We start from the raw sequence: 69,092 nt of genomic DNA on the forward strand, positions 1-69,092 counted from the left end.
AGGTCAAGAGTGCAGTGGGTGGGATTAGTGCCAGTGCTGTGACGAGTGCTAGTGTCAGTGCAGTGCCAAGTGCTAGTGTCAGTGTCAGTGTGGTGCGTGAGGATACTTCTATGCGTGCCTGTCGTCCTCCCAGTCCGGGACCTCTTGCAAGCTCCCAAGCCCAGGGGAGAAGCAATGTCGAAGGACAAAAGGGTTCGGCAGGCCTTGATCGGCGCACTGAAGTATCCTCGGTGGTTGCGGGCGTGTCTTCCAAAGACCGTCACTCCCACCTGCAGACGATTGAGCCCGTCTTCTTCTCGTCCGCTGATCAATTGTCAGGGAAGAAACGTTGGACTCAGGTCTCTAGACCACTCAAACGCAGAGTCCAGTCCGCGAGTGCTCAGCCAGGCTGCAGTCATTGGCTCAGCTCTGACTCGCCGCAGTCATCAGTCGACTGCACTCCGCCCAAGAGGAGTAAGGTTCTGCCACAACAGAGCTCGACTGTTAAGGCTTTACCTCAGCCTACTGTAGTTTCTGCCGACCCCAAGTGGACTCTACTACAGTCCATGCAAGCACAGCTTTCGGACTTGATGCGTGAGTGTCGGGCTGAGAGTGTTGCGCCTCCGCCTCCGCCTGCACTCCCTCCGCCTGCGCTCGCTCCGCCTGCGCTCGCTCCGCCTGATCGCAGTACCACCTGCCAGGCGTACGATGTTGAGCCACGTTCTGAGTTTGCTGTTCCCAGTGGTGTTCAGCCTCCGCCTTCCTTAAGGCAACCTTTACAATGGGATCAGGAGGATTATACCTCTCTTCCTCCGCCTCCACTTGCTGCTCCACCAGTGATGCAACACTCGGTTGAGGTACAACAACCTCTCCCGTCCATGAGTCAGTCTCCTCAGCTCTCGCTGCAGCGAGCTCAACCCTCCACAAGGCAAGCACCACAACACCTTAGCCTTGCGCCTCAGGAGCCTCAGCTTGCGAGACATTTACCTTGTTCTGCGCAGCCTCTACCTCATCGCGCTCCGCTCACACCGCAGGAACAGGAACTTGCTACTCCGCTTCCGCCAACCGCTCAGCAAGCGCAACCCTTGGGTTCAACCACTCATGCCAGGAGTCAGCCTCCTCCACCCATGCGCCTTCCTTCTGCTTCGTCTTTTGTTCAGCCTTTGCAGTCTGAGCCTCAGGTTTTCCCTCAACAGATACTTGAAGAGGAAACCACTAATATTGTTCCTACTCGTTCTGACTCTGCTGTTCAGCATTCTTGTCCGATCTCTTCGCTTCACTCTGGTGATGAGGCTTCTGATGATGAGGCGGCACACCTGGATCCCTCGTCAGACGTGGATGAATCCAAGCCTTCTCCACAGTCTATTGACTTTCGTAAGGTCTTGGCTCTGCTTAGGGAGGTTTACCCAGACCACTTTGTCTCTGCTATTCCCCGCTCTCCACCATCTGAGTTTTCGCTGGGCATACAGCAAGCTAAGTCCACCTATACTAAGCTAGTCCTAGCAAGGTCCTCTAAGAGAGCGTTAAGGATCTTAGGGGAGTGGATGCAGACTAAGCAACACCTTGGCAAAACTTCTTTCATGTTTCCTCCGACTAAGCTCACTTCGAAAGCGAGCGTTTGGTATGCCACAGGAGAAGCACCAGGCTTGGGAGTACCTGCCTCTGCCCAGGCTGACTTCTCAAGTCTGGTAGACTCGCCTCGGAGAACTGCAATGAGGCGCTCTAAGGTTTGCTGGACCTTCTCAGACCTTGATCACTTCCTGAAGGGAGTATTTAGAGCATTTGAGATGTTCAACTTTCTAGACTGGTGCCTGGGGGCCCTCAGCAAGAAGATCTCCCCTGCGGACAAGGATTCTGCCATGCTATTAATGTCCTGCATGGATAAGGCCATTAGGGATGGATCTGGTGAGCTTGCGTCGATGTTTGTATCAGGGGTTCTGAAGAAAAGGGAACAGCTGTGTACCTTCCTTTCCTCCAGCATTACACCTTGTCAAAGGTCACAACTCCTTTTTGCTCCGCTCTCGAAGTTCCTCTTCCCCGAAGAGCTGGTTAAGGACTTGTCTGCTGCCCTGATACAAAAGGACACACACGATCTTGTAGCCTCATCGGCTCGTAAGTCTAAGGTTGCTACCTCAGTCCCCAGGACTTATCGCTCCCCAGTGGCTGATACCCCTGCTACGAGGTTCATACCGCCCTTTCGTGGTAGAGCCCCCAGCCGAGGAAGCGCCCGTCCAGACTCTTCCAGGAGCAAGTCTAGGAAAGGCTCCAAGACCTCTAAAGGAAAAAACTGACTCTCCGCATCTCCAGACAGCAGTAGGAGCCAGACTCAAGATCTTCTGGCAAGCCTGGGAAAAGAGAGGTGCAGACGCCCAGTCTGTCAGTTGGCTGAGGGAGGGTTACAGGATTCCATTCTGCCTCAAACCACCTCTGACCACATCTCCCATCAACCTCTCTCCCAACTACAAAGAAGAGGACAAGAGGCTAGCATTGCACCAGGAGGTGTCGCTACTTGTGCAGAAGAAGGCAGTGGTTATAGTCCGGGACCATCAATCCCCGGGCTTCTACAACCGTCTCTTTCTAGTGGCCAAGAAGACAGGAGGTTGGAGACCGGTGCTGGACGTCAGCGCGCTCAACGCGTATGTCACCAAGCAGACGTTCACGATGGAGACGACGAAGTCGGTCCTAGCAGCGGTCAGGCAGGAGGACTGGATGGTCTCGTTGGACTTGAAAGATGCCTACTTTCACGTTCCTATTCATCCAGACTCCCAACCTTTCCTGAGATTCGTTTTTGGAAAGGTTGTCTACCAATTCCAAGCCCTGTGTTTTGGCCTAAGCACAGCTCCTATGGTGTTCACTCATCTGATGAGGAATATAGCAAAATTCCTCCACCTTTCGGACATCAGAGCCTCCCTCTACTTAGACGACTGGCTGTTGAGAGCCTCCACGAGTCGTCGCTGTCTGGAGAGTCTCAACTGGACTTTGGACTTAATCAGAGAACTGGGTCTGTTAGTCAACATAGAAAAGTCTCAGCTCATTCCCTCCCAATCCATTGTGTACCTGGGAATGGAGATTCGGAGTCAGGATTTTCGGGCTTTTCCATCGGCCCCCAGGATAAGCCAAGCCCTAGAGTGCATCATGAGCATGCTGAAGAGGAGCAGTTGCTCGGTGAGACAGTGGATGAGTCTCACAGGGACCCTTTCATCACTGGCCCTGTTCGTCGAACTAGGGAGACTCCACCTCCGCCCTCTTCAATTCCATCTTGCAGCTCATTGGGACAAGGGTTCGACTCTCGAAGCAGTCTCTATCCCAATCACCCAAGAGATGAAGACCACTCTCTTGTGGTGGAAGAACAATCTCCTTCTCAGGGAGGGCCTATCGTTGGCTATTCAGACCCCCAATCTTCATCTCTTCTCAGATGCATCGGACTCGGGCTGGGGTGCGACCTTGAACGGACGGGAATGCTCGGGAACGTGGAACGAGGAACAGGGAATGCTCCACATCAACTGCAAGGAGCTACTAGCAGTTCATTTAGCCCTGCTGAACTTCAAGTCCCTCCTGCTAGGCAAAGTGGTGGAGGTGAACTCAGACAACACCACAGCCTTGGCTTACATCTCCAAGCAAGGAGGGACCCATTCGAGGAGCCTATACGAGATCGCAAGGGACCTCCTCATTTGGTCAAGAGGTCTAAACCTCACTCTGGTCACGAGGTTCATTCAGGGCAATATGAACGTCTCAGCAGATCGCCTAAGCAGAAGGAATCAGGTCATTCCCACGGAATGGACCCTCCACAAGAGTGTGTGCAACAGACTTTGGACCTTGTGGGGTCAACCTACCATAGATCTGTTTGCCACCTCCATAACCAAGAGACTTCCGCTGTACTGTTCCCCTGTTCCAGACCCTGCAGCAGTTCATGTGGATGCTTTTCTACTGAACTGGTCCCATCTCGACCTTTACGCATTCCCACCATTCAAGATAATAAACAAAGTTCTGCAGAAATTCATCTCGCACGAAGGGACACGGCTGACGCTGGTTGCTCCCCTTTGGCCTGCAAGAGAATGGTTCACAGAGGTACTTCAATGGCTAGTCGACATCCCCAGGACTCTACCTCTAAGAGTGGACCTTCTACGTCAACCTCACGTAGACAGGTTGCACCCAAACCTCCACGCTCTTCGGCTGACTGCCTTCAGACTGTCGAAAGATTCGCTAGAGCTAGAGGCTTTTCGAAGGAGGCAGCCAGTGCGATTGCCAGAGCAAGAAGGGTTTCCACTCGTAGAGTCTACCAATCTAAGTGGGAAGTCTTCCGGAGCTGGTGTAGAGCCAATTCAATATCCTCTACCAATACCTCTGTGACCCAAATAGCTGACTTCCTTCTACATCTTAGGAATGAGAGATCCCTTTCAGCCCCTATGATTAAAGGGTATAGGAGTATGTTGGCTTCAGTTCTCCGCCACAGAGGTTTGGACCTTTCTTCCAACAAGGACCTTCAAGACATCCTTAAGTCTTTTGAGACGTCTAAAGAGCGTCGTCTATCCACTCCAGGCTGGAACCTAGACGTAGTCTTAAGGTTCCTTATGTCTCCTAGGTTCGAACCTCTCCAGTCAGCTTCCTTCAAGGACCTTACCCTCAAGACTCTTTTTCTCGTCTGCCTTGCAACAGCTAAGAGAGTCAGTGAGGTTCATGCCTTCAGCAAGAACATTGGTTTCACGACCGAATCTGCAACATGTTCTTTTCAGCTCGGATTCCTAGCAAAGAACGAACTTCCTTCACGTCCTTGGCCTAGATCGTTTGAAATACCTAGCCTCTCCGACATGGTAGGTAACGAACTAGAGAGAGTTCTTTGCCCTGTCAGAGCTCTCAAGTATTATCTTAAGAGGTCTAAACCTATTCGAAGACAGTCAGAAGTCTTATGGTGTGCCATCAAGAAACCTTCGAGGCCAATGTCCAAGAACGGGGTTTCGTATTATATAAGGCTTCTGATTAGAGAAGCCCATTCTCACTTAAAGGAGGAAGACCTTGCATTGCTGAAGGTAAGGACCCACGAAGTAAGAGCCGTAGCTACTTCGATGGCCTTTAATAAAAACCGTTCTCTGCAGAGCATAATGGATGCAACCTATTGGAGGAGCAAGTCAGTGTTTGCATCATTTTATCTTAAAGATGTCCAGTCTCTTTACGAGAACTGCTACACCCTGGGACCATTCGTAGCAGCGAGTGCAGTAGTAGGTGAGGGCTCAGCCACTACATTCCCTTAATCCCATAACCTTTTTTAACCTTTCTCTTGAATGCTTTTATTGTTGTTTTTATGGTTGTTACGGTAGGCTAAGAAGCCTTCCGCATCCTTTTGATTTGGCGGGTGGTCTATTCATTCTTGAGAAGCGCCTGGGTTAGAGGTTTTGTAGAGGTCCTTTAGTAGGGGTTGCAACCCTATATACTTTAGCACCTTTGGGTTGATTCAGCCTCCAAGAGGAACGCTGCGCTCAGTAAGGAAGACGAACTTAAAAAAGAGGCAGAGTAACGGTTCAATTCGACTTCCTTACCAGGTACTTATTATTTCATTGTTATTTGAGATAACTGTTATATGAAATATGGGATACTTAGCTATCCTTTAATCTTGTACACTGGTTTTCACCCACCCCCCTGGGTGTGAATCAGCTACATGATTATCGGGTAAGTTTAATATTGAAAAATGTTATTTTTATTAGTAAAATAAATTTTTGAATATACTTACCCGATAATCATGATTTAATCGACCCTCCCTTCCTCCCCATAGAGAACCAGTGGACCGAGGAAAAATTGAGGAGGTGTCAACAAGAAGTACTATAGTACCTGGCCACAGGTGGCGCTGGTAAGTACACCCCCTTCTAGTATTGTGATAGCTGGCGTATCCCTCCATAGAATTCTGTCGGGCAACGGAGTTGACAGCTACATGATTATCGGGTAAGTATATTCAAAAATTTATTTTACTAATAAAAATAACATTTTTGTGAAGGCTTGTCAACAATCTACATACTAGGACCACTTTGCGCATGAATGTCGGAAACGTGCGAGACTAGCCAACAAGAAACGTGTTGTAACACCGAGAAAACAATAATATTTTGCTTGGCATTTCATACGATATCAAATAACTGAAATTTCACTTGTTTGTCCCAACGTTCTACATACTGTACTAGGAACATTCGACGGACACAGGTTTGGGTGTGGTTAACCCTTTTACCCCCAGGCTCTTTGGAAATTTCCAACCCTTAACCCCCAAGGGGTTATTTTTTCCCCAGCACATTTTGCAGTATATTTTTTTTTAAATTGCTCCAACAGCCTTAATTTTTGTCATAGAGAGGTCAGGTTGGTCTCATTCTTTTGGAAAATGCCTGAATTTTCTAAAAAAAATTATCAAAAATATGAAAAAAAATAAATTTATAGCATTTTTTTGCAAGGACGAACCGGTACGTCCATGGGGGGTAAAGGGATGTGTTTTGTGAAACGTACCAGTACGTCCTTTGGGGGTAAAAGGGTTAAATAGGACTAAACGTGATTATTTAACCCTTGTGAGATTTGTAAAAAGCCACTGAACCTAACAAACCCACCTGACCTAATCGAATAGTTCCCAGGTTATAACCCCTAAGCGGGGCAAGCCCCCGGACAGCCTTCCTAGGTCACAACCCCTAGCCAGATTTGTTAAAAGCCACCTAACCTAACCTAGTAGTTCCCAGGTCACAACCCCTAGCCGGGGTCAAGCTCCCGGATCCCCTTCCCAGGTCGCAACCCCTAGCCAGATTTGTAAAAGGTTATAGAACCTCACAAACCCACCTAACCTAATAGTTCCCAGGGCATAACCCCTAGCCGGGGTCAAGCTCCCAGATCCCCTTCCCAGGTCACAACCCCTTAGCCAGATTTGTAGAAGGTTATAGAACCTCACAAACCCACCTAACCTAACCTAATAGTTCCCAGGCCATAACCCCTAGCCGGGGGCAAGCCCCAGACCCCCTCCAGGTCACAAACTAAAACGGAATAAAAAATAAATCCTTACAGTATGTTAAAGTGAATCACAAATAAATCTCTCTCCTACACAATAAAATGGTGGGCAGCACTCTAAGCTATATCTTAACCACACTGTAATAAAAATATTACTTGGGATTACCTTTATGTGCATTTTTTACGACAATTGTGGTTCCTGCATCTCCCATTATACACGATCGTCCTCAAAGTATCAAGCTGACCGATATGAGTAATAAATTCAACCACATCGCTCAAAGAAAAACTACAGTATAGGATATGCGTCTGTCCATCTTGGAGGTTAGCGCTGGAAAGGCCGACCTCGCTCAGGTCAATCTTGGGTCGCGGGTGGGTTAAAAAGTTTGAAATCACACGGCCAACAAAAGCAGGCCTACAAGCGCACGAAAAAGAAAGGTTAGTTTGGTTGGGCTGATTGACACTGGCTTAATCCTCCTAAACATCTTAACTAGATGTTGCCTACCCTAACCTTTGGTTGTATATATAACAAATTAGTTTGTTCCGTAACTGGAATACAAACCACGCTATTTAATAGGGGTATTACTTTCGGCGTAGCTGAAATGACGAGCCATTAGTTTTTAACGAAGGTTTACTATCCACACTGCTAGTTAGCGGGGGTAGGAGAGGGTAGCTTGCTACCCCCCCTCACACACCTGTGCTTGAGCTCACTTTGCTCTTGGCTCGGATGGTGGTCGGACGTGTCCGCTCTCATCCTCGCCGTCATATTGGCAGCCATTAATGCTTTTTGTTCTTTCTTTTTCTAGTTACTGTGTACGTGAAGTTGGCCTCTGCGACCATGCGCACCTACCCTGGTTTTCCCGACCGCCCTTGTGGAACGTTCATATCGGCGGTCGAGACCGATCCTCATGCCCTTTGTCCTTCTTTTAGGGGCCAGCTGTGTGATAATGTCAACAAGTGTAGGGAGTGCTCTGCCTCCCAGTGGGAGAGGTTTTCGCGACGGCGGAAGACGAAGTCCAAGTGGGACATTTCTCCTTCGAAGGTTACTTCGAAGGAAGAAAAACCCAAGGTCTCTTCTTCCGTTGCCTAAACCTCTTCCGAAGCTCCCACTCGGTCGGTCTCTTTCGAGAGACCGTCGAGTGGTAGCATAGATCGAATCATTTCTAACCAACCTCGGGTCTCGAGAGATGACGTTGCTTCCCCTAGCGAAGCAGCTCCACCTCTCCCCCCAGAGCAGGACATGTCACTAACTTCCCTTTTTCAGCTTTGGTCCTCCTTGGGGCTTACGGGTTTGCCCTCCAAGGAGGTTTTGCTTGATTATATCCGCCTGGGTGCTGCTGTCAAGCAATCGTCGTCACCGTCAGAGGTTGATCCCTTGTCTCTTGTCGACGTTGTGGTGTCATAGGCATCCCGTGCAGTTTCACCCATCTCCTCTTCCACTCCAGACTCTACGGTAGCTGACGACTTAGTTTCCCCTGTTCCTGACCATCCTACGAGGGGGAAACTCAAGTCCATCGTCAGTCTCTCCTGCTAGTGTTTTTTTCCCTCGGGGAAGTTCACTTACAGAGACTCGTCTTCCGAGGACTGCTGAAGGTCAGCTTGCTGATCCAACGGCCCCCAGAGTGCGCATCCGTTGGAAGGCTCGCCTTCCTCTTCGCCATAGAGCCCTTCCTTCACCTGCGATGAGGAGGCACCTCTTTGGTTTAACGTCTTCTATGCAGTCCCCCGCAGAGGAGCTTCTAGACCGATCTTCCACCACTGCACCTGCATTGGTCCTGGACCTTTCTGCAGATCGTTCGCAATCTCCTTCGGTGGACATACATACATATACCAAAGGCACTTCCCCCAATTTTGGGGGGTAGCCGACAACAACAAGAAACAAAACAAAAAGGGGACCTCTACTCTCTACGTTCCTCCAGCCTAACCAGGGACTCAGCCGAGTTCAGCTGGTACTGCTAGGGTGCCACAGCCCAACCTCCCACATTTCCACCACAGATGAAGCTTCATACTGCTGAGTCCCCTACTGCTGCTACCTCCGCGGTCATCTAAGGCACCGGAGGAAGCAGCAGGGCCTACCGGAACTGCGTCACAATCGCTCGCCATTCATTCCTATTTCTAGCACGCTCTCTTGCCTCTCTCACATCTATCCTCCTATCACCCAGAGCTTTCTTCACACCATCCATCCACCCAAACCTTGGCCTTCCTCTTGTACTTCTCCCATCAACTCTTGCATTCATCACCTTCTTTAGCAGACAGCCATTTTCCATTCTCTCAACATGGCCAAACCACCTCAACACATTCATATCCACTCTAGCCGCTAACTCATTTCTTACACCCGTTCTCACCCTCACCACTTCGTTCCTAACCCTATCTACTCGAGATACACCAGCCATACTCCTCAGACACTTCATCTCAAACACATTCAATTTCTGTCTCTCCATCACTTTCATTCCCCACAACTCCGATCCATACATCACAGTTGGTACAATCACTTTCTCATATAGAACTCTCTTTACATTCATGCCCAATCCTCTATTTTTTACTACTCCCTTAACTGCCCCCAACACTTTGCAACCTTCATTCACTCTCTGACGTACATCTGCTTCCACTCCACCATTTGCTGCAACAACAGACCCCAAGTACTTAAACTGATCCACCTCCTCAAGTAACTCTCCATTCAACATGACATTCAACCTTGCACCACCTTCCCTTCTCGTACATCTCATAACCTTACTCTTACCCACATTAACTCTCAACTTCCTTCTCTCACACACCCTTCCAAATTCTGTCACTAGTCGGTCAAGCTTCTCTTCTGTGTCTGCTACCATTACAGTATCATCCGCAAACAACAACTGATTTACCTCCCATTCATGATCATTCTCGCCTAACAGTTTTAATCCTCGTCCAAGCACTCTAGCATTCACCTCTCTCACCACTCCATCAACATACAAGTTAAACAACCAGGGCGACATCACACATCCCTGTCTCAGCCCCACTCTCACCGGAAACCAATCGCTCACCTCCTTTCCTATTCTAACACATGCTTTACTACCTGTGTAGAAACTTTTCACTGCTTGCAACAACCTTCCACCAACTCCATATAACCTCATCTCATTCCACATTGCTTCCCTATCAACTCTATCATATGCTTTCTCCAGATCCATAAACGCAACATACACCTCCTTACCTTTTGCTAAATATTTCTCGCATATCTGCCTAACTGTAAAAATCTGATTCATACAACCCCTACCTCTTCTAAAACCACCCTGTACTTCCAAGATTGCATTCTCTGTTTTATCCTTAATCCTATTAATCAGTATTCTACCATACACTTTTCCAACTACACTCAACAAACTAATACCTCTTGAATTACAACACTCATGCACATCTCCCTTACCCTTATATAGTGGTACAATACATGCACAGACCCAATCTACTGGTACCATTGACAACACAAAACACACATTAAACAATCTCACCAACCATTCAAGTACAGTCACACCCCCTTCCTTCAACATCTCAGCTTTCACACCATCCATACCCGATGCTTTTCCTACTCTCGTTTCATCTAGTGCTCTCCTCACTTCCTCTATTGTAATCTCTCTCTCATTCTCATCTCCCATCACTGGCACCTCAACACCTGGAACCGCAATTATATCTGCCTCCCTATCAACCTCAACATTCAGCAAACTTTCAAAATATTCCGCCCACCTTTTCCTTGCCTCCTCTCCTTTTAACAACCTTCCATTTCCATCTTTCACTGTCTCTTCAATTCTTGCGCCGGCCTTCCTTACTCTCTTCACTTCTTTCCAAAACTTCTTCTTATTCTCTTCATATGACTGACCCAGTCCCTGACCCCACCTCAGGTCAGCTGCCCTCTTTGCCTCACGTACCTTGCGCTTTACTTCCACCTTTTGCTCTCCATATTTTTCATACTTCTCTATACTATTACTCTGCAGCCATTCTTCAAAAGCCCTCTTTTTCTCTTCCACTTTTACCTTCACTCCTTCATTCCACCATTCACTGCCCTTCCTCATGCTGCCTCCAACAACCTTCTTGCCACATACATCACTTGCAATCCCTACAAAATTTTCTTTTGCTAACTTCCACTCCTCCTCTAAATTACCAGTTTCTCTTACTCTCACCTCGTCATATGCCATTTTCAACCTTTCCTGATATTTACTTTTTACCCCCGGTTTTATTAGCTCTTCAACCCTCACTAGCTCCCTTTTACATCCACCTACTCTATTCCCCCACTCTTTTGCTACAACTAATTTTCCTTCCACCAAAAAATGATCAGACATACCGTTAGCCATACCCCTAAACACGTGCACGTCTTTCAATCTTCCAAACATTCTTTTAGTTATCAACACATAATCCATTAATGCCCTTTCTACTACTCTTCCATTTGCCACTCTTACCCATGTATACTTATTTTTATCTTTCTTTTTAAAAAAGCTAGCACTTATTACCATCTCTTGTTCAACACACATATCTACCAGTCTCTCACCACTCTCATTTTCACCTGGTACGCCATATTTCCCAATGACACCTTCTACCTCTCCAGCACCCACTCTAGCATTTAAGTCACCCATAACAACTTCGGTGGAAGGTCGTAATTTTTAAAGGACACCTCGACCTTCCACCTGACAGACCTGCCGACCTGGCGTCACCTTTCCTGCATTGGCCTAACAAGGCTCCACCTGAACGCGCTATTGCGCGCCAACAGTCCATGCGACCAGCGCTCATCAGTAGCTCGTCAGGCCCCATCACTACAAGCGCACTGCTCATCCTGCTCACACTAACACAGGGCATCATCTTAAAGTGCATACGCGCCAACAAGATCTCCAGCGTGCCCTGCGCCCATTGCGCTCACGTACCCTGTGCTCACTGCGCTCACGTGCCCTGCGCCTACACGCCAACGATCTCCTTTGCGCCAGCGCCCACCTGCAAGCCAACTCTCATATGAGCGCCCTACATCACGCTCTCCTGAGTTCCATATTGCGCGCCATCCTACGCGCCAGGTTAAACCTGCGCGCCAACTTTCTCCTGCATGCAAGTTTGTAGATGAGACAGCTATGCTGCCCTCACCCACACGCCAGCCTTCTCCTGCGCGCACTTACAAAGATACGCGCGCATGGCATCCATCTCCCAGGGATGCGCGCCCATCATGAATATACTGCGCGCTAAGGAACATTCTCCTGCGCGCGCGCCCTAAGGCTTTTACAGATGCTCGCGAACACTCTTCCGAGCGCCCGCGCGTTCATCGTGATTCTCCTGCTCGCGCGAATATTCTCCACCGCGCGCGAATATTCTCCCCCGCGCGAGCCATCAGTTTCCCGCACGCGAGCTTCAATATTCTCCCTCGCGCGAGCGTCAATATTCCCCCACGCGCGAGCCTGCGCATCACAAGGAACGACGTCCGGCAAGGTCGCTATTGCCTCATTCCCCTCCCCGCAAGCGCATACCACCGCACATTGTGGGAGAAGGGAAACTTCCAGAGGAGGTTCAGGATCCCAAAGCTACCAAAGGCGAACCCACCTATTCCAGTGACTCCTCCCAGGGATCCCTCAGTCCCTTTCCCTTCGGGGGTTATGTCTGACAGTGCGTCTGTCAGCCAACAGCCCTGGTTCAGTGCCCTGATCAGAGCCGTAACTCAAGGTTTCAAGCCTGTCCTCTCTGATCTAGGACACGGAACTGTGGGTTTCTCTACCCGTCTGAAGAGGAAAAGAGGAGTTCTGGACGCGGTCACTTCCCCGAGGGCGAAACTGACTCCACGCAGACCTTCAAGGCAAGTTCCTCTTATTCCTCGGACTGACTCTCCTTCCCTTTCAGACGAAGATCTCCCGTCACCAAGGGAATCACGCGAAGAGAGATTTTCCCCCATTGCACCAATGGAGGAAACCTCTCTTCATGCCGAGAGTTCCACACAGTCCGGGATTAGAATGAACATGCCACCCTCATCAATGTTGGAGTCTTACATCCTTCCCAGGAAGGAATCCAAAGACTTCAAAACATTGCCGAAGTCCTCCACTAGGGCATGGATGGATTCAGCCAGCCACTCAAGGAATGTCCACGATTCTCCCCAAGAAGAGTCTTTGTGGGATAGGAGGAGACTTCGCTGCAAGTCCTACAACAGGAGGAGACCAGCAGGAGTCAGTACACGCGTTTTGGCAGGTTCTGACTCTAATGAGGGCTCTCAACGGGTTTTGCAACCCAGAGATCCCTCCTTGAGAAGGCAAAGACACGGTCCTAGACCGCGTCTTTGGTACTCAGAAGCCCTCTAAGACCATTGCAGCCCTGCCCTGGTCTCAAGGGGGTAAAGAGTACCAGGTACAAGATCGCCTAGCAGCTCTCCAAGATGTCCTCCTCCAACCGTTCCAGTACCACCAAGCTCCTCCCACCTCCTCGCGTACTTTGAGATCCTGGAGGAGCCTTGTTTAGCTCTCCCACTTCACCACTCGCTGGAAGAGCTAGCCAGGGGAGTAGCTCTTGAGAGAGACTCCAACCAGCAGGTCTCGTTCTCGGCAGCCGAGATCCTCAACCAGGAGAAGGTCGTGAAGTTGCTATGCAAGCCACGAAGGTTGGGGACCTTAGGTATCCTGATAAGTTCTGAGGATTTCTCCAAGGAACGTACCAGTAAAGCTATGGAAACCTTCCTCCTCTCAGGTACTCGCACGATCGAGTTTCTGGCCCACCAAGTCTCGAACTTGTGGGAAAATACCATCCTGAAACGTCGGGATGCAGTAGCTGAGAGATTCCACCAGAAGGTCCCTAGCGCCGAGATCAAGAGCTCAGACTTTCCTCCATGGAGGGGTCTGTTCTATTCGAGCCTAAGGATGTGGAACATGCTGCTGAGAGGTGGAGGAAGTCACATCAAGACTCCTTCCTCCATGGGGCTTTAACATCTAAGCCCTATAAGGCTCCAGCACCACAGCAGTCCCGTCCAGCCAAGACCACTACGACGACAATTACAGCGAAGACGATGATGTATAAGCCCTTTCCTGTGAAAGAAAGGAAAGGCATAAAGTCCTCCAGGGGAGGCAAAAGTCCTAGAGGGAGCAGCCGAGCCCGCAAACGCTAGGATAGGCAGTCCCCCTGCATTTCCACCAGTAGGGGGATGCCTACAAAGTTCGCAAACAGGTGGAAGCAACTCGTGGCCGATTCCTGATCAATCTCCGTGATCAGTCTAGGATATTGCGTCCCGTTTATAACATCTCCACCTCCCCTGACGACGAATCCAGTGTCCTTGAACTCCCTTGCCATGGGATCGGCAAGGGGGCAAGCCCTTCGGGCAGAAGTCCAGACCCTGTTGAAGAAGGGCGCTCTCCAAGAGGTCCTTGACGGATCCCCAGGCTTCTTCAGTCGACTCTTTCTTGTAAAGAAGGCATCTGGAGGCCAGTCATCGAACTCTCAGCTCTGAACAAATTTGTCAAACAAACTCTGTTCAGCATGGAGACGGCAGACACGGTCAGACTAGCAGTAAGACCGCGAGACTTCATGTGCACAGTGGACCTAAAGGAAGCGTACTTCCAGATCCCAGTCCATCCGTCTTCAAGGAAGTACTTAAGATTCAGCCTAGACAACAGAATAAACCAGTTCAAGGTGCTGTGCTTCGGTCTTTCCACAGCACCACAAGTCTTCACCAGAGTGTTCACCCTAGTATCATCTTGGGCACACAGGATTGGCATCCGTCTCCTCCGTTATCTGGACGACTGGCTGATCCTAGCAGACTCAGAGTCATCCCTTCTTCAACACCGAGACAAACTTCTGGGACTTTGCCAGGATCTGGGGATCATGGTAAATCTCGAGAAGTCCTCTCTGCTTCCCACTCAAAGACTGGTATATCTAGGCATGGCTATAGACTCCAATCTCCACAAAGCCTTCCCATCAGACGACAGGATAGCAAGGCTGAGGAAGGTCGCTAGCCCTTTTCTCAGATGAGAAGAGCTTCCAGCCCAATCGTGGTTATGTCTCCTCGGTCACCTCTCATCTTTGGCTCGTCTAGTTCCCAACGGTCTCCTCAGAATGAGATCCCTCCAGTGGCGACTCAAGTCTCGATGGAATCAAGGTTGCGATTCCCCGGACATCATGATCCCTATGGGACCTGCGGAACGGACGTACCTCCAGTGGTGGGTGACAGACGAGAACCTATGAAGAGGAGTGGATCTTCTCATCCTCCCCCCGGATTTGATGCTGTTTTCGGACGCTTCAAAGAAAGGGTGGGGAGCCCACGTTCTACACCACAGGACCTCAGGCCTGTGGTCAAAATCAGAAGAGTGCCTCCATATAAATCTTTTAGAGATGAAGGCCGTTTTCTTGGCCCTTCAGCAATTCCAATAATACCCGGTGTGTCACTCTGTGGTGGTGATGAGCGACAACACCACAGTAGTGGCTTAAATCAACAAACAAGGAGGTACTTTTTCGCAGAAACTATTCCATCTAGCAGTAGCGATACTGAGATGGGCTGAAATTCACTCGATACCACTATCGGCACGCTTCATTCCGGGCAAGAGGAATATGCTCGCCGACAACCTGAGCAGAGCATTTCAGATAGTGAGTACTGAGTGGTCTTTGTATCATCTAGTAGCCAACAAAGTCCTGACTTTATGGGGTTCTCCGACTGTGGACCTCTTCGCAACAGCCCTAAACTGCAGGCTCCCACTGTACTGTTCCCCAGTTCCAGGTCCCAAGGCTCTCTGGTAAGATGCTTTCCAACAACGGTGGGACAACATCAATGTTTACGCCTTTCCCCGTTCTTTCTGATGAGGAGGGTGCTTAACAAGACCAGAACATCGGTCAATCTTTCAATGACCCTCATAGCTCCGCTATGGCACCAAGAGAACTCCCTCCACGACACAATCTATTCAAACAACCACATGCCAACATCTTCTGCAAAGCCGTAGCTTCGCTACGACTTCACGGCTGGAAACTATCCAGTATCTCCTCTCTGAGAGAGGATTTTTGCAACAGGTTGCGATCAGGATGTCTGGACACCTGCGGAAGTCATCAGCAGCAGTCTACCAGGCAAAGTGGAAAGTCTTCTGTGGTTGGTGTCGTGGAAGGGGTATTTCTCCACTCGATGCCACTATTCCAGCAATAGCGGAGTTCCTTGTGTATTTGCGTGAAGAAATGCACCTGTCAGTCTCGGCAGTGAAAGGCTATCGCCTAGCCTTAAGGCTTGCCTTCAGGCTGAAAGGATTGGACATTTCATCATTGCTAGAACTTTCTCTACTCATATGGAGTTATGAACTTACCTGCCCTCAGTTGGAAGTGAGACCTCCCCCATGAAATGTGGTTCGAGCTCTCAGGTCTCTTAAGAGACCTACCTATGAACCATTACGCCAGGCATCAGATTGCCACCTAACTTGGAAGACGGTGTTCCTGCTAGCTTTGGCCTCGGCCAAGCGAGTGAGCGAACTTCATGGTCTCTCGTATGACATCGCCCATTCAAGGGGATGGGGAGAGGTAACGTTCAGCTTCGTCCCTGAATTTATTGCTAAGACTCAGAACCCGGGAGTAGCGGTTCCTCGATTCGACTCCTTCTGGATTTTTAGTCTCCTTACTGTAACTGATGACCCAGACCATCTCTTACTTTGCTCAGTAAGGAGCTTGATGCTGTACCTCAAGAGAACAGCCGCAGCCCGTCCTCGTGTGCCAGCACTATCCGTCAGCACAGGAAGAACTAAGAGGAGGGTCGCCAAGAACACCATTTTTGCATGGATTCGCAAGGTCATTGACCTGGCACTGAATCCAGACCCTCTTCTGTTACGTCGCCCCAGATAACATGATGTCAGGGGCATAGCTACGTCCCTGGCCTTCAAAAGAAATTTTTCAGTGACGCAGGTTCTTCAAGCTGGGGTGTGGAAACGTCAAACAACGTTCACATCCCATTACCTGCAAGACGTGACCCACAGGAGACTCGATAGGTTCTCTATCGGTCCTGTGGTGGCTGCACAACAGCGGGTTTAAAACCTCAAGCTCCTTATTGGACAAGTAGCAGAAGGTTGGAGGCATTGTTACCCAGTTTTAGTCTGCATGAATGAAAAGGTTTGACTGGCCCTTATTCTTTTCTTCATCATCCCCTCTCTTGGGGAAAGCAGCATCCGGGGTTTTCTGCATAGCTGACCTCAAACCACTGCAGGTAAACCATGCTTCCCTGTGTTCCTAGTATTAATATTATTACTGTTACGTCCCCATACCCTGACGAGGTGGTATTGGGAAAGTCCTAGTCTACAAGTTTCCATCTAAAGAACTTCAGAACAACTTTCTAGGATGAGTCACACTTCATACCTTCACACACAGCTTGCGTAGGCCACAGACCTTGTGTAGCAAGGTTTTAGCGAGGTGCAGGGACTCCTTATTTCTTGAGTGCTTACACACTCAAATAAGGAGTCCCCAGGGAAAGCCAAAAGCCAGTAGTTTATGGAATGATGTACAGTAGTTAAAACTTTGCTTAAATTATACATTCTCTTATTGAAGGACTCATGTTTGTATAATTAGGATAAATACAAATTACTGTACTTTGAAAACTTGTCATATTATAGACTAATATTTTGCCTAATTCATTCAGAAACCATACCTTCAAGGCCAGGTTAAGTAGGTGAGCCATGGAGATGGAAGCAGGCCTTTGTCAAGCTGTGCTCGGTGTTGTAATTTACGTTAGGTTAGGTAGTGTCCATTCTTTTTATTTTTGTATACATAGATGTTACCCCTGAGGTCTTCCTAATATTTGCAAACCAATTTACATTTGTTCTGTCACTAAATACAAACTAACGCTTTTCATAGGGGATATTACTTTCATTGAAGCTGAATGCGAGCGTTAACCACCCACCCACTAGTTAGCGAGGGTGGGTGGAGGGTTACTAGCTAGCACGCTCACTCACACACCGGGGCTGAGAACCCACTTTGTTTTTGGCTTGAGTGGAGAATGTACGTTGCCCCTCTTCCCCCTCACCTTTATTGACTTGCCATTACTGACTAATTGCTTTCTTCTCTTTCTTTTCAGTGTGTGTGCGCTCTCTCCTTGGCCGTCCTCATGCGGACTTGTCCGGGATGTTTATGTCATGAGCATCTGCTAGGTCCTGCCTGCTGTGGGCGGCGTGGTGACTAGGACAACACCTACCTTGAATGCCAAGAGTGGTCTGCCTCCCAGTGGGAGAAGTATGGGACCCGACATAAGTCCAAAAGGGATTCTTCACCTCCGGGGTCTTCCTCAAAGTTGAAGAAATCTAGGACTTTGATCACCCAACCTCTTCCCAAAGCTCCTGTTCGTTCGGTTTCCAATTAACTCCAGGTCAACCTCTGGTCTCGAGGGATGGTGCTACTTCCCCCAAGTGAAGCAGCCCCTCTCCTCCCTCGAAGTGAGACTTGCAGTACTCTTTCTCTGATGCTTTCCGCTGATGAAGGCAGTTTTTGAACTTCAGCTTGGTGCGGAGTGGAAGCGAACACAGACTTCCTCAGAGGTGGATCCCTTATTGTTACTGAGTGTGGGCCTACGAAATCCTGAGGTTTTATCTGCCGTGTCCACTGACGATTCCCACCCTGCCTCTTCTTCCGCTGCTGCCGCCGTTGCCAAAGAGTGCTCCCTCCCCCCTTGCTGAGCTAACTCTTCCATCTGGGGTAGAGCAAAGTTCAAGGCAGGTCCCTCTTGTGGGTGGGCATCGCTCTCGCCTAGAGTGAGATCCCCCCCTAGAGTCCCAGATTCAAATGTCTCCTAGACATCTTCCTGTTCCTGCTTAGCATTCCTCCCCTTCGGAAGATCTTCGCTGCCCTCAACGAGCTCCCAGAGTGAGTGGTTCTCCTTAACGCTTCAGACGTTCTCCTCCCCCTCCGTCTAAAAAACATCTCTTTGGTTCACCCAAAGACTGCGATCTCCTTCGCCAGACAATCCCCTCCGGAGGATCGTCGCTCATCAATGGAGTACCTCGTCACTCGTCACCTTGACTGCAGACCTCTTCCAGAGACCGTCACTCTTCACCTCGTGATGAATAACATCAGAGTCGCCGACAGCCTTCTAGTTCCCAACCCTCATCTGTTATATTGGACTCGCCGTTTGCCAGCCCCTAAGTATTTGTTTGTCCATAGGCACCCTTCAACTTCTCGTCACTTGACAGTAGTTTGTGGTTTGTCAGCTGCCATAGATTCTTCAGGCTTTCCGACCACTTGTCGATCACTTGCAGTCCACTGTTCATCAGCTGATCGTAGTTCTACAGCTACTTGTCACTCATCCACGACTCATCATTCCCTGCCTTGTTGACGTTCACCAGCAGCTTATCGTTCGGCTGTAACTCACCGATCACCAACTACTAGACTTTCGGCAGTTTCTCGTCGTTCTCCAGCTGCTCGTTGTTCCTTAGCTTCTCGGCATTCCCCAGCTGCTCGTCGATCGCCAGTGGCTCGTCATTCGCCAGCTGTTCTTAGTTCTCCTGTGGCTGGTCGTTCACCAGCCGTTCGCCATTCGCCAGGCTGTAGGAGATCTCCAGATTAAAAGCAATTTTCCTGACACTCTCCTCTTTGAGCTTCTCATCACTCATCAAGTCATCGGCACTCGCCAACCCGCCATTCGCCAGCTCCTTGTAGGAGTTTTCCCTCTCATTCACCAGCTCACAAATGACAGTCATCAGGCTTAGATCGCCGTTCTCCAACTCTAGACCGTAAGTCTTCTGTTTCTTACAGGTCGACTCAAGAACACAGCTCCCCAGCCAAAGTGTCCAGGACATCACGCCTGGAAGGACCACTTCCGACAACCTCTCCTTCAGAAGGAACCAGCCTTTAAGGAGCCTAGATGGGTAAGCTGCCCTGTCCATTCACCCTTAAGTGGGAACCATCAAGGTAGCAGCCGTCCGCCTCTTCGCACCGCTTGCCTGTCCAGTCATCAGTCGATCCAGGCAGGAACCTGGTTCCATCTTTTCAGAGACCTTCAGCATCGATCCTCTCAGGGAATCTGTTGGTCAGCGCCTCAGTGGGGCAAGGAACCTTGGTTCAATACCCTGGTCAAAGCAATTCACCAGGCATTTGTGGAAGGTGTCTCACCTCTACAGTCCTCCAGGATGCCAAGGATTCCTTTGGAGAAGTCATCTTCATCTCCGGCTGACCCTAGACGTAAGTCTACGTACCCCTCTCCTCAGGTGCCCTCATCATCATCCATCTCTCCTTTTAAGTGGAGATGAGTAATAGCTGAACCGCAGTATTCCTCTCGGATCAAACTAACTCCTGTATAAACATTGAAGCGGAGGCTGAGCATCGTTATCCTCACTCCTCGGCGGGTAGGCACCCCCCCAGCATCTCCTGAACCAAGATTCTCCCTCTCTCAGAGAGGATTCTTTGGCTGGGTCTTCCTGCCCCTCCCTTATCAAGGTGGTTCCCTTGGAGCAGCTACCGGTATCCAGACCTTTACTGGAGGACGTCGCTCCCTCAGCAAGTGAGGGACATATGAAAGAGCATGCAAGACCTTCACTCCTGGAGGAATTCTTTCCGCCCCGTAAGGAGTCGAAGAGTGCCAAGACTGTCCACTAGTCTTTGGCAAGGACTTCAAGACCTTTGCAGGAAGGATCCAAACGATCTTCTCCAGACCCTGCAGGGTCGTCAGCATTGTTCGAGGGGCGACGTCAACTCACCTCGAGAGGAGATCTAGTGGGTGGATGACTTAACGACGATGACGACCATCTCCCAAGACCTGCAAGTCCAAAGCTATTGGAGGTAGAGCAGGAGGAGTTGGAGTACGCCTTCTAGCAGATCTTAGCCCGCATGAGGATCATTAATGGGTTATCTGATTCAGCGGTGGCCCCTCAGCAGTGCCTGTCGGAAGGCGTTCTCACAGATCACTTGCTCCGCCTTTAAACGTCTTCCGCCGCCTTTTGTGCAGCAGAGGAAGTATCACGAGGTTTCCAACAAGCCTCTTCCTCCCCTGCCTTTCGTTCACTCCGTAAAGGCCCTTAGCAGAGGGATCTCCTTCGAGAGACTATCAGGACTTCAAGTCTCGTTCTCGGCATTGAAGATTCTTAACCAGGAGAAAGTAGCGAAGTACGCCATGCAGGCTACTTCGTGGCTGGACCTCTGGTTAGGATCAGTGGGACACCTCATAAGGACCGAGGACTGGTCCAAGGAGACGTCGAGGAAGGCGATGTAGACCTTTCTATTATCAGGAAATCGAACCATTGAGTTCCTTTCCCACCAAGTTGTAAACTTGTGGGCAAATACGATCCTTCGGCAAAGGGACTCCCATATAATGAAGTAACGAGACTGAGAAACTCTACTTTGAATGGTACCTCTGCTCAGGCCGGAAAACGTTGACTGGGCTTCGGAGAGGTGAAGAAAGTTCAAGCAGGACACCCTCCTCAATAGGCCTTGAACATCTCGTCCCATAGACCACTTCCTTTGCAGAAGAAACAACAGCAACAGCTAAAACCGCTAACGAATAAACGAATAGGACAGCAGCTACAACGGCAACAAGGCATAGAAGCCTTTTCCAGCCAAAGAGTGAAAGGGTTCCAAGTCCTCATATGGAGGTAAGAGTTCTAGAGAAGGCAGCTGAGACTGCACCCGCTAGGATGGGCAATCCTCCCACTTGTCCACCGGTGGTGGTTGCCTGCATTGCTGCTGGCAGATATGACTGCTGCTTAAGGTTAAACCCTGGACAGTCGTTGTGATTCATTCAGAGTATCTCGTCTTGTTCACTCAATCTCTCCCTCCACTGACCAAGGATCCAGTTCCATCGAGCTTCTCTGCGAAGGGATCTGCAAAAGAGCTGGCTCTCCGGGCCGAATTCCAGACCATGTTGAAGAAGGCTGCTCTCCAGGAGGTCCTCGGCGACTCCCCAGGCTTCTTCAGTCGACTCTTTCTTGTGAAAAAGGCGTTATCGACCTCTCAGCTCTGAACAAGTTTGTCAAGCAAACTCCGTTCAGCATGGAGACGGCAGACACAGTCAGACAAGCGGTAAGACCACAGGACTTCAAGTGCAAACTGGACCTAAAAGACGCATACTTCCAGATCCCAATCCACCCGTCTTCAAGGAAGTATCTAAGGATCATTCTAGACAACAAGAAATACCAGTTCAAGGTGGTGTGCTTCGGTCTTTCCACAGCACCTCAGGGCTTCACAAGAATATTCGCCCTAGTGTCATCCTGAGCTCACAGAATCGGCTTCCATTTCCTGAGATATCTGGACAACTGGCTGATTCTAGCAGACTCGATGGCAACCCTTCTTCATCTCCGAGACAAACTTCATGAGTTTTGATAAGACCTCGGAATCATGGAAAATCTCAAGTCGTCGTCACTACTTCCCTTTCAACGACTGGTATACTTGGATATAATCATCGACACTGATCAACAGAAAGTCTTCCCATCAGACGACAGGGTAGTGAGGCTGACAAAGGTAGAGAGACCATTCCTCAGACGAGAAGACCTCCCAGCCCAGAGGTGGTTATGTCTCCTAGGGCTCATAGCAGCCTTGGTTCATCTAGTTCCGAATGACTGTCTCAGTATCTGATCTCTCCAATGGAGGCTAAAGTTCAGCTGGAATCAGTCCAGCGATTCCCCGAACATTCGAGTTCCTATAGAACTAGAAGAGCAGACGAACCCCAGATGGTGGGTGAACGACGAGAATCTCCGCACGGGTGTCGACCTTCTCGTCCTCCCCTCTGACTTGCTGCTCTTTTCAGATGCATCAAAAGAAGGATGGGGGCCAACATGCTACACCACACAGCCTCAGGCCTATGGTCAGAGTCCAAAAAGTACCAGCACATAAATCTCTTAGAAATGAAGCCAGCCTTCTTAACCCTCCAACAGTTCCAGCAGTTCTCGGCAGGCCACTCGGTGGTGTTGATGAGCGACAACACATTGGTAGTGGCTTACTTCAACAAACAAGCCGGTACCTTTTCGCAGGCCCTAGCATCTAGCATTAGAGATTCTGAGATGGTCAGAAGACAACTCGGTGACCCTATCAGCATGCTTCATTCCAGGCAAAAGGAATGTGCTCGCAGACAACCTGAGCAGAGCGACTCAGATATTGGGCTCCGAGTGGTCTTTAAATCATCTAGCAGCTAACAAAGTCCTGACTTTGTGGGGTTCCCCGACTATGGACTTGTTCGCAACATCCCCGAATTTCAGGCTCCCGCTTTACTGCTACCCGGTCCCAAATCCCCAGTCTCTCTGGCAAGATGCATTCCAGCAATGGTGGGACAATATCGACATTTGCACCTTCCCCCCATTCTGTCTGATGAGAAGAGTTCTCAACAAGACCAGAGCATCCACCAATCTCTCGATAACCCTCATAGCTCCGCTATTGCATCACGCAGAATGGCTCCCGGACCTTCTGCAGCTCCTAACAAAGCTCCCAAGAGAACTCCCTCCACGACATGATCTACTCAAGCAGCCCCATGGGAACATCTTCCACAAAGCCGTAGCTTTGCCATGACTTGACGCCTGGAGACTATCCAGAACCTCCTCACTCTGAGAGGATTTTGCAACAAGTTGCGAACCTGATGGCTGGACACCTTTGACACTAATCAGCTTCGGTCTACCAAGCTAAGTGGACTGTCTTCTATGGTTGGTGTCGTGGAAGGGGTATCTCTCCCCTCGATGCTACTATTCCAACAATAGCTTGAGTTTCTGGTACACCCTCAGGAGAAAATGCTCCTCTCGGTTTCGGCAGTATAAGGTTACCACTCAGCCTTGAGTTTAGTCTTTAAGCTGAAAGTTGTAGATATTTCTTCTTCGTTGGAACTTTCTCTCCTCATAGAATTTATGAGTTTACTGTCCCTAGTTGGAAGTTAGAACTGCTTGGAACGTGGTTTGGGTCCTTCGGTCTCTGAAGGGTCTCCCCTACATTCCATTACGTCAGGTAACAGATCGCCACCTCACTCTGAAGATGGTGTTCCTATTTGCTTTGGCTTTGGCCGTAAGAGTTAGTGAACTTCATGGTCTTTCTTATGACATCACCCATTCAAGGGGAGGGGGAGAGATAATTCTCAGCTTCGTTCCTGATTTCATTGCAAAGACTCAAAATCCAGGGGTAGCAGATCCTAGATTTGATTTCTTCCAAATTGAGAGTCTTCGTACCATAATCGATGACACAGATCAACTTTTACTATGCCCAGCAAGAAGTTTTGAGTTATTACGTCAAAAGAACATCTGCAGCTGACCCCCAAGTGTCAGCACTCTTCGTCAGCACGAGGAATGTCAAGAGGAGGATCACGAAGAACACTGTGCATGGATTCATAAGGTCATCCTTCTCCAACACGAACCAGAGCTCATGACGTCAGGGGCATTGCAACATTCCTTTTGTTCATACGAAACTACTCTGTGGTTACAGGTACTAGAAGCAGGCATGTGGAAGCATCAGACGACCTTCACTGCCCACTACCTGCAAGACGTAACCCACGGGAACATGGAAACTTTTTCCATTGGTCCTGTGGTGGCTGCCCAACAAGTTGTTTAACACCTCAAGCTCCTTGATGGACAAGTAGCGGAGGGTTGAGGGCATAAGTTATCCGGGATTAGTCTGGGATGAATGTTTAAGAATGGCTGGCTCTTTCTTTTCTTCATCTTTCCCTCTCTGGAGGAATCAGCATTCAGGGTCCTCTGCATAGCTGTCCTCAACTATCTGCAGGTAAACCATTCCCCCTTGTGTAACCTAGCATTGTTTCAATACTTGTTGCGTCCCCATACCCTAACGATGGGGTATTAGGTAATATCTTGGTAACCTCTGAAGACTCCTATGGCTTGGAAGAACTCTTAGCTAGATTGTCACTTTGCTAGTATCACGAGCACACAGCTTGTGTAGGCCGCAGACCATGCATAGCACGGGTTTAGCGAGGTGTAGGGTTTCCGCCAATTATGTGCAAAACGCATAAAGGGGAAAGCCCCCGGGTCAAAGCCAAAAAGCCAATTGCTCAAACTTCCACCTTTCTCAGGGGTAAGTCATCCCATATAGATAGCTTTGGCTTGTATTTAGTGACGGAACAAATGACAAATTTGGAAGTAATTTGTGTTTTTCCTAACGACACAAACCTGTAGCTATTTATATAAATTGGCCCGCCAGTACCTGTCCCTCTTGAAGTCCTACTTCCCAGCAAAGTAGGTTAATAGCTCAGGTGTGTGAGTGAGCAGGGTGGCTACTACTCCCACCCCCCACCCTGCTAATTAGCGGATGGGGGCTTAACCCTCGTTAAAAGTCTCCTCATCTATCCTTCTTAGATTCCTAAACTGGGTTAAGTCTGTTAGGGGTACGATATCTATGGTTATCTACGGATACGTCGACTTAGGATAGTCGTTCAGGGGGTTAGGACCCCGTGATAACTGACGGTAATTCTCTTGTAATATCACTCGCAGAAATATTATACAGTAGAAAGCTGCCGGAAGGACCTTCCATTAGGACGACATGGCTATCTCACCCAAAAATAGATTTTTCTTACTTCAAAATCCGTTTTCTTTCAGCTTCGCATAAAGTAATATCCTTGTATATATAGCTAAAGGTTTGTGTCGTTAGGAAAAATACAAAGTACTTTAAAATTTGACATGTTATGCCGATATACGTGACCTTGTGACGAGCTCTGCAACAAAAAAAGCAATTCTATTCATGAAATTAAAAAATACAGTACATACTTATCTCTGATAATGTATAATGGCATTATACGTAGCATAATGAGAAAATATAAGTACAGAAGTGTGATAAATGAAAACATAAGCTATTTTTTGATAACTGTGTTTGCATCTCAAAGCTGTTCAGTACCTTACAGGTTGAAGCGTGTAGCTCTATCCCGACTGAAGCTATGTCGGTTTCGTTAAGAATAGTTACTAAGGTCGTACAGATATTTTGTAAATGGATAACAGCGTGATAGCCTAATGCTTAATTTATAACATAATGTAATTATTTATATATTTTATGTACTATGTAAATTTTGAATAAAGTCTTGGTGCCTAGCAATGAATTTCTCTGAAGTTAGATCAAATTTTAGCATTTTTCAAGTAACGCTATTACGGAAAGGGCTTTTTTTATGAAGATTTATTTTAATTGAGCAATATTCCAGGTAAGGTTGCTGTCACCCCCAAGATGAAAGTGGCTTTTAATCATGACGCCGATGCGATGGAAATAGCCAGATCTTTTCTGGCTGCCCCAGTGGACTCTAAAGACTTGTCAAGAAAAGTATGCGTCTCGTGACTCACCGACCCTTTCTTTAAAGTTCCCTTAGGAACAAGTAAAACATCACAGCTGTTTGTACTGGATGGAAATCCTTTAAAAGTAAGTTGCTTTTAGTTTTTGATTATCTGGAAAGTGTTTTTTTTTTTTCACAAATTGAAGTGTGCTATTGGCTAGAAATACAGGGAACCTTATAGGTTACTTTGAGTGACTGTACTGTATAGGCTATTGTGTTGAGGGTAGGATCAAATCATCTTTGTTCCGACGCTAAATGCAAACCCTTTCGCTCTTTATTAGGGATATACTTCCAGCGATACTGGAAGACTAGACATAATACGTTTAGAGAGGGGTATCTCTCCCCTCGATGCTACTATTCAAACGATAGCAGAGTTCCTTGTACACCTTCGGGGGGAAAAGCTCCTCTCAGTTTCGAAAGTAAAAGGTTACCACTCAGCCTTGAGTCTAGTCTTGAAGCTGAAAGTTGTAGATATTTCTTCTTCGTTGGAACTTTCTCTCCTCATGTGAAGTTATGAGTTTACTGTCCCTAGTTGGAAGATAGAACTACTCCTTGGAATGTGGTTTGGGTCCTTCAGTCTCTGAAGGGTCTCCTCTACATTCCATTACGCCAGGTAACAGATTGCCCTTTCACTCTGAAGACGGTGTTCCTACTCGCTTATGACATCGCCCATTCAAAGAGATGGGGAGAGGTAATCCTCAGCTTCAATTCTGATTTCGTTGCAAAGACTCAAAATCCAGGGGTAGCAGATCCTAGATTCGATTCCTACCGGATTGAGAGTCTCCGTACCATAACCGATGACACAGATCAACTGTTACTATGCCCAGTAAGAAGTTTTGAGTTATTACATCAAAAGAACATCTGCAGCTTGCCCCCTAGTGTCAGCACTCTTCGTCAGCACGAGGAATGTCAAGAGGAGGATCACGAAGAACATCTGTGTTTGTATTCATAAGGCCCTGAATCCCTATCCTCTTCCAACACATTGACCGAGAGCTCATGACGTCAAGGGCAATGCAACATCCCTTTCGTTCAAATGAAACTACTCTGTGGCGCAGGTACTAGAAGCGGGCATGAGGAAGCATCAGACGACCTTCATTGCCCACTACCTGCAAGACGTAACCCACAGGTACATGGAAACTTTTTCCATTGGTCCTGTGGTGGCTGCACGAGTTGTTTAACACCTCAAGCTCCTTGATGCACAAGTAGCAGAGGGTTGAGGGCATAGGTTATCCGGGATTAGTCTGGGGTGATTGTTCAAGGATGGCTGGCTCTTTCTTTTCTTCATCTTTCCCTCTCTTGAGAAATCAGCACCCAGTATCCTCTGCAAAGCTGACCTCAACTATCTGAAGGTAAACCATTTTCCCTTGTGTAACCTAGCATTGTTTCAATACTTGTTGTGTCCCCATACCCTAACGATGGGGTATTAGGTAATGTCTTGGTAACCTCTGAAGATTCCTATGGCTTGGAAGAACTCTTAGCTAGATTGTCACATTGCTAGTGTCACGAGCACGCAGCTAGTGTAGGCCGCTGACCATGCATAGAACGGGTTTAGCGAGGTGTAGGGTTTCCACCAATTATGTGCAGAACACATAAAGGGGAAAACTCTCGGGTCGAAGCCAAAAAGCCAATTGGCACCGACTTCCACCTTCCTCAAGGGTAAGTCATCCCATATAGATAGCTTTGGTTTCTATTTAGTGATGGAACAAATGACAAATTTGGAAGTAATTTGTGTTTTTCCTAACGATACAAACCTTTAGTTATTTATATAGATTGGCCCGCCAGTACCTGTCCATCTTAAAGTCCTACTTCCTAGAAAATTAGGTTAATAGCTCAGGTGTGTGAGTGAGCGGGGTAGCTACTACTCCCACCCCCCACCCTGCTACTTACCGGATGGGTGCTTAACCCTCGTTTAAAGTCTCCTCATCTATCCTTCTTAGATTCCTAAACTGGGTTAAGTCTGTTAGGGGTGCAGATATCTATGGTTATCTACGGATACGTCCCTGATTATACACGATATCTTAGGATAGTCGTTCCGGGGGTTAGAACCCTGTGATACCTGACGATAATTCTCTTGTAATATCACTCGCAGAAATATTATACAGTAGGAAGCTGCCGGAAGAACCTTCCATCAGGACGACATGGCTATCTCACCCAAAAATAGATTTTTCCTAAGTCAAAATCCGTTTTCTTTCAGCTTCGTATAAATAGCTAAATCTTTGTGTCGTTATAAAAAATACAAAATACTTTCAAATTTGACATGTTATGCCGATATACGTGATCTTGCGACGAGCTCTGCAACAAAAAGAGCAATTCTATTCATGAAATTAGAAAATACAGTACATACTTATCTCTGATAATGGTATAATGGTATTATACATAGCATAACGAGAAAATATAAGTACAGAAGTGTGATAAACAAAAACATAAGCTATGTTTTGATAACTGTGTTTTCATCTCAAAGCTGTTCAGTACTGTGTACAGGTTGAAGCCTGTAGCTCTATCCCGACTGAAGCTATGTCGGTTTTGTTAAGAATAGTCACTAAGGTTGTACAAATATTTTGTGAATGGATAACAGCGTGATAGCCTAATGCTTAATTTATAAAATAATGGAATTATTTATATATTTTATGTACTATGTAACTTTGGAATGAAGTCTTGGTGCCTAGCAATGAATTTCTCTGAAGTTAGATAAAATTTTAGCATTTTTCAAGTAACACTATTAGGGAAAGGGCTTTTTTTATGATGATTTATTTGAATTGAGCAATATTCCAGGTAAGGTTGCTGTCACCCCAAGATGAAAATGGCTTTTAATCATGACGCCGATGCGATGGAAATAGCCGTATCTTTTCTTTCCTGGCTGCCGCAGCACGCTATCAAGACTTGCCTAGAAGTAGCGTCTCGGGACTCTCACTGACCCTTTCTTTAAAGTTCCCTTAGGAACTCGTAAAACATCGCATCTGTTTGTACTGGATGGAAATCCTTATAAAGTAAGTTGCTTTTAGTTTTTGATTATCTGGAAAGTGTTTTCTTTTCACAAATGGAAATGTGTTATTGGCTAGAAAAACAAGTAACCTTATAGGTTACTTTGAGTGACTGTTCTGTATAGGCTATTGTGTTGAGGGTAGGATAAAATTTCAAGCTTGCAGCAAATGTTTTTATGTTGAACAGGCTGATATAAGTCTCTTTTTATAGTTTACATATGAAATTTGTTTTAATGTTGTTACTGTTTTTAAAATATTTTTATTTAATTGTTTATTACTTCTCATATTTATTTATTTCCTTATATCCTTTCCTCACTGGGCTATTTTTCCCTGTTGGAGCCCTTGGGCTTATAGCATCTTGCTTCTCCAACTAGGTTTATAGCTTAGCTAATAATAATAATAATAATAATAATAATAACCAGATAAAAATGATAATGCTTGGATAGCTTAATTCCTTTTCTATTGTATTACAGAATGGTGTGTAAGGGAAGAACAATAGTACAAGCCTATGTTAGAGGCCTTTGACTGCTCTGTTGCAGCTAACAACAAGGACAGAGCTCAAGAAGTGTATTTCTCACTACTGCCACTGACCCTGTATTGGTAAGCTCTCATCAACAGCCATTTTTACACTAAGTCCTCAACTTAAAACTTAATGGGTTCCTAAAAACTGTATGCGAGTCAAATTTTTAAGCATCATTTAACTTGCGTGCCTACAATTTTCAGCAGCAAAGGTCAACAAATAGTCACATTTCGTATTGTAAGTGTCGTCTTCCTTACTGTATTGAATTACATATTGTTTGATTACAGTACTTCATTATGAGGTTTTGATAGAATAACTGAGATTTTATGATTTCGTTTTGGATTTGAGGATAGATGTGAGACAGGCAAGAGAGCGTGCTAGAAATAGGAATGAATGGCGAGCGATTGTGACGCAGTTCCGGTAGGCCCTGCTGCTTCCTCCGGTGCCTTAGATGACCGCGGAGGTAGCAGCAGTAGGGGATTCAGCATTATGAAGCTTCATCTGTGGTGGATAACGGGGGAGGTTGGGCTGTGACACCCTAGCAGTACCAGCTGAACTCGGTTGAGTCCCTTATCAGGCTGGGAGGAACGTAGAGAGTAGAGGTCCCCTTTTTGGTTTTTGTTTCATTTGTTGATGTCGGCTATCCCCCAAAATTGGGGGAAGTGCCTTGGTATATGTATGTATTTTGGATTTGTTTGTATCACCAGATGTCTTTGAGGACCTTCTGAAAGTCACTGTTCTTCAGTAGCTAATTTTTATAATTTTTATCAGGAAAGTTTTTTTTATTTTAATTTCAATCTTGGTAATAATTAGAACTAGTAGTCAAGCCTTTAGGCTTTCTAGAAATTTTTAAAACTATTCTTCTTTGCTCAATGGGTTAACTACTGCAGTGTAATTGTGCAGTGGCTACTCTCCTCTTGGTAAGGGTAGAAGAGACTCTTTAGCCATGGTAAGCTGCTCTTTTAGGAGAAGGACACTCCGAAATCAAACCAATGTTCTCTAGTCTTGAGTAGTGCCATAGCCTCTGTACCAAGGCCTTCCACTATCCTAGGTTAGAGTTCTCTTGCTTGAGGGTACACTCGGGCACACTATTCTGTCTTATTTCTCTTCCCCATTTTTTTTTTCTTTTTTTTTTTTTTAGTTTTTATAGTTTATATATGAAAGATTTATTTCAATGTTACTGTTCTTAAGATATTTTATTTCAATTGTTAATTACTTATCTTGTAGTTTATTTATTTCATTATTTCTTTTCTGCACTGGGCTATCTTCCCTATCGGAGGACTTGGGTTTATAAATTAGCATCTTGCTTATCCAACTAGGGTTGTAGTTTAGAAAGTAATAATAATAATAATAATAATAATAATAGGGTTCAGTAAGAGAGGAGTGAGATTACAGTTGTCCTATAGTCCATTTCTTTTAGCGAGGCAGATTTGCACCGACTCGCAGCGGTGCCCTTTTAGCTCGGAAAAGTTTCCTGATCGCTGATTGGTTAGAATTATCTCGTCCAACCAATCAGCGATCAGGAAACTTTTCCGAGCTAAAGGGGCACCGCTGCGAGTCGGTGCAAATCTGCCTCTCTCAAAGAAATTGACTATAGTTCGTTGATATGATTTTCCTTCACCAAGAAGGAATTTGAAATGTGCCTGCAAAAATATTTGATTGTGTCGATATATTTTTATTTTCCTAGTCAATATATTTACTATTTCCGGACCTCCATGGATGATAAAATTGCTTAATTTCAGCTTATTGCTATTTTTTATATTATCCTAAATATCAATAATTTAATCAATAGATATTCTATACTTGGTAGTTCTGCTGTTCAGAATTTTCACACATAATTCAGTGAATTGGTTATTTCCAGAGCGCGTTTTATTTGCTTTTAGAATGACTCTGAGAAGTTTTCTTAATAAATTAAACTACAGTAGATTAAAAAGATAATTATAGTATGAAATAATTTTTTGTAGTTTGGATCAATTCTGAATAGAAAGCAAAATGTAGGTATTGAGAAAGCTTTATAAAAATACTTTTAGATAAGTTTTCCTTATAAAGTTTTATAATTTCAATCTAAACAGGAGAGAAAGGACTATTTTGACACTTGCTAAAAAAACTACCTCTTGTGTTAGTACAGTGATACCTCGGTACTCGACCATAATCCGTTCGAGATCCGTGTTCGACCTCCGATTTGTTCGAGTACCGAATTTTTTTTCCCCATAAGAAATAATGGTATATATTCTATTCCGTTCCCAAGCACTCGAACAGGCCCAAAATATTAATAAAACGTGTACCTAAACAACAATAATTATCTAAATGTGTATGAAATTGGTCAGAAAATCCTATAAAACAATTTTAAACCATTTACTGTACTAAAATAAAACAATTTTAAACCATTTTCTGTACTGTAGTGAACATACCTTTGAGCAGCGGTTCGATGGCATACAGGGATGGATGTGGAGAGGATGGAAGGGGGAGGTTACTGCTTGGAAGGAGAGTCCCCTTCCATGATGTGGCGGGGTAGTTCTCCTTCAGGAGTTGTTTCTCTCTCCAATGAAAGGGTGGGCAGATCTATTTCAGGGGTTTCTTCTCTTCTTTGTCTCTTCTTTGGAGGAGAAACAGGCTTTGATGTAGCAGCTTTCTTTTCTTTTGTGAAAAACTGGTCTATTGTTAATTGTTTCTTCCTCCTCTGCAGTATTCTTCGAAAATGATACATGACACTATCATTAAACATATGCACTGCCCGGTTTGCTACTGCAATTTCTGGGTGGTATTTTTCAGCAAAAGCCTGCACATCTGCCCACTTGGAACAAATTTCATTGATGAGAGAACTTGGAACATCCTCCCTTACCTCATCCTCTTCTGAAGATTCCTGCTCCACAATCAGATCCTGCTGCTGTTGTTGTTGCAGGTGCAACAATTCCTCCACAGTCAACTCGGTAGAATGGCTTTCTACAAGCTCATCAATATCATCCTTGTCGACCTCAAGCCCCAAACTCCTGCCCATGACAACAATTTCCTCAACGACATCAGTGTCATCAGAAATTACAGGGGTAGCAGTGCTTGGACCCGCCTCTGGTTGGAAACCTTCAAACTCCCTCTCTGTGACACATGATGGCCACAGCTTACGCCAGGCAGAGTTCAATGTCCTATAGGTCACACCTCGCCAAGCTTGGTCAATCATGTTAACAGAGTTGAGGATGCTGAAGTGTTCCTTCCAGAATTCCTTTAGGGTCAACTTCGTGTCACTGGTCACTTCAAAACACTTTCTGAAAAGGGCCTTGGTATAGAGTTTTTTGAAGTTTGAAATGACCTGTTGGTCCATGGGCTGGAGTATGGGAGTAGTATTGGGGGGCAAGAATTTGATTTTGATAAAGCTGTATTCTTCTTTCAAGTCATCCTCGAGACCTGGAGGATGTGCAGGAGCATTGTCCATAACCAGAAGACATTTCATTGGCAAGCTCTTTTCAATGAGGTAAGCCTTAACCTGGGGGGCAAACACTTCGTTTATCCACTCAGTAAAGAATTGTCTTGTGACCCAAGATTTAGTGTTCGAGCGCCACATAACTGGTAGTGCACTTTTACAAATATTATTTCGTTTGAACACCCGGGGGTTGTCCGAGTGGTACACTAACAAGGGTTTGATCTTGCAATCGCCACTTGCATTTGCACACAGCAACAATGTTAGCCTATCTTTCATTGGCTTGTGACCTGGCATCTTCGTCTCGTCCTTGGTAATGTACGTATTGGCTGGCATTTTCTTCCAAAATAACCCAGTCTCATCACAATTAAAGACTTGTTGTGCGATCAAATTTTGTTCATTTATGTACCGATCGAATTCCCCCACGTATTTATCGGCTGCAATTTGATCCGAACTAGCTGCCTCCCCATGCCTAGTAACACGATGAATACCTGTTCTATTACGAAACTTTTCAAACCAACCCCTGCTCGCTTTAAATGTAAATGAATCACTTTCACTGGTACTCGGACTTTTCTTCACTAATTCTTCATAGATATGCAACGCTTTTTCACAAATGAACGCTTCACTAACACTTTCCCCGGCCAACTGTTTTTCTTTAATAAATATTAAAAGCAACTTTTCCATCTCCTCAATCACTTGTGGCCTTTGCTTAGTTACCGCCGTAACTCCCGTTGCAACATTCGCCTTCTTAATCATTTCTTTATGCTTTAAAAACGTAGAAATGGTCGACTTCGCCATTCCGTATTCTACCGCTAAATCGGACACTCGTACACCATTCTCATATTTCGCTATAATTTCCTTCTTCAACTCGATCGTTGGTCGCACTGTTTTCCTCTTCTCCTTCCCCTTAACACTCATTACTTTCTTGGGACTCATTATGAAAGCTAAAAAAGCAATTAAAAGCACTGAAAATCACTAAATCACAACGAATGCTGATCGCGCGTTGTCTGAGTGACGCTCTCGAGAGAACTGATGCTTCCCGAACAAGCGAGAGTGGCCGAGATGGCGCGATCATCACAAAGCCCATGCGGTCGTCACGTGTTCGGCTGGTCGAGTACCGAATTTTTGGTCGAGCACCGCAGCAAAAATTTCTCGAAAATTTTGGTCGAACTCCGAATTGTTCGAGTATAGAGTCGTTCGACTACCGAGGTATCACTGTATATCATTAATGATGTTAAATTGGTTGAAGCGAGATTGATATTCAGTTTGTTTTCTTTTTAAATTCCTTTGTCTAATATTGTTTATACTTTCAGATGTCAGACTTTGGTATCTGCCTCAAAACTAAAATCAACTTCCAAGCACACTGAAAAGAAAAAGCAAAACAAGATCAAGGCTGTCAATAAGCGAGGGTGGCAGCAGACACGTTTGTTCATCACCCGAGCCAAAAGCAAAGTGAGCTAGTCACAGGTGTGAGGGGGGGAGGGGTAGCTAGCTACCCCTCCCTACCCTAGTAAACCCTCGTTAAAATTCTAATGGCTCGTCATTTCAGCTACGCCGAAAGTAATACCCATATTAAATAGCGTGGTTTGTATTTTGGTTACGGAACCACAAGAATTTTGGATATAAAGCTCAAGCAATGGGTCCTGGGAGTTCATTCATCACCCATATATAGGTGAAGATTAAAATGAAAGGGCAGCTAGTGGCCAAAAAGATACTGTACAACACCAAGTAATGCATTGATAGTGCTACTACTTCATTTATGAGAGATTCAATTATTTGGATGTCCTTTCATATGGAGTTTCAAATCCCAATTAAAGTCGAATGTATTTTTCAAGCATTTAAAAAAGAAACAAAAAGTTTACTTTTTACTTATTATAATTATTGCTTACCCATATTAAATGTTTTGAGTTTTTTATATATATATTTATTAATCATATTTGCATTTTAGGCTTATGTGTACACTGATCAGCTATGTTCAAAATCTTGATATTAAAGGGGTCATTGACTATCTCGATTGGTATAATGACCTGAAGAGGGAGAATCTTTTATCTAAACAGCTCTTTTATAATATTTAAAACAAGTATGAATGTTTTTTAACTTGAGGTAGAATGTATTAAGCCCTGAGACCTTTATAGAAGAATATTCATTAGTAAGAATTATTTTCTCATGCCAGTCTTCTATTAAATGTAAAATTTCAGTTATTGTGTAATATGAGTGTCTCTTTCACTGGGGAATTTTCCTTTGCGCTGAATGAATAACACTTCTTGAACAGATGTTTTATGCCTCAATCAACAGTATCAAATCTATATATAAATTTTGTTTAAATTGAATAAGTTAATTTTATTTATTTCCATCCTAAATTAATGTAAATTTTAAGCATTTTCTCTTTTTTTATTTTTCCAAACTTCACCTGATGTTCACATATACTTCAAAATCTTGTTTGCTTCCTTACGTTGATGCTTACCCCAAAAGCTAGAAAATTTCCCTGTTTTCTTTCCTTTTAATAGGCTTAATAGCTTCCTGGCTAGTACAGTGGTAGCGAGTTTACCTAGCATTCGCTTGGCGGCAGATGGATCCCCGCCCGGGACTGGGAGTTTAAGCTATTTACTTGAGAGGCCACTGCTGTGGTTGGGCACCACAGTTTGGGGGTTAGGGCTTTCCTGCCTGACGTTCAGGTGAGCATCTATTCTGATAAATCTGGAACTCAAACCAGAGACCTTTTAAGCTTCAAGTCTCTAGTATAGAGACAATTAGACGGCGTGGGTTGGCCCACTGTCTAATCTATCTGTCTGCATCGATTTAAAGAAAACTACCACAGACATATAATGCAGATGGTTTCTTTTCTTGTTATTAGCAATTGTCACATGAATTGCAGTCAAATCTCATGATTGTCATTTAATATTGTTTACTCCAATGCAGAGGAAAATAGATGTTTAAAAAACTCTTTGACTGGTCTTATGCAGAGCTTATTGTATGTTCTGAGAATATTATATCTTTTATACAGGATTTGTCAGCCATTCTCAGAGCATCTACCTGTTTGGATAAGATGATCAAGTCCGGAATGCATTAATTTTTGGAACTGAAGAATCTGAACATAAGGAAAGGTCAGAGATGGCGATTGATAGACATGTTTGTAACTTGGTGAGAAAGAAAATACCATCTATTTCTCTAGCTCAACTTCCTCAAGTTAGGGCAGTGGATGGAATTTTTCAGTAATAGTGAAATATAGATATGTGATACACCTATTTGCCAAGATTTATTTTGTAAAATCAATTCTATCTACCATGGCATATTCCCCAATTTTGTGAGGTAGCCTTACAAGGGACTTGGCTGAGTTTGGTTGGTAGACTTAAGGTGCTACAGCCCACCCTTCCCTGTTTTCCACCACAAATGTAGCTTCACATGCTGACTTCCGTACTGCCGCTACCTCAACGCCCACCAAGGTGACCCGAGATAGCAGCGGTGCCTATCAGCACTGCGGCACAATCAGTTGCCATTCATCTCTAGTAAATAAATATTCCCCCCTTAATTTGAACCTATAGAAAGGATCTCCTTTCAGACATTGACACACTTTATCTTGGTCTTAGCATCAGCTTAAAGAGTAGGTTAGTTTTACGTTGCCTCAGTCCAAGTGGTCTTCAATATAAGGGTAACGTGATTCCACTGTTACTGGGTTTCAGAGCCAAAATTGTTCTCGAGTAATGTTACCCATTTTATATCTTCGTACTCCTGTGTCCTGGGATGCAATCAAAGGGAGGGATGGGATATTTTCAGTTAACCCATCTGATGCTTATTCTCGTGTTCCACAGGTTCATGGAAATACCTCAAGTTTCTATGGTTTCTTAAGACAAAAGTTATTATTCTTAATTGATAAACTTTGCGGTAAAGTTGCCCCTTTAGTTTATTGGTAAATTATGTAATGTTAAAGTAGTGTTAACTATTTTTTATTTTGTTTTGCAAGAAATGCTTTTTATGTTATAGATGTATTTAATGCAAAGGTCCTGGAGTTGATAAAATGCTTTGTATATTTTGTTGGGATCTTTCTGTAAGGCCTAAATTGAGTGATCATGGTCCTCTGCATTCTGATTTGACTACCAATCTTTGTTGTCTAATTCTTGTCATAAATTTCCGGACAACCGATTGCCAATAATTGGGAACATATACATTTATATATAGCTAAACTAGAACCCTAGTTGTAAAAGTGGGATGCTATAAGTTCAAGGGCTCCAACAAGGAAAATATCCCAGTGAGGAAAGGAAATAAGGAAATATAGAATGGTGTGCCTGGGTGTACCTTCAAGCAAGAGAACAATAACTCAAGACCATAGAAAACCATTGTACAGAGGCTATGGCACTTTCCAAGACTAGGAAACAATATAACAGTTTAGTTTTAGAGTATCCTTCTGAAGAACTGCTTGCCATAGCTAAAGAGTCTCTTCTACCCTTACCAAAAGGAAAGTAGCTACTGAACAACTACAGTACAGTAGTTAACCCCTTGAGTGAAGAAGAATTATTTAGTTATCTTAGTGTTGTCAGGTATGTGATGAAAGAGGAAAATGTGTAAAGAATAGGCCAGACTATTCAGTGTATGTGTAGGCAAAGAAAATTGAGTCATAACCAGAAAGGAATCTATTGTAACACTATCTGGCCAGTCAAAGGACCCAATAACTCTCCAACGGTAGTTTTTCAATATTTAACTTAGCCGGTGATTATATAAGCTGCAGCTCTGCTGCTCGACAGAAAACTCTACGTTAAAAATCCGCCAGCGATCGCTATGCAGGTAGGGGGTGTACTTCAACAGCGCCATCTGTCGTGCAGGTACTCAGTACTCATTGTAAACAAAGAACTCAATTTTCTCTCTGTCGTGCTACCGGCAAGACCTACTAATTCGCTGTTGCTAACTGGATTTGTTTTCACAACTATTTGGTGAAGTACACGTTTCTAGTTTTGAGCTTTCGCTGTGCAGGCTTTCTCTTCAATAAATCCTTGCATTCTTTTTTTGATATCGGATTATTTGTTGATGACTTTGGATAGTTTTTGAATTCCCCTTTGACCAATTCAAAATGGCTGACCTTTCTCAAGTCCCTAAATTCAGGAAGTGTAATGCTAGGGACTGTTCAAGGCGTCTTCCGAAGGCCTCTATCGATCCTCACACCATTTGTTCCAATTGTCGGGATAAAACCTGTCAATTGGAAGATCGATGTGAGGAATGCGTTGGGCTTTCGGAATTCGATTTATCGAATTCCAGAAATATACACGTAGGCTAGAGAGAGATAGAGTCAGGAGAAGTTCATCTCGTTCCGTTGATTTTTCCTCTCCTCATGCCCCACAACCTTTTCCTTCCCCTGTAGTGGTTGCTCCTAATCCCCCTTCTGGCACTCAGGAACCTTCGATGGCAGATATGATGCGTACCATCCAAGCTCTGGGTGAGAGAGTTGAGTCCTTGGCTAGTGACTGTAACCAGCTCATGGCGGACGTCAAGGAGCTGAAGTGTAAGAGTGCAGTGGGAAGTGATAAAGTGAGTGATAGTGTTGTGGATAGTGTTGCGCTTGAGGGTTCGTCTGTTCGTGCCTGTCATCCTCCTAGTCCGGAACCTCTTGCAAGCTCCCAAGTCCAGGGGAGAAGCAATGTTGTACGACCAAAGGGTTCGAGAGGCTTTAATCAGCGAACAGACGTTCCCTCCGTGGTTTCGGGCGTATCTACCCAAGATCGCCCCACCCACACAGAGACGAGAGAGCCCATTTATTCCTCGTCTGCGGAAGAGGTTTCTCGTAAGAAACCATGGACCAAGGTCTCACGACCTCTTAAGCGCAAGTCGGTCCCTTCCGCGCAAGTCCAACGGCCCAGTTGTAGCCACTGGGTCAGTTCGGACTTGCTGCAGTCTTCCGATGACTGCTCACCTCCTAAGAGAGGCAAAGCGGTACCGCCTCAGGCAGTCACACCGTCTGTCGCCGCACCTGCTCCTGTAGACCCTAAGTGGTCTTTGCTGCAGACCATGCAGTATCAATTAACGTCTCTGATGCAGGACTTTCGTGCGGAGAAGGTTGCTGCTGCACCAACCTCTTGCCTACAACCAACCACGGTTGTGCGTCCTGTGGACGCTGAGGCGACCTTCTTGCGCACTCCAGCTGAGAGAGTCCCGCCACCCATGCGTTCCAGTGTACCCTGCCAGCCGCATGTTGACGTTCAGCGACGCACGGAACCTTCCGTTGACGTTCGCGAGGTACAACAACCGTCAAAGTTGTTTTGTTTTGACGCGGTGCGTCAACCTCCGCAACCCAGTGTGGTTGTCTCTGCTCGCCCACATCAGACTAGACAGTCTGGAGTAGACGCTGTGCGTCCCCGCGCTGCTATGGTTGTTGCCAGCTCACAGACTGGGCAACAGTTCCATGACGTTGCGTCCGGTTCAGTCACGCGTGCACCCGTGCGACCGGACTCAGCTGACCAGCCGATACCTACTCCTTTGCCGCTTCCTCCTCAATTCTAGGATGATGGACTCTCTGATGATGACGATGCGGCACACGTTGATGAACCACATTCAGACCTTGACGAGCCCAAGTCCACGCAACCCTCTTTGGACTTTAGAAAAGTTCTTGCTCTGTTCAAAGAGATGTTTCCGGACCAGTTTGTGTCTGTGGCTCCACGCTCTCCTCCGTCAGAGTTTGCTTTAGGTACGCAGTCATCCTCGCCTGCCTTTACGAAACTCGTCCTCGCACGCTCGTCCAAGAGAGCTTAACGAGTTTTAGGAGATTGGATGCAGTCCAAAAAGAGTCTAGGGAAGACAGCCTTTACGTTTCCCCCTGCTAAACTCTATTCCAGATCGAGCGTCTGGTATGCCACGGGAGAAGTTCTCGGCTTGGGAGTTCCTGCCTCTGCCCAGGGCGACTTCTCAAGTCTTGTAGACTCTCCCCGCAGGCTAGCCATGAGACGCTCTAAGATATGCTGGTCACCTTCGGACCTAGACCATCTGTTGAAAGGAGTATTTAGAGCCTTCGAGGTCTTCAACTTTTTGGACTGGTGTCTGGGAGCTTTGAGCAGGAAGATCTCCCCGACTGAGAAGGAATCTTCCTTGCTCATCATGTCCTGCATGGACAAGGCCATACGTGACGGATCTAGTGAGCTTGCTGCTTCGTTCGTATCCGGGGTCCTCAAGAAGCGTGAGAACCTTTGCTCTTTCCTGTCAGCTGGAGTGACACCGTGTCAAAGATCAGAACTTCTGTTTGCTCCTCTCTCTAAGTGCCTTTTTCCAGAGGACTTGATTAAGGAGATTGCTGCTTCTTTGATTCAGAAGGACACCCATGACCTGGTTGCGGCCTCTGCCCGCAAAGCCACCCCTTTGCCTACCTTGTCAAGACCAAGGATGGACACTCCAGCGTCCAGATTTATTCCGCCCTTTCGTGGCAGAGCCTCCAGCAGAGGAGGTGCTCGTGCCGAAGGGAGACGTGGGAAGAAGAAAGGAACCAAGTCCTTTAAAGGCAGAGTCTGACTGCCACCTTCTTCAGACAGCAGTGGGAGCCAGACTCAAGATCTTCTGGCAGACCTGGGAGAAGAGAGGCGCAGATGCACAATCTGTGAAGTTGCTCAGAGAGGGGTACAAGATCCCATTTGTACGAAAACCCCCTCTAGCAACGTCTCTCATCGATCTCTCTCCCAGGTACAGAGAGGAAGACAAGAGACGAGCATTGAAACAGGAGGTGTCTCTCTTGCTAGAAAAGGGAGCGGTAGTCAAAGTCCTGGACCATCAAACCCCGGGCTTCTACAACCGTCTCTTCTTGGTGGTAAAGAAGACAGGAGGGTGGAGGCCGGTGCTAGACGTCAGTGCGCTGAATGTCTTTGTCACAAAGCAGACGTTCGCCATGGAGACCACAAAGTCCGTTCTAGCAGCGGTCAGAAAGGAAGACTGGATGGTCTCTTTAGACCTAAGGGACGCATACTTTCACGTCCCCATCCACCCAGACTCCCAACCTTTTCTGAGATTCGTTTACGAAAAGGTTGTCTACCAGTTTCAAGCCCTGTGCTTTGGCCTAAGCACAGCTCCTCTTGTGTTTACAAGGCTGATGAGGAACATAGCCAAATTCCTTCATTTAGCGGACATCAGAGCCTCCCTCTATTTGGACGACTGGCTTCTAAGAGCTTCTTCCAGTCGTCGCTGTCTGAAGGATCTAAAGTGGACTCTAGATCTGACCAAGGAATTGGGTCTCCTGGTCAATATGGAAAAGTCTCAACTGGTCCCATCCCAAACTATTGTGTATTTAGGGATGGAGATTCACAGTCAAGCTTTTCGGGCTTTTCCGTCGGCCCCCAGAACAAGTCAAGCCCAGTTATGCATCCAGAACATGCTGAAGAAGGAACGATGTTCAGTCAGGCAGTGGATGAGTCTGATAGGGACACTATCATCCCTGGAACAGTTCGTGTCGTTAGGAAGACTACACCTCCGTCCTCTTCAATATCACCTAGCTGTTTACTGGAAAAAGGACAAGACGCTAGAAGCGGTCTCGATCCCCATTTCCGAGAAGATGAAGTCTTCCCTGACTTGGTGGAAGGACAGTATCAGCCTCAGAGAGGGTCTGCCCCTGGCTGTTCAGACTCCCAACCACGTTCTCTTCTCGGACGTATCGGACACGGGCTGGGGCGCGACATTAGACGGTCGGGAATGCTCGGGAACTTGGAACTCGAGTCAAAGAACAATGCATATCAACTGCAAGGAGCTACTGGCAGTTCATCTGGCCTTGAAAAGCTTCAAGTCTCTCCTTCAAGGCAAAGTTGTGGAGGTGAACTCGGACAACACCACGGCTTTGGCGTACATCTCCAAGCAAGGAGGGACCCACTCTATGACGTTGTACGAGATCGCAAGGGACCTCCTCACCTGGTCAAAAGATCTAAACATTTCTCTAGTAACGAGGTTCATCCAAGGCAACTTGAATGTCATGGCAGATTGCCTCAGTCGGAAGGGTCAAATCATTCCAACAGAATGGACCCTACACAAGGATGTGTGCAAGAGACTGTGGGCCACATGGGGCCAGCCTACCATAGATCTCTTCGCAACCTCGATGACCAAGAGGCTCCCAATATATTGCTCACCAATCCCGGACCCAGCAGCAGTTCATATAGATGCCTTTCTCCTAGATTGGTCACATCTAGACCTTTATGCATTCCCCCCGTTCAAGATTGTCAACAAGGTACTGCAGAAGTTCGCCTCTCACGAAGGGACAAGGTTGACGTTAGTTGCTCCCCTCTGGCCCGCGAGAGAATGGTTCACCGAGGTACTTCGATGGCTAGTGGACGTTCCCAGAACTCTTCCTATAAGGGTGGACCTTTTGCGTCAGCCACACGTAAAGAAGGTACACCAAGGCCTCCACGCTCTTCGTCTGACTGCCTTCAGACTATCGATAGACTCTCGAGAGCTAGAGGCTTTTCGAAGGAGGCAGCCAGGGCGATTGCTAGAGCAAGGAGGACATCCACTCTTAGAGTCTACCAATCGAAGTGGGAAGTCTTCCGAAACTGGTGCAAGTCAGTATCAGTATCCTCGACCAGTACCTCTGTAACTCAAATAGCTGACTTCCTTTTATACCTGAGGAAAGAAAGATCTCTTTCAGCTCCCACTATCAAGGGTTACAGAAGCATGTTGGCATCAGTCTTCCGTCACAGAGGCTTAGATCTTTCCAACAACAAAGATCTACAGGACCTCCTTAAGTCTTTTGAGACCACGAAGGAGCGTCGTTTGGCTACACCTGGTTGGAATTTAGACGTGGTACTAAGATTCCTCATGTCAGAAAGGTTCGAGCCACCCGTTGAGATACTACCGCTAGAGAGTTATGGGGTCTTTTGACTGGCCAGACAGTACTACATTGGATCCTCCTCTCTGGTTACGGTTCATTTTCCCTTTTGCCTACATACACACTGAATAGTCTGGCCTATTCTTTAAATATTCTTCTCTATCCTCATACACCTGACAACACAGATTACCAAACAATTCTTCATCACCCAAGGGGTTATTGCACTGTAATTGTTCAGTGCCACTTTCCTCTTGGTAAGGGTAGAAGAGACTCTTTAGCTATGGTAAGCAGCTCTTCTAGGAGAAGGACACTCCAAAATCAAACCACTGTTCTCTAGTCTTGGGTAGTGCCATAGCCTCTGTACCATGGCCTTTCACTGTCTTGGGTTAAAGTTCTCTTGCTTGAGGGTACACTCGAGCACACTCTCCTATCTTATTTTTCTTTTGTTTTGTTAAAGTTTTTATAGTTTATATAGGAGATATTTATTGTTGTTACTCTTCTTAGAATATTTTATTTTCCTTTGTTCCTTTCCTCACTGAGCTATTTTCCCTGTTGGAGCCCCAGGGCTTATAGCATACTGCTTTTTCAAATAGGGTTGTAGCTTAGTAAGTAATAATAATAATAATAATAATAATAATAATAATCAGCCTCCTTTAAAGATCTCACTTTAAAGACACTTTTCCTGGTTTGCTTAGCCACAGCTAAAAGAGTCAGTGAGATTCACGCCTTCAGCAGGAACATCGGATTTTCATCTGAAACGGCTACATGTTCTTTACAACTTGGTTTTCTGGGCTCGAACCTGTGCCGCCCAGTGAATAAGCTCCATTTAGCACTTTTTCTTAGGTAATTTACTGCTAAATATACCAGAGAAAAAATGTAAAGGAGTGCTAGGTTAACTAGCTCGCTCACCTATTGGTGTCGGTATAAAATTGGGCTTATAATCCAGAGGTCCCGCACTATTTACAGTGAACCCTCGTTTATCGCGGTAGATAGGTTCCAGACGCGGGCGCGATAGGTGAAAATCCGCGAAGTAGTGACAGCATATTTACCTATTTATTTAACATGTATATTCGGACTTTTAAAACCTTCCCTTGTACGTAGTACTGTTAACAAACCACCCTTTAATGTACAGAACACTTAATGCATGTACTACAGCACCCTAAACTAAAACAGGCACAAATATTAAAGGCGATTTTATATCATGTGTTTCCTAAACACCTAAAAAGCACGATAAAAAATGGCAACCAATGTTTTGTTTACGTTCATCTCTGATCATAATGAAGAAACAAACTCATTTAGTGTACACATATATGTACGTATAGGTTAGTTTTTGCATCGATTATATTGATTATACAGTACTGTATGTTGATTTTTTTATTACCAATGTTTTAGTTTACGTATTTTTCTTAGGACTTCCAAATGAAATCTTTTTCTTTATGACGCCGCCTGAAACGACGGCGTGTACGCTCAGTAAACAACCACGCTCAGAACAAACAAGGCATTTAACGCGCATGATGATAGTGATAAATAATGATACAGTACATACAGTATTTACAGTAAAAGCATTTACAAAATATGTTACCTTACAAATATAAATTATACAGTACTTGTACGTAGCAAAGCAGGAAAACAATTTGAGAGAGAGAGAGAGAGAGAGAGAGAGAGAGAGAGAGAGAGAGAGAGAGAGAGAGAGAGAGAGAGAGAGATTGTTTTACGTACGTAAATGTAAATTTTAAACAAAAAAAATATGATAGGTTACAACATGTTGACTTTTAAAACCTTCCCTTTAACTTAATGCATACAGTACGTACATTACTAAACTATAAAACAGGTTAAAGTAAAAAATAAAGATTGTTACTGTACTCACCACGAAAGAAGTTCAAGAAAAACTTGAATGACGATGGCGATGAATTTGCTGCACAGTAGAAATGATGATGATGAAGCTGATGATGTGTTCTACTGTGCAGTCAATGATAGTATTTTACGTCTCTTCAGACGGAGGTGTCTTTTCCTGGGACACCTCTTCAACTTCTTCAATTTCTTCCGAAGGCGTACTAGCAGGAGGAACTGGCTCTTTTTTGCGAGGCTGGAAGAACATTGTGATCGGAAGTTGTTGCCGCTGCTTCTTTTTTCGATCCAAGAGCATCCTGTAGGGAGTCATGATGTCATCGACCTTATTTGAGAATTGCATCGAGCGAACCATATCCTCGTCCCACTCTTGTAACATTTCTTTCGCCTCCTTCATATGGTTGCAGAACTTGGCAAGCCGTTGTAATGTTAAGCCCGTTTCTTCGACATTTTCTTGGGTCTCTTCCTGGGTACCCTCACTCTCTTCCTCACTTGCCGATTTCGTCAGGTCTTCGAGGTCTGCGTCAGTTAGGGGCTGGGAATGGCAGTCCAACAACTCGTCGACGTCTTCAGTCGTCATGTCGCCAAACCCGTCACCCCCAATTATGGCAGCCAACTGCACAGATTTCCGTATTGCAGAGTGTTGGATTTCCGACGGAGTAAATCCCTTGTCGTCGTAAACAATATCGGGCCACAGCTTCTTCCAGCTCGCATTTACGGTTGCAGGTTTCATCTCTTGAAGTGCCTTTTGAATATTCTGCAGGCACGTGGCTATGGTGTACTGCCGCCAGTACGCCTTCAAGTTGAAGTCTTCATCCTCGTCATCTTGGGCAGCATCCACACACGCAACGAGGTCCGCCAAGGTATTCTTCGTGTAGAGGGCCTTGAACGCCCTGATAACCCCCTGGTCCATTGGTTGAATTAATGACGTGGTGTTGGGTGGCAGGAACTCAACCTGAACGCCCTCACGCGACAGGTCAGTTGCGTGTCCACCAGCGTTATCCATAAGGAGAAGGATCTTGAATGGCAAGCCCTTCTCTAAGAGATATTCATGGACTTGCGGGATGAAACACTGGTGGAACCAGTTGGAGGTCAGCATCTTCGTAATCCATGCTTTTGGATTATGCATCCAGTACACGGGAAGGAGATTCTTATTTTTATTTTTCAAAGCGCGAGGATTTTTCGACTTATAAATAAGCCCCGGCTTTAACAAAAATCCAGCAGCATTGCCACACATCACGAGGGTAACGCGATCCTTGAATGCCTTAAAGCCAGAGGCTTTGGCTTCCTCTTTGAACAGGAAAGTTCGCGACGGCATTCTCTTCCAAAACAAGCCGGTTTCATCCATATTAAAGACTTGTTCCGGCTTGTATCCACCTTCAGCGATAATGTTCTTGAAAGTCTGGTTCACGTAAGTTTCAGCAGCGGCAGTGTCAGCGGAAGCAGACTCCCCATGCAGGGAAACGCTTTTCAGGGCGAAGCGTTTCTGAAACTTCGCGAACCATCCTTTGCTTGCGGAAAAACGTTTCTGAGGCTGGGAATCACTGGATGTCCCTGGTTGAGGATCATCTGCATCATCATCATCTTCAGCATGGTTGCCGTCGTCGTCTTTAGGTTCCTTTGCCGCAAAATTCTCATATAAGCTCAAAGCCTTTGTTTGGATGGTGTTCGTATCCAACGCTATGTTCTTCTTCCGACAGTCGGCAATCCACACAGCTAAAGCACCTTCCATGCGTATGATCGTTTTATTACGCGTTGTAACGACTCGCTTTGCTGATCTGCTAAAGGTGATTGCAGCAGTCTTTCTAATGTTCGCCTCGTCCTTCTTGATGTAGCGAACGGTGGATTCGTTGATGCCAAAATGGCGGCCGGCGGCCGCGTGACTTCTACCATCTTTTAACATGTCGAGAAGCGTAACCTTCTCAGCTATCGTCATCATCCTTCGGTGGCGTTTAGGCTCACTACCAGCCTTACTAGAAGCAGAACGCTTGGGAGGCATTGTAACAGAAAGTTCAACAAAAAGTTCAACTTAAAACAGTCGCACACAGCACAGATTAAACTTCACAAAGTTAAGAACGTCTACTCAGCAATACGCGGAAAGAGAAAGTGAACGATGCAGCCCCGCGAGAACTTTGATGCTGCGGGTAGAAGATGCGGGCAAAACACCAATCACAGGCTAGATAACAAAACTTGAGTTTTGATTCGTCATCTATCAGCGCTTGAACCAATCACAACCCGTCTTACAGTACTATGGCGCGTTGGTTACTCATAGAAGATGCCCCCGCGCATACTGAACGTACGTAGATTAAGTACAATACCGTAATAATAATAAATAATGATAATAATACTGTACAGTAATAATAATAATAATAATGATTAATAATAATAACAATAATAATTTTATTAACAACAACAACAATAATAATAATAATAACAATAATAATAAAAATTTACGTACGCTATTTTACGCCTCTCTCTCTCTCTCTCTCTCTCTCTCTCTCTCTCTCTCTCTCTCTCTCTCTCTCTCTCTCTCTCTCTCTCTCTCGTACGCTTACAGTATTCGAAATGTGATTTTTGCAACAAAGAATATTATTGGATGCAGTACTGTACTACGTACGTATACATACAAAAGATTCATGGAAAAGAAGCACATCCATTACAGTACACACCATTCTAATATGGTATGACTGCATCTGATTTGTGTTTCATGTTCGATTTAATTTTACTACGTACTGAATTATCGTATGATCACATTCTCTTTTCGTGTTTTATTTCTTTCTGTGCTGAATTATATATCATATGTAATGCAATGAACAATCAGTAAGAGCAGATATTACTAATTTAATGGAATTACAGGTAACAAAATATCGTATTTGGTTGTCTTCAGATTTCGCGGTATTTTCGAATTTTCCGGAAAATCCGCGATATGTATATTTTTGGGCTCAAGCCATGGCGTCCTGATGGAAGGTTCCTTTTTGGTAGCTTCCTTGGGTAATCACTACTAGGATTTTCCCAGAGAATTAAACCACAGGTTATCACAGAATTCTAACTTCTGGAGCGAGTATCTTAAGGGTTTCCCCTTAAGACATCGTGTATCAACAGGGGACACGCATGTATAGACGTGCCACATAGCTATCTGCACCCATTCAGAGGTAACTCTTCAATATGGCGGACAGGGAGTGGCTGGGAGCTGAGCCGCAGCCAATCTAGATGTGACGATATCGGTACTCGCGATGTAAACAGACGGACGCCATTGCTTTTGATGACGTCACGTCCATCCTCATTCCTTTACTAGTAGCTCGCTTTAATGGACGTGTTTTTCCCTTTGTGCGACTTTATCTGCTTGCATCCTTACCATGTCTCAACCTTCAGCTTCATCTTCTTCTGGAAAGTTGAGTACAAAGGTTTAAGTATTGTTTAAATAAGCTCTGACCTTAAAGTAAATCTTACTTTTCGAAATATTTGCATATTTGTGGCAGAGCTTTGCCAAACCGGTCAGCGCCATTTTATGACGCTGCTGTTGCTTGCATACCTTATTTAGTTAGCCGCAACAGCCTTACCGGTATATAAATCACTAATTAGTGCTATTAGTTATTTAGTCTTCATAGCTAGGAACTTTATATCGTGTTTTTGACGCATTAGGTTGGGTCTTCGCTGACCCCATACCAGTAGGCTTTGTTTAGCCCCTAGGCCAGTGAGCCTATTCCAGTGTTAATGCATGATATTTCAGTGATCCTAGTGTTAGTTATGAAGATTCTGGCATTATTTTACAATACCATTGACAGTGATGCAAGTGTTTTTCGCCTTCAGGGACCATATAGGGTGTAGGTTATCTTGAGTGCCTTGCTAACCTAACCTTATGATAGGACCCCTATATGCTCTCTTCATCCCTAGCCCTAGGGCTTCCCTCTGGTAATCTTGTACCCTATTACATGTGATAGGACAAGACTCCTCAGAGTACTGTATCGCCTCCCCACCTAAGGGAATGACCCCTCCCTTAGTGTTGCGGACCTTAAAGGTAGGATCACCTCCTTTAAGCTGAATCGGTCCTTGACCTTTTCCTTGCGATACGTCTTCTCCCTTCCTTGATTAGGGTCTAACAACCCTAATCCAGGTTAGGTTGGGAGGGCTGGTTTATGTACCTTGCTGAAATATACGCGTGCACCGTTTTTCAGTTGGTCCACCTACTATAGGTTAGGGTGAGCATCTCCCTTCCTAGGTGGCCGCTCTGGTACATAACCCATCCTTTCTTATAAGAAGACCCTTTCCCCCCCCCAACCTATCTCTTGCCTAGCCTAACCTACCAGTAGGTTAGGCTTCATATGTCCCCTGTCCTACACTCCACCCTAGGCTGGAGTGCTGGACCCCGTGGTGCTCCCAGTGTTGTCCGCTCTGATACATAGACCCTCCATAGTGCTATGGAGTCAGTTATCATTTGGTCGACATGAAGAGTCTCCACCCCTTCTTTGGGTACACCCTGTCCTCTCTTGGACTGCCTTAGCCCCCGGCCATTGCGGCCCCTGCTTAGGATGATAGATTCACCTCTATCATGGTGGTACCTTTTCCAGAGGTGTCTTGACTAGGCTAGTACAGCCTTGCCATCCCACCTCCATCTTTGGTGCTTGTCCCTTGCCGCCTCTACCCCGGCATCACCGCCGCTACGGGTGACTTCCTTATCCTTGCCGCCTTCCCCCGAGTGCCGGGGGATCGCCGCCGGCCGCCGGCTTACCGCCATGGCCTCTCCATTCCCTCATAGCCTCGGCACACTGCCGTCCCCTCCCGGAGTGCCGGCACTAGTAGCCGGCCCCCGGCCCCGGCTATGCTCCTTTATCCTTACCCCTGTCACCCTCCGACTGCCTCCGGCTGCCGGAACCGCCGCTCCTTGCCGGCGGCCGCCGCTACCGGCTGCCGCCACCCTGGCTTCTTTTGACCATAGAATGATCATTCTTGAATGCCAGAAACTCTGCTCGAGCGGCTTCCGGCGTGCCGGGGGTATGCCGGACCCGTCCGGAGGCGGCAAGATGCCTTGCACCCCTTCTCTCAGCTATCTTTACTAGCGATAGCTCCTAAAAAACCGCACCTAGACGGCTTGTTAACGCAGACAAACTGGTACGGAATCGTACATTTTGTTCAGTTTTCACTCTGTCTTCTTGCGTGTTTCATCTTTCCAGCACGCTACGTGTAATTGGCACGTCTGGTTGCCGGAACCTTACTAGGATCTCATGATCCCCAGACTTTCTTGATAAGATTTCAAGCCCAGTCTATAATATGGTTATTCTAGATGGAATTCCCATTATCAAGACACCTTCCATGGAGGCCTACGGCCACCTGGGACTGTCCGATGCTACGGCAACCAGCCGGGCGGGTTACACGAGGCATGCGTCTGTCTCCTTTCACCCACCCTTCTGTGCATCACAATTAATTTAAGTTAATATTAACTTGTTAATAATTAACTTTATATACGAGCCATATTATGACTCTACAATACTCATCGTCTCTTTCCTTTACAGGAGGAGTACGTCAGGTGTGACCACGACTTCTGCGCGGTCCGTCGGCCACACTTCTATGGACACACGGTGTGTAGGACACACGCCCCTTGTGCTCACAAGAGAGGGGATCTCAAATACTGGGGCCCCACCACCTGTTCGGTCTGCCAAGAATGCTTACAGAAAGTATTCTATGATTCTCCCTCAGCGGAGATTCGGGACACTGCTCGGGACAACCTACGCAAGTGGGTACGTGGCTTTCAGAAGAACGCCACTGGACCATACCTAGCCACAGAAGAAATGAGGTCTTTGCTGTTCCCAAAGGCCTCTCCAGACTCAGTGGTCCCAGTCGAACAGATCCCCGTAGTCCAGATTACAGTGGAACCTGATGTTGTCATGGCTCAGTCCATGAATGATTATCACCTGGATTCAGAACATGATGAACGCATGTCAGAGATCTCGGAGGACACCGAGAAAACCCTTATGGCAAAATCTCCATCAAGGACCTCCCCACATGCTCGAGCGACAATCCGTGGCGATTCGCCGAGCATATGGTCATCGCTGACGACAAGATCTTCGTCAGCGATAAGATCGGTTCCATACCCCTGGAAGAAGTGGAGTTCTTCCCCCGCTTTGAGGCGTATCCGGACTGTTACGTCCGTCTACGTTCAGAACCATCCTCAAAGGAAGAGACCGAACCGAAGGAGAAAACAGTGTTCGATCTCTCGAAGGCCCAGGCTATGCTTGCCAAAGCGCTTAAGAGCAGAGGCTTTACCTGCTCTGGACTTCCGGCTCTGAGCAAGAAGTACCTCACCTACGTTGCGCCGATGAAGTGGTGATACCCTTCACGGAAAAGGCCTTCGCTGCCTGCTTTAAGGCTGTAGAAGAAGGGAAACCCTGCCCTGCATTGGAGGAATGCAGACCTTTCTCCGCAGTCACCCCGCCCGACACCAAACACTGGAAGGATGTGCAACACACCTTCGTGGTGGGCAAACTAGATCCTGACGTTGCTGGACGTCAGTTTAATGAGGACCTCCCCAAGCTAAACGATCACCTCCTTCGTAGGGAACAGGAAACGAAGGAGAGGCTGGCAACATCTCTCACTCTCCAAATCCAGATGGACGTAATGGCTGGCGACACCAGAGTCCCTGACCATTACATGGTCCTTGCCAAATCTCATATGGCAACCTTAGTCAAGGATCTGTACCACTTCATGCGAGCTCGTAGAGCCTGCAGAGAATTCGTGTTCTCCAGTGCCACTGTCAGACACGAACCCCGGAAACTGATTTCCTCCAACATCTGGGGCAAGTACCTCTTCCCATCTGATCTAGTGAAAGAGATCACAGACAAGGCCGCATCTGAGAACAGGAACCTTCTCAACAAATGGGGCATGTCTAGGAAGAGAAAGCCCTCTCAGGTTGACGGTCCTCAGCCTAAGAGGAAGCAGTCGAAGCATAGACCCCAGCAACGTCAGCACAGACGTCAGTTTCCGGCACCCGCTACTCCCCAAGTGGCCGCTCAGCCGCCACAGACCTTTCAGTTGGTCCCACAGCCGGTTTTGTCCTCATCACCGGCCTTCAACCCCGCCTTCGAGCAGCACTCCACTACCTTTCGTCCCAAAGGCAGAAGCTCAGGCAGGGGTTCCGGCAGAGATTCCTCTCGCCGGCCCTCCAGAGGCAGAGGAGGACAGGGAGCTAGCGGCCGAGGCAGCAATGAAGTGCTTCCGGTGGGAGGAAGACTCCGCCACTTCCAGGATCGTTGGACCTTCGAATCCTGGGCACACAGCATCTTTAAGAAAGGTCTAGGCTGGAGCTTGGCGCAACCACCCCCAACCTTCCAGCAATTCTTCCAACGTTCAACCCCCTCCTGGAAGAATATGTGCTAGACCTCTTGAACAAGAAGGTGATAAGAAGGGTGAAGTCCACAAGGTTCCAAGGGAGACTGTTTTGTGTCCCCAAGAAAGACTCAGACAGACTCAGAGTCATTCTGGACTTATTCCCCCTCAACGTATTCATATCGAACAACAAGTTCAAGATGCTGACTCTTCAACAGATCAGAACCCTCCTGCCTCGAGGGTCTTCCACGGTCTCGATAGACCTGGCGGACGCATTCTGGCACATACCAATGAACCATCACGCTTCCTCCTACCTTGGATTCCGACTCCAACGAAAAAACTAGGCCTTCCGGGCCATGCCCTTTGGACTCAACGTGGCCCCTCGGATATTCACAAAGCTAGCGGACGCAGTAGTACAACAGCTCCGCATCTGAAACGTCCAGGTGATGGCCTACCTCGACGACTGGCTAGTGTGGGCGCCCTCGCCCGAGGATTGTATAGAATCCTGCAGAAAAGTTACCCAGTTTCTCGAACACCTGGGATTCCAGATACACGCGAAAAAGTCTCGCCTATCTCCAGCTCAGAAGTTCCAATGGTTAGGCACCCACTGGAATCTTCAGTCACACCGCCTTTCCATTCCAGCAAAGAAAAGGAAGGAAATAGCAGGGTCTGTCAAGCGACTGTTAAAATCCAAACGGATCTCAAGACGCCAGCAGGAACAAGTTCTAGGCTCTCTACAGTTCGCCTCGATCACAAACCCAGTGCTTCGTGCACAGCTAAAGGATGCAGCGGGAGTCTGGAGACGTTCTGCATCCATCGCTCGAAGAGACCTCAAGAGACGGCTCCCAAGCAGACTTCGACTTCTTCTAAAGCCGTGGTCAGAAGCGAGGGCCCTAAAAAGGTCCCTTCCTCTCCAACACCCACCTCCATCTCTCAACATCCATACGGACGCTTCGTTGGAGGGTTGGGGAGGTCACTCCCACCAAAAACAGGCTCAAGGCACTTGGTCTCCCCTATTCAAGACGTTTCACATCAACATCTTGGAGGCCATGGCGGTTCTTCTGACGCTGAAGAAACTCTCCCCGCCCCCGTCGATACACATTCGCCTGACCCTGGACAGCTCTGTGGTAGTGCGTTGTCTCAATCGCCAGGGCTCAAGATCGCCCAAGATAAATCAGGTGCTCCTGACAATCTTCCGTCTGGCAGAAAGGAAGAAATGGCACCTGTCTGCAGTTCACCTACAAGGATTCCGCAATGTGACAGCGGACGCTCTATCTCGGACAACCCGATAGAGTCGGAATGGTCTCTAGACGCAAGATCATTCGCCTTCATCTCTCACCGAGTCCCAGAACTCCAGATCGACCTCTTCGCAACGAGCGACAACCATCAACTTCCTCGATATGTAGCCCCGTACGAGGACCCCAAAGCGGAAGCGGTGGACGCCATGACCTTGGATTGGAACAGATGGGCCAAGATTTACCTGTTCCCTCCCACCAATCTTCTGCTGAAAGTCCTCTCCAAATTGAGAACCTTCAAAGGGACAGCAGCTCTAGTGGCTCCCAAGTGGCCCCGCAGCAACTGGTACCCCTTGATCCTGGAGATGCAGCCAACGCTGATCCCCCTCCCGGACCCAGTTCTCTCCCAGCAAATACAGAAGTCGACTGTCTTCGCTTCATCATCGAAAATCAAGGACCTTCATCTCATGATTTTCTCACCCTAGCCGCTAAGAAAAGGTTTGGGATTTCGAAGAAGAGTCTAGACTTCCTCGAGGAATACAAGACCGAATCCACGAGAAGGCAATACGAATCGTCTTGGAGGAAATGGGTCTCCTTCGTCAAGGCAAAGAACCCCTCAAAAATCACTATAGATTTTTGCATGTCCTTCTTCATTCACCTTCATGGACAAGGCTTGGCAGCCAACACGATTTCTACTTGCAAATCGGCCTTGACCAGACCTTTGTCATACGCCTTCCAAATAGATCTGTCTAGCGACATCTTCAACTACCGAAGGCCTGTGCCTGTTTACGACCGGCACCCCCTCCGAGACCAATCACTTGGTCTCTAGACAAAGTTCTCCACTTCGCCTCCAACTTGGACAATGATTCATGCCCTCTTAAGGACCTGACTCAGAAAGTTATATTTCTCTTCGCTCTAGCTTCGGGAGCCCGAGTCAGCGAAATGGTGGCACTATCTAGAGAAGAGGGACATATCGTTTTCAACGATTCAGGAGACCTCTCCCTCTTCCCTGATCCGACGTTTCTCGCAAAGAACGAATTACCTACCAAACGATGGGGCCCGTGGAGGATATGCCCCTTGAAGGAAGATGCCTCTCTATGTCCAGTAGAGAGCCTTAAGGTCTATCTTCATAGAACTTCAAACTTTGGTGGAGGCCAACTCTTCAAAGGAGAAACATCGGGCAGCGACTTGTCACTGAAACAATTGAGAGCAAAAATCACCTACTTCATTCGCAGAGCGGATCCAGACAGTACACCCGCTGGTCATGATCCTAGGAAAGTCGCTTCGTCTCTGAATCTCTTTCAGAGTATGGATTTCGAAAGCCTCAAGAACTATACAGGCTGGAAATCCTCGCGTGTTTTCTTTAAACATTATGCGAAACAAGTGCACGAAGTGAAACAATTTGTGGTAGCCGCAGGTAGTGTTATGAAACCTGCTCTGAACTCTGCCTAGAACAGTGAGTTATTAGGGACTCTAACTCGTCGGGTGCCTATGTTGACCCTCAAGTGATACGTAGTGAAGCAGAAACCACCTTGTGTTTTCTTTAACTGTTCTTACCTCAGGTGAAATGTCATAGTAGATTACCACATGAGTGCTACATGCCACGTGCATGACGTGTGTTACATAAAGACTAACGTTCCGTAGAACGAGTGCCTACTAATACTTGATTCTTCCCTTTCAGACTCAAGAGCACGCCTTTATGACTATGTACATTTTTATCAATGTAAATGTTTTTTACTATTTATTGCATGACATGTATTGATTTACCTGCAATTATATAATAAAATGTCTATTTTATTACTTGTGCGTCTCCCTTGCTCCTTTCTTACTATGAAATATACTATTTGTCATAGTTTTATTACCCTTTATTCCTGGTTAAGGAAAATGCCAGGATTTACTCCGGGCATTTATTTATATAGAGCAAGTAAGTCTCCTTAGCGAATACTTACTCAATTATGAAGATGAGTCAACTCCATACACGAAGTGTTCAACCACCACTTCTTCGTTTGTTTTGACGCGAATACCAAATCGCTCTGACTTATCTTATGGATCTCATTGTTCCTTCAGCCTATATGAATAGCCTTCCCATGACCACTTTGATCTTAGCATAGCCCGTGGGGACTTCCATGCCAGGGGGGCAGGAAGGCAACTGCCTCACGGTAGCTCTAGTATAGACCACTATGCTTTCGGCTCAATGTTTTAGCACTCACTTATAAAGGGAAAAAGTCTACCACGATACACTAATTCTCTGGTACTCTTCCATCAGGACGCCATGGCTTGAGCCCAAAAAACGGATTTTGAGCGAAGCGAAAAATCTATTTTTGGGTGAGATAGCCATGGCGTCCTGATGGACCCACCCTGTCTGTTATCAGGTCCCGCCCTGCGCCGCTGTATCATGGTGATGAGCGAGCTCCAGACTTTCGGAATGAGGATGGACGTGACGTCATCAAAAGCAATGGCGTCCGTCTGTTTACATCGCGAGTACCGATATCGCCACATCTAGATTGGCTGCGGCTCAGCTCCCAGCCACTCCCTGTCCGCCATATTGAAGAGTTAACTCTGAATGGGTGCAGATAGCTATGTGGCACGTCTATACATGCGTGTCCCCTGTTGATACACGATGTCTTAAGGGGAAACCCTTAAGATACTCGCTCCAGAAGTTAGAATTCTGTGATAACCTGTGGTTTAATTCTCTGGGAAAATCCTAGTAGTGATTACCCAAGGAAGCTACCAAAAAGGAACCTTCCATCAGGACGCCATGGCTATCTCACCCAAAAATAGATTTTTCGCTTCGCTCAAAATCCGTTATATATGGGTTATGGGAAAACCCCGCGAAGTGGTGAATCCGCGATTGTCGAACCGCGAAGTAGCGAGGGTTCACTGTAGATTCATCCACGACAGAAACCCCAATAGAGGAGAGCCGTTCAACCTCATTCGGTACTACTAACAGTGCATCCGCTCAGAACTCAACTCCTTTTAGCACGCCTTGTGCAGTAACCCGCATTTTTGTTGTGCTCTCGTTTTGGATTATTTTCAATTGGATTATGGCTTCTTCGTCGGTTTCCCAGGAGACACCGTCTAAGTTAAGTACCAAGCTTGGTTTTACTGTGTTTTGAGCAACCTAGATCGTTTAATATTTATATTATAGGAGTTTATTCTCTTCGTTCATATCGATCTTGCTTGATTTCACTACAGTTGGTACTCCTGTTTTTGAGAGCTTTTAGTTTCACTCGCGGTGTTACTATGTGTATTATTAAATATTATTTGTTATTGTGAATATTCATTATTTAGCGTTTAGAATCCTCGTGGTTCAATTTTAGGGCCGATATCATTTACGTATCGTTATGGCTGCCGACCTTCGTTGCTAGGCGGCAATGTTATTTTTAAGCCATCAGGTGTGTCTTTTGTGATTTAATTATTATGTTGCATGCCTTGCCCAAAAAATTTCTATGTGTTTATTTATATAATTTTTAACGCTATTATTATTATAATGAATATTTGTGCCATTACTCCGTTTGATCTGTCTGGTTGGGGATCGTCAGTTGGTAGCCCTGCTGCCTCGTATCACGTGATCCTCCCCCATGCTCCCCCTCTCGCTAGGTGGGTGGCTAGGCTTCTCTCCCCCTCTCCCCTAGGGGACCGTTGCCTTCCCTCCTTGTAGAGGGGGTAGTTCAGTGTTTATGGACTTTGTCCTCCGGGTGTCCCGGCGGGTTCGGCTCTGTCTAGTCTGGTTGGCCACCGGTCAACAGAGTTGGATCCCGGTGCACCCTATTTTATATTCACTTATCACACTGGTTTATGTTATATGAAACCCTCTGGGTTCCGTTGGCGGTTCTTAGCTACAGTTCCGCCCCCCCCTATTATTTTATAACATTTCCTATGATTATATAGGATGATTATATGACAGATCACTACCCCGGAGTCCCTATATGAATTGGTTTTGGATATACTTTTATTTCCCGGCCCGGGGCCTACCCCGCCCCAGGAAATCAGACACCATGTGTCTTAATTCCTTGTTATTGCATCCTTTTTTATGCTCCCGGCTCGACCGGAATGGATTGCTATACTTTAGTTTAAGTTAGACTTATGTTTAGGCCCGGGTCCTTTGGACCCGCCCCTACTTAAGAATATTACAGTTAAGCTCTAATCTTGTGTTAGACCTATGTTAGGCCCGGGTCCTCCGGACCCGCCCCTACTTAAGAATATTACAGTTAAGCTCTAATCTTGTGTTAGGCCCGGGTCCTCCGGACTCGCCCCTACTTAAGAATATTACAGTTAAGCTCTAATCTTGTATTAGATCTATGTTAGGCCCGGGTCCCCCGGACCCGCCCTTACTTAAGAATATTACAGTTAAGCTCTAATCTTGTGTTAGACCTTTGTTAGGCCCGGGTCCTTCGGACCCGCCCCTACTTAAGAATATTACAGTTAAGCTCTAGTCTTGTATTAGATCTATGTTAGGCCCGGGTCCTCCGGACCCGCCCCTACTTAAGAATATTACAGTTAAGCTCTAATCTTGTGTTAGACCTTTGTTAGGCCCGGGTCCTTCGGACCCGCCCCTACTTAAGAATATTACAGTTAAGCTCTAGTCTTGTATTAGATCTATGTTAGGCCCGGGTCCTCCGGACCCGCCCCTACTTAAGAATATTACAGTTAAGCTCTAATCTTGTGTTAGACCTTTGTTAGGCCCGGGTCCTCCGGACCCGCCCCTACTTAAGGGAATTACAGTTTCTCATATACTATCCTTTTATAGATGGTGCATTGTCTGACGCCGGCCTGTGCAGCTGTTATGCACCAGCCTTGTGGCCACTCCGTCTGCCGATCTCATGCCCCTTGTGGGGTTCAACTGGAAGACGTTGTGGTATGGCACCCGGATAACTGTGTGATTTGCTTCGACCTCATCACTACCCTTGGATCTGACTCGGTGAGTCCCGTTGGCTATGTTGCCTTCTTATTTTACTATTAGTAAGATCTCTATGGTCTTGAAGGACCATTGGGAGTCTTCCCTTTTATAATTCCCACTATTATTTCAGGCATCCCCGGAGCAAAAGTCTGCGGCTCGGGCCACACTGAAGGTGTGGGTTGGTGGTTTTGCCCGGAATGTGAAGTCTAAGCGGCCGTACGTCCTATCTGAGGACTACTGCTCCATGGTTTACCCCAACGCTAAGTCTTCAGCCGCTGTGGCTAGGCATGTGGCAGCTCCCATCATTGCCCACATTGATGCCACCATAACGGGTCTCATCGACCCAGAGCAAGATCCATCAGACGCCCCCGGAGGTCTGGAGGATAATGTTGCCTCCATGAACCTGGACGTCGAACCAATGTTACTAGACGAGCCGGATACAGGTAGGGTGGTAAGTGAGGCAAGTGTTTCCGGCGCTGAGTTTCCTATCCTCAGCCCCGCTCTTTCTTCTTCTTCTGATCGCTCTTCTTTTCATGGATTTTCTGGGGACCGTGATTCGTCTCAACGATCATACCCGGTCCCCCCTAAGGATAAGTCTACATCAAGAACCTTACCCAAAGCTCGCAAGCCCCACAAGACTTCCCATAGCTCCAAACAAGGTACAGACCTGTCATCAAAAGCCTCTGGTTCCTCCTCTAAGTCTCACGACCCGGGAGTTCATTCCGCCCCTCCTGCTGCTAGCCCGGGCCTTTCCGAATCAGCCATGCTTCGCATCGTGTCGGAGATGCAAGCAAAGTTGGTTTCGGAGATGCATTCTAAGATGGACACGATGTTCTCTAACATCGGTCAGAGACTTGGGGCTTTAGAGCAAGGAGCTCCGGAGAGAGTCCAAAGCTCTCTCATCCCGGATGCCTCTAAGCTCCCGCCGTTTGCCAAGAACAACCCTTGGCGTATGGCTCTTCATTCCCCGTTCTCAGACGGAATGTTGACTTTGGAGGGCCTTGGCACTCGTCCTCTAGAGGACTTTGAATTCTTTCCTCCTGGTCTGGCATTTCCATTTCATGGTTATGCCAGGCTTACCGAGGAAGCTTTAGTTCGGTTAGACAAGGTCCCCAAAGAGACGGTCATCTTCCCTAAAGAGCAAGCCCAATCTGTTTGGGCCAGATTTTTGAACGACATCGGCTGCACTAACACCATGCTGACGCCTTATAAAAGCTCTTTTACGATGTTCTTAATGGACAAGAACACCTTGACTCCATGCGTCAATAAGGTGGCAGAGCTTGCCTTCCAATATGCTCTGGAGGAGAAGCCCTTGCCTCCCATCCGAGAGGTGGATCCAATCTCCCTCCTTCTTCCTTCAGGCATTGAGTGTTGGGACAACGTCCATACCACCTTTACCTCTGGCAAGCTAGCAGCAGACTGTGCCTCAGTTTTGTTTAGTGAGAGGCTTCCCCGTCTCCCGGAATCCCTCATTAAACAGGAATATGATTCCCGCCTACGTGTGGGCCGTACTCTAAACTTGGCCACATCCACGGAGTTGATAGCCTTGACTTACGATACGGAGAGTATTTTTAAGTCTCTCAACAAGGCTACATTACAGTCTTTATATTATGACCTGTATGACTTCGCTACTGCTAAACGCAGATGTCGCAAGCATGTCCTAGCTGAGGCGACGATTAGGCATGAACCTAATAAGCTCATCCGGTCCTCCTGTTGGGGTTCAAATCTCTTCCCCGAGGATCTCGTAGAGGAAGTCTTGGCGGAGGCCACTAGAGTTAATCAGAGCCTTAAAGCCCGTTGGGGTTTGACCCCGAAACGCAAATATGACCCCGCAAATTATCAAGCCCGGGGTAGGAAGAAGCTTCGTCCATATACCTCCACCCAGTTCAGGCAACAGCAGAGTGGTTCGTCCAACTTCCGGCGGCCTCTTCCCTCATCTCCTGTTGTCCCTGCACAGCCTTTCACCTCTCAGGCTCCTTCGGATGACTATGTCACCGTTCTGCTCCCTAAGAGCCAGCTTTCTGGTGCCTCCTCCACTTCTCCTGCCTTTAACCAGTCTTACGAGGCTCGTAGCTCTTCCCAGAGTTATGGTAGAGGTAGAGGCTACCACCATGGTTCTAACCAGAACAAAGGCAGGGGAAGAGCCTTTCGCAGAGGAAAGAATTTCCGAGGCGGACGTGGAGGCAACTCCTCAAACCAATACTGAGGTGCAGCAGGTAGGGGGGAGGCTCTATGCCTTCCGCAACAAATGGAGGTTCAGTCCCTGGGCGTTCAGTATCATCTCCAAGGGACTGGGGTGGAGTTGGATTCAAGGACCTCCTCCTCCGAACAAATTTCGTCAACATTCCACTCCGGACCTGGTCGAATTTGTCCAGGATCTTTTACAAAAGAACGCCATACAAGAAACGAAACACCTGAAGTTTCAAGGTCGGCTGTTCAGTGTCCCGAAGAAGGATTCGGACAAGAGAAGAGTGATTCTAGACCTATCCCTTCTCAACTTGTCCATTCAATGCGACAAGTTTCGAATGCTTACCGTCTCGCAGGTGCGGACCTTACTTCCCCGTGGGGCCGTCACCACCTCTATCGATCTTACAGACGCCTATTATCACTTCCCGATAGCGAGACACTTCCGTCCGTACCTAGGCTTTCGCTTAGGGGACAAAAGTTACTCCTTCAAGGTGATGCCCTTCGGGCTCAACATCGCCCCAAGGATCTTCACAAAGTTAGCAGAAGTCGCTGTTCAGGAACTCAGGAATCAAGGGATTCAAGTAGTAGCCTATCTGGACGACTGGCTCATTTGGTCAGACACCTCCCAAAATTGCCTAAAAGCCACTCACAAAGTCATCCATTATCTTCAATCTCTAGGCTTCCAGATCAACTTCAAGAAGTCCCGTCTTCTTCCAAAATCGAAGTTCCAATGGCTCGGCCTGCAATGGGATCTTATATCTCATACTCTGTGTCTTCCCAGACCCAAGAGGTTAGAGATTGCAAGGAACACCAAACGCTTTCTCAAAGACAAAGTAAGTTCCAGACGACTCCAAGAGAGGATTCTGGGGTCCCTTCAGTTTGCCTCAGTGACGGATCTTCTTCTGAAGGCAAAATTGAAAGATATCAATCGTGTCTGGCGTTCGAGGGCGAACCGGAAGCTCCGGGACAGGAAAGTCCGCCTTCCTCCCATTCTACGGGAAAGACTTCTTCCTTGGACAAGAGCAAACAGTCTGTCAAAGTCAGTTCCCCTTCGATTTCCGCCTCCGAAATTAATCATTCACACGGACGCATCCTTATCAGGTTGGGGCGGCTATTCTCAGCCCAAGAAAGTTCAAGGTCTTTGGACTCCCTTGTTCCGCCAATTTCACATCAATGTGCTAGAGGCCATGGCAGTTCTTCTAACCCTGAAACGTCTCGCTCTTCCCAAGAAACAACACCTTCGTCTGGTCCTCGACAGCTAAGTGGTGGTCCGCTGCCTCAACAGAGGCGGGTCAAAGTCAGGGCCTCTGAACCATGTTCTAGTAGCCATATTCTCCCTAGCAGCCTTGAACCGTTGGCATCTTTCAGCTGTCCACCTGGCGGGAGTCCGGAATGTAGTGGCAGACGCACTGTCCTGGACCTCCCCTCTAGAATCGGAATGGTCACTCGATCTAAAGTCATTTCGGTGGATTCTCTCTCAGGTTCCCGGTCTCCAAGTGGACCTCTTCGCCACGGAATCCAACCACAAATTGAGAGTATATGTGGCTCCCAATCTAGACCCTCAGGCTTACGCCACAGACGCCATGTCACAGAATTGGGACACCTGGGAAAAGATTTATCTCTTTCCCCCGGTGAATCTTTTGCTGAAAGTTCTAGACAAACTGAGATCCTTCAAGGGACAAGTAGCCTTGGTCGCACCCAACTGGCCCAAGAGCAACTGGTATCCTCTCCTGCGAGAGTTGAGACTATACCCTCACCCGATACCCAATCCGGTTCTGTCTCAGATAGTACAAACACGCGTTGTGTACGCTTTCTCAAACATTCAGAGCGCCCTAACTTTATGGACTTTATGAAGTTTGCGGCTATGCATGGTGCCAATATTGATCCTCAAAACACCTTGTTCCTAGAATCGGATAAACGGGATTCCACCATCCGCCAGTATGACTCTGCAGTTAAAAAGTTGGCAAAATTTTTAATAGACTCAGACGTGAACTGTATGAACTTGAACCTTACAGTCACTTTCTTTAGATCGTTATTAGAATCAGGTCTGGCAGCCAATACTATCACCACTATTAAATCGGCTCTGAAAAAGATCTTCCTAGTGGGTTTTAACATAGACTTAACCGACTCTTTGTTAGCTTCAATTCCGAAAGCTTGTGCCAGACTGAAACCGGTTACTCGTCCTACCCCGGTGACCTGGTTCCTTAATGACGTACTCAAATTGGCTTCTGATACCATTAACGGTTCTTGTGATTACATTCCCCTTCTCAGGAAAACACTTTTCCTGGTGAGCTTGGCTTCTGGGGCAAGAATTTCTGAATTGGCAGCCTTGTCGAGAGACCCGGATCATATTGACTTCCTGCCTTCGGGAGAGGTCCTTCTTTCTCCTAACAAATTCTTTTTGGCTAAGAACGAAGACCCTCAAAACAGATGGTCCTCCTGGAAAATTGTTCCCCTCACGCAAGATCTGTCTCTGTGCCCTGTTACTACTCTTAGGTCTTATTTATCCCGGACCTCCTCTAACTCCTCGGGGCCTCTATTCGTTAGAGAACAAGGCGGTACCATTACTATTAAAGGGATCAGGCAACAAATTTTGTATTTTATTAAACAAGCTAACCCTGACTCTTTTCCTCTTGCACATGATATCAGAGCGGTTGCTACCTCGGTGAACTTCTTTCACCACATGAATTTTACAGACCTTTCCAGGTATACAGGGTGGAAATCACCGTCAGTGTTCAAGAAACACTACCTTAAACATTTGGAAGCCCTAAAATTTTCTACAGTAGCCGCAGGGAGTGTAGTTACTCCCAGGTAACTCACAGGTTAATGCCTTGTCTCTTTATCTCTCCCTCTTACCTGCCTCATTTATACCCTATTGTATTCGTTGGTCTCGCACCTGAATACTGTTATTATATTTGTAAATTTTTATACTCCTGAGTATCTGTATATATTATCACTCACGGCATTATTATACCTACCTTATTGGACTTATGTTCATATTTAAGATACCCTTATAATTGTTTTTTGGTACTCATCTCTGATTAAAAGCATCCTGTATTTTCCTTACGCTTATGTTTTTTCCTTTATTTTGCAAGTTTGGTGACATTTTCTCTTGTATAGATTCACTGGGCGGCACAGGTTCGAGCCCAGAAAAGGGATTTTGACGTAGGAAAAATCTATTTCTGGGCGAAGGACCTGTGCCGCCCAGTGAACCCTCCCAGCTCCTCTCCCTTGGAGTCCCCAAACTTTGGGTGCTAAGGAGTTGGGTTCTGAGCGGATGCACTGTTAGTAGTACCGAGTGAGGTTGAACGGCTCTCCTCTATTGGGGTTTCTGTCGTGGATGAATCTAAATAGTGCGGGACCTCTGGATTATACGCCCAATTTTATACCGACACCAATAGGTGAGCGAGCTAGTTAACCTAGCACTCCTTTACATTTTTTCTCTGGTATATTTAGCAGTAAATTACCTAAGAATAAGTGCTAAATGGAGCTTATTCACTGGGCGGCACAGGTCCTTCGCCCAGAAATAGATTTTTCCTATGTCAAAATCCCTTTTCTAGCCAAAAACGAGCTACCTTCTCGTCCTTGGCCGAAATCGTTCGTTATTCCAAGCCTATCAAATATGGTTGGAAATGAACTAGAAAGAGTCTTATGCCCTGTTAGAGCTCTTAAGTTCTATTTAAGACGAACTAAACCTTTACGAGGACAGTCAGAAGCTTTATGGTGTTCTGTTAAGAAACCATCTTTGCCTATGTCAAAGAATGCTTTATCCTTTTTTATCAGACTGTTAATACGAGAAGCTCATTCCCATCTGAGTGAGGAAGACCAAGCTTTGCTGAAGGTAAGGACACATGAAGTTAGAGCTGTTGCAACTTCAGTGGCCTTTAAACAAAATAGATCTCTGCGAAGTATAATGGACGCAACCTATTGGAGAAGCAAGTCAGTGTTCGCGTCTTTTTATCTTAAAGATGTCCAGTCTCTTTACGAGAACTGCTACACCCTGGGACCATTCGTAGCAGCGAGTGCAGTAGTGGGTGAGGGCTCAACCACTACATTCCCCTAATTCCATAACCTTTTTAATCTTTCTCTTGAAATGTTTTTATTGTTGTTTTTGGGTTGTCCGGAAGGCTAAGAAGCCTTTCGCATCCTGGTTGATTTGGCGGGTGGTCAAATTCTTTTCTTGAGAAGCGCCTAGATTAGAGGTTTTGATGAGGTCTTGTAGTATGGGTTGCAACCCTTGATACTTCAGCTCCTAGGGGTCGCTCAGCATCCTAAGAGGATCGCGAGGCTCCGTAAGGAAGACGTACTTAAAAAGGCAGAGTAATTGTTCAAGTCGACTTCCTTACCAGGTACTTATTTATTTTATGTTTGTTATTTTGATAACTGCTAAAATGAAATAAAAAATCCTTAGCTCATAATAATGTAAACATTTATTGCTGGTCTCTACCCACCCCCCTGGGTGTGAATCAGCTTATATAATCACCGGCTAAGTTAAATATTGAAAAATGTTATTTTGATAATAAAATAAATTTTTGAATATACTTACCCGGTGATTATACAGTGAACCCTCGCTACTTCGCGGTTCGACAATCGCGGATTCACCACTTCGCGGGGTTTTCCCATAACCCATATATATATACATATCGCGGATTTTCCGGAAAATTCGAAAATACCGCGAAATCTGAAGATAACCAAATACGATATTTTGTTACCTGTAATTCCATTAAATTAGTAATATCTGCTCTTACTGATTGTTCATTGCATTACATATGATATATAATTCAGCACAGAAAGAAATAAAACACGAAAAGAGAATGTGATCATACGATAATTCAGTACGTAGTAAAATTAAATCGAACATGAAACGCAAATCAGATGCAGTCATACCATATTAGAATGGTGTGTACTGTAATGGATGTGCTTCTTTTCCATGAATCTTTTGTATGTATACGTACGTAGTACAGTACTGCATCCAATAATATTCTTTGTTGCAAAAATCACATTTCGAATAAGTACTGTAAGCGTACGAGAGAGAGAGAGAGAGAGAAGAGAGAGAGAGAGAGAGAGAGAGAGAGAGAGAGAGAGGCGTAAAATAGCGTACGTACGTAAATTTTTATTATTATTGTTATTATTATTATTATTGTTGTTGTTGTTAATAAAATTATTATTGTTATTATTATTAATCATTGTTATTATTATTATTACTGTACAGTATTATTATCATTATTTATTATTATTACGGTATTGTACTTAATCTACGTACGTTCAGTATGCGCGGGGCATCTTCTATGAGTAACCAACGCACCATGTACTGTAAGACGGGTTGTGATTGGTTCAAGCGCTGATAGATGACGAATCAAAACTCAAGTTTTGTTATCTAGCCTGTGATTGGTGTTTTGCCCGCATCTTCTACCCGCAGCATCACAGTTCTCGCGGGGCTGCATCGTTCACTTTCTCTTTCCGCGTATTGCTGAGTAGACGTTCTTAACTTTGTGAAGTTTAATCTGTGCTGTGTGCGACTGTTTTAAGTTGAACTTTTTGTTGAACTTTCTGTTACAATGGCTCCCAAGCGTTCTGCTTCTAGTAAGGCTGGTAGTGAGCCTAAACGCCACCGAAGAATGATGACGATAGCTGAGAAGGTTACGCTTCTCGACATGTTAAAAGATGGTAGAAGTTACGCGGCCGCCGGCCGCCATTTTGGCATCAACGAATCCACCGTTCGCTACATCAAGAAGGACGAGGCGAACATTAGAAAGACTGCTGCAATCACCTTTAGCAGATCAGCGAAGCGAGTCGTTACAACGCGTAATAAAACGATCGTACGCATGGAAGGTGCTTTAGCTGTGTGGATTGCCGACTGTCGGAAGAAGAACATAGCGTTGGATACGAACACCATCCGAACAAAGGCTTTGAGCTTGTATGAGAATTTTGCGGCAAAGGAACCTCATGACGACGATGGCGACCATGCTGAAGAAGATGATGATGTAGATGATCCTCAACCAGGGACCTCCACTGATTCCCAGCGTCAGAAACAACGTTTTTCCGCCAGCAAAGGATGGTTCGCGAAGTTTCAGAAACGCTTCGCCCTGAAAAGCGTTTCCCTGCATGGGGAGTCTGCTTCCGCTGACACTGCCGCTGCTGAAACTTACGTGAACCAGACTTTCAAGAACATTATCGCTGAAGGTGGATACAAGCCGGAACAAGTCTTTAATATGGATGAAACCGGCTTGTTTTGGAAGAGAATGCTGTCGCGAACTTTCCTGTTCAAAGAGGAAGCCAAAGCCTCTGGCTTTAAGGCATTCAAGGATCGCGTTACCCTCGTGATGTGTGGCAATGCTGCTGGATTTTTGTTAAAGCCGGGGCTTATTTATAAGTCGAAAAATCCTCGCGCTTTGAAAAACAAAAATAAGAATCTCCTTCCCGTGTACTGGATGCATAATCCAAAAGCATGGATTACGAAGATGCTGACCTCCAACTGGTTCCACCAGTGTTTCATCCCGCAAGTCCATGAATATCTCTTAGAGAAGGGGCTTGCCATTCAAGATCCTTCTCCTTATGGATAACGCTGGTGGACACGCAACTGACCTGTCGCGTGAGGGCGTTCAGGTTGAGTTCCTGCCACCCAACACCACGTCATTAATTCAACCAATGGACCAGGGGGTTATCAGGGCGTTCAAGGCCCTCTACACGAAGAATACCTTGGCGGACCTCGTTGCGTGTGTGGATGCTGCCCAAGATGACGAGGATGAAGACTTCAACTTGAAGGCGTACTGGCGGCAGTACACCATAGCCACGTGCCTGCAGAATATTCAAAAGGCACTTCAAGAGAATGAAACCTGCAACCGTAAATGCGAGCTGGAAGAAGCTGTGGCCCGATATTGTTTACGACGACAAGGGATTTACTCCGTCGGAAATCCAACACTCTGCAATACGGAAATCTGTGCAGTTGGCTGCCATAATTGGGGGTGACGGGTTTGGCGACATGACGACTGAAGACGTCGACGAGTTGTTGGACTGCCATTCCCAGCCCCTAACTGACGCAGACCTCGAAGACCTGACGAAATCGGCAAGTGAGGAAGAGAGTGAGGGTACCCAGGAAGAGACCCAAGAAAATGTAGAAGAAACGGGGCTTAACATTAGAACGGCTCGCCAAGTTCTGCAACCATATGAAGGAGGCGAAAGAAATGTTGCAAGAGTGGGACGAGGATATGGTTCGCTCGATGCAATTCTGCAACAAGGTCGATGACATCACGACTCCCTACAGGATGCTCTTGGATCGAAAAAAGAAACAGCGGCAACAACTTCCGATCACAATGTTTTTTCAGCCTCGCAAAAAAGAGCCAGTTCCTCCTGCTAGTACGCCTTCGGAAGAAATTGAAGAAGTTGAAGAGGTGTCCCAGGAAAAGACACCTCCGTCTGAAGAGACGTAAAATACTATCATTGACTGCACAGTAGAACACATCATCAGCTTCATCATCATCATTTCTACTGTGCAGCAAATTCATCGCCATCGTCATTCAAGTTTTTCTTGAACTTCTTCGTGGTGAGTACAGTAACAATCTTTATTTTTTACTTTAACCTGTTTTATAGTTTAGTAATGTACGTACTGTATGCATTAAGTTAAAGGAAGGTTTTAAAAGTCTACATGTTGTAACCTATCATATTTTTTTTTGTTTAAAATTTACATTTACGTACGTAAAACAATCTCTCTCTCTCTCTCTCTCCTCTCTCTCTCTCTCTCTCTCTCTCTCTCTCTCTCTCTCTCTCTCTCTCTCTCTCTCTCTCAAATTGTTTTCCTGCTTTGCTACGTACAAGTACTGTATAATTTATATTTGTAAGGGTAACATATTTTGTAAATGCTTTTACTGTAAATACTGTATGTACTGTATCATTATTTATCACTATCATCATGCGTGTTAAATGCCTTGTTTGTTCTGAGCGTGGTTGTTTACTGAGCGTACACGCCGTCGTTTCAGGCGGCGTCATAAAGAAAAAGATTTCATTTGGAAGTCCTAAGAAAAATACGTAAACTAAAACATTGGTAATAAAAAAATCAACATACAGTACTGTATAATCAATATAATCGATGCAAAAACTAACCATACGTACATATATGTGTACACTAAATGAGTTTGTTTCTTCATTATGATCAGAGATGAACGTAAACAAAACAATTGGTTGCCATTTTTTATCGTGCTTTTTTAGGTGTTTAGGAAACACATGATATAAAATCGCCTTTAATATTTGTGCCTGTTTTAGTTTAGGGTGCTGTAGTACATGCATTAAGTGTTCTGTACATTAAAGGGTGGTTTGTTAACAGTACTACGTACAAGGGAAGGTTTTAAAAGTCCGAATATACATGTTAAATAAATAGGTAAATATGCTGTCACTACTTCGCGGATTTTCACCTATCGCGCCCGCGTCTGGAACCTATCTACACCGCGATAAACGAGGGTTCACTGTATATTAAAGGACCCTCCCTTCCTCCCCAATAGAGACGCAGTGGACCGAGGAGAAAATTGAGTTCTTTGTTTACAATGAGTACTGAGTACCTGCACGACAGATGGCGCTGTTGAAGTACACCCCCTACCTGCATAGCGATCGCTGGCGGATTTTTAACGTAGAGTTTTCTGTCGAGCAGCAGAGCTGCAGCTTATATAATCACCGGGTAAGTATATTCAAAAATTTATTTTATTATCAAAATAACATTTCTCAGTGGGTGGCTGGTGCCTTGGCCAGCCTACTACCTACAGGTACGCAGTTCTTCTTGTGCAAATTAAGCCTAGAGCAAGTTGCAAAAAGGCACCATAAAATTT

At 46.1% G+C, this 69,092-nt stretch overlaps 1 long non-coding RNA gene across 2 annotated transcripts; it reads left to right on the forward strand.

The window, feature by feature from the left end:
* The first annotated feature begins 17,513 nt into the window (after positions 1–17,513).
* LOC137635208 (uncharacterized) lies at positions 17,514–34,590 on the forward strand. 2 transcript variants are annotated; one of them, XR_011042618.1, is made up of 5 exons: positions 17,514–17,608; positions 25,973–26,184; positions 28,871–29,085; positions 29,553–29,679; positions 34,325–34,590. It is a non-coding gene; the product is annotated as an uncharacterized lncRNA (long non-coding RNA). The 2 variants fall into 2 exon arrangements; XR_011042619.1 differs by having other exon boundaries at positions 17,515–17,613.
* The last annotated feature ends 34,502 nt before the right edge of the window (positions 34,591–69,092 follow it).

Source organism: Palaemon carinicauda, unplaced genomic scaffold, assembly GCF_036898095.1.
Source record: "Palaemon carinicauda isolate YSFRI2023 unplaced genomic scaffold, ASM3689809v2 scaffold1016, whole genome shotgun sequence".
In the NCBI taxonomy this organism is placed as follows: domain Eukaryota; kingdom Metazoa; phylum Arthropoda; class Malacostraca; order Decapoda; family Palaemonidae; genus Palaemon; species Palaemon carinicauda.